The 72,089-nt window shown below is 32.8% G+C and overlaps 2 protein-coding genes and 1 long non-coding RNA gene across 3 annotated transcripts; all 3 read right to left on the bottom strand.

Annotated features, from left to right (window-relative positions):
• Window positions 1-33,649: 33,649 nt before the first annotated feature.
• Window positions 33,650-35,758, bottom strand: LOC131596852 (uncharacterized). Its single transcript, XM_058869587.1, has 2 exons — window positions 34,716-35,758; window positions 33,650-34,619 (listed from the first exon to the last, which is right to left on the bottom strand). Exons 1-2 carry the CDS (start codon window positions 35,741-35,743, stop codon window positions 33,650-33,652), a joined length of 1,998 nt encoding a protein of 665 aa, XP_058725570.1. The 5' UTR covers window positions 35,744-35,758.
• Window positions 35,759-48,653: 12,895 nt separating this feature from the next.
• On the bottom strand, window positions 48,654-51,081 carry LOC131598929 (uncharacterized). Its single transcript, XR_009282420.1, has 5 exons — window positions 50,638-51,081; window positions 50,384-50,560; window positions 50,201-50,305; window positions 48,904-49,232; window positions 48,654-48,810 (listed from the first exon to the last, which is right to left on the bottom strand). It is a non-coding gene; the product is annotated as an uncharacterized LOC131598929 (long non-coding RNA).
• Window positions 51,082-57,485: 6,404 nt separating this feature from the next.
• On the bottom strand, window positions 57,486-62,158 carry LOC131594622 (LOB domain-containing protein 4-like). The gene is made up of 2 exons (XM_058866801.1): window positions 61,881-62,158; window positions 57,486-57,987 (listed from the first exon to the last, which is right to left on the bottom strand). Exons 1-2 carry the CDS (start codon window positions 62,055-62,057, stop codon window positions 57,703-57,705), a joined length of 462 nt encoding a protein of 153 aa, XP_058722784.1. The 5' UTR covers window positions 62,058-62,158; the 3' UTR covers window positions 57,486-57,702.
• Between the last annotated feature and the right edge of the window lie 9,931 nt (window positions 62,159-72,089).

Raw genomic sequence — 72,089 nt, 5'->3', positions numbered from 1 at the left:
ATTTCAATGCAACACAAACTTATCATCAACCGAATTTCCTCTACGATCACCATGCCCAACATTTTGAGGAGTCGCAAGATTATCATAAATCTAACCTCGAAATCTTAATGGAGGATTTCATTGAAGCACAAAGTCTCTCTAGGCTAGAATCTGTGATGACGAAGCACCTTGAGGAAACACAAAACGCAACGCTAACTCCCTTTGAAGAACCTCAAGAATCCCATAATTTTAACTTCGAAACATCAATGGAGGATCCCGACGAGACGCTAACTCACTCTAGATTAGAAGCCATGATGGAGCACTTTGTAGAGACACAAACCGTCCAAAACCAAGAGTTCATCAAACAAAGTCTTCAAAACAATGAAACCCTTAGGCAACTGACCACTATGGTTGAGTCCCTCGCGACTCACAACATGGCATTAGAAACTCAAATCTCCCAACTTGAACAAAAGTCGCTAGGACACTTACTTGAGGAGTATATGGAAACAACCATTAGTGAAGAACAAATTGAAATTCCTGAGGAGAGTGATAATGAGATTGAGGAGAGTGATTATGAGATTGAAGAGAGTGATAATGTGGTTGAAGAGATTTCTAGTGAGAAAAGAGTGGAGATTGAGAAAAATCCACCAACACAAACTGAAAGGGAGGTTGTAGAAGAGGTAGAGAGGGAAGCACCTATTATTATTCCTTTTCCCTATACCCCACCGATTTCTTTCCCGCAAAGTTTTATGGAAGCTAAGGTAGACTCCAAATCCATAATGTATGTGAAGGTATCAGAAAATATCAACACTAATGCACCCTTATTTGAAGTCTTGCATAAAAAGAGAAATTTAGACGACCATGAAACTAAGGATATCATTAGTGATAAGAGGGTAAGGTTAACCTTTGAGGTGGTGGATAATATCACTAAGCCCGAACTTGAAAAGCTGATACTTAGGATCGATCCAGAACCGCCACCACGATTTCAAAAGAATGAACCACCCCACAGAAGAAAGAAAAGAAAAGGTGAGGGATATGTGAGATGGCTTGATAAGTGGCCATGGAAAATGAGGTTCCCTAAAAGTTCAACCGAGGAGTCATTCTCGAGAGAACCACCTTGAGTGCTTGCACTCTTAAGCCGTCGAGCTATCGACGTTAAACAAAGCGCTGCGTGGGAGGCAACCCACGAGCTTTCTATTTAATGTTTTCCTTTTATTGTTTGAATTTGCAGAAAATAAAAGTATGGATCGCTTGTCACGTCTCAACCATATCTAGGCGAAAAATCTATAGACGATCATCTCAAAGATGAGAGGGTCTCCACGCACATTCCTACGAGTGTTGCTGCTGGTGGTGACACAATTGATGAGCATGATAGGAGAAGGTATTTCCTCCGGACGCGGAGCGGATTTGGTCGAGATAACCCGCTAGTAGCATCCATACAGGTTTTGTCTTTTCTTCTCCACCTTGGATCGAAACATTGAGGACAATGTTTGGTTTAAGTGTGGGGGAGAAGCTTTACCGCTTTCATTTGTTGTTTTATTGTTTTCTAGTTATGTTGTCAAGTCTTTATATATGCTTTCATTTGTTGTTTTCGAATTTCCCCTAAATTTGAAAATTTTAACCTCCAAAAAAAAAAATTTGAATTTTGACGCATGGCATACACACTCTGAGAGTATAGAGGTTGTCACACTTTAGGCATTGTTAGAAAGACTTGGAGATGTTTCAACAACATCGATACCGTCCTGACACCCTAAACCCCCTCATTATGTGATATCAATTTGGATGCCCATTATGTCGAGACCTTAGGCTCAAGTTTTCAAAGTAGCTCTTAAGTAGTTTATATTAGCAGTCGGCACCATCTTAAGCACAAACTACGTAGGGAGTCGATGAATATAAGTGAATGATCCTGTTTTTAATAAATGTTTTAATTGAAAAATAACCTTCTAAGTTAGGTGACCCTCACCCGGTCATTTAGCCCAATGGTTGTTACGCCTATAAGGATTTAATAATTAGCACCCACTGTTGGTTGGCCTAGAGGTCACTGGTACTGGGCTTGGTAGGGTGGACTACGGTCTGATCCCCCGCAACCGCAGTTGGGAAATATGGGGCTTTGCCATTTAAAAAACCAGAACCCCGTGCTAAAGAAAAGAAAAGGATCATAGTCGCTAACCGATTTCCCTACTATGTGCGTGTACGGATAACGGGCTTAATGTGATTGCGCTTGAATGAAAAGAGCGAAAGGAAAAACGAGAGATATAGGTTGAGTTATAATGGCATAATTTGAATTGGTTTGTATAAGGAGGGAGTTTTTGAATATTGTGTCGTTACGGTATCCTTGGTGTTGATATCTATTTCCTATCGATGTAACATTTGCCTAACATAAATATGATTAGGAGTCGTGTCATGCCCTTTGTTTCGAATCTTGCTTAATCATTTTCTTTTACCGTGTGGTTGATTGCTTGAGGACAAGCAATGGTTTAAGTGTGGGGGTATTTGATAACACGAAAACGTATCACATATTTGGCTTGATTTACATACATTATTTCCCTATTTTATCTTAATTATGTTGCTTTATATTGGTATTATGTTGGTATTTTCATTGTTTTAGGTTTTATGTTCGTTTTGAGGACTATTTGTGAAAAGGAAAGAAATGGAGCTAAAATCACTACTATTTGTGCCTAAAAGATGAAAAATAGTGCTGAAATGAAAAGGGGGTGCAAATAAGGCTCAACCATGCTAAAGGAGACCCAAAGGCCCAAAGACACAAAGTCAGCCCACGATGTAATAAATTGTGCGTGGCCCAAATCACACAAGCAAGTGGATACGCACGTCTCCAACGATCCATGCCACGTCACCAATGAGGAGACGCACGTCTCCAAGCCCTCCTACATTTCCTCCACTTGAGACGCACGTCTCAAGTCGTGTGCTGGGTCACCCTGAAGAAGTGGAGACGCACGTCTCCAAGGAGTTCCCTATTTCCACGCATTCCAACGGCAGAAGCTCCCCTATAAATAGAAGCAGTCACATCAGTTCTGGGTGTGCAATTTCCGGCCAACGAAGTGCTGCCGGAATTGTACCGTGCTTATTATTTTCTTCCTTGTTTTAATTTCCGTCCGTTTAAATTCTGAAGAACGATCCAGCCAACTTGTGGTGGAAGTTCAGTACTCGAAGATTCAATTGCAATTTACATTATTCAGGTTTATTATTTACCGCCTTCATTTATATTTATTTGCATGATATATTATATGCCAATTAATATGCCTATCATTATGAACCAAATTTATTTATGCATGTTTAACCATATTAATATGTCTGGCTAATTTATTTAGATGTCAGTATGTAAAATAATTTAACCGTAGGGATCCGAAATAAATTGGCTTAATTATGGTTGATTAAATATCACTTGTTTTTGGTTTGTATGTCTAATTTAATTAGTAAGTCTTAAAACCAATAGAGCGAAAGTTTGAGGGGTTAAGACGGTCAAAGGTTAAAATCAATAGAGCGAAAGTTTGAGATCTTTAACTGGATAGTAGACATAGGACATTAGTTTTAAGGATGGCGAAAGCGTATTAAAACTAATTAGAACTTATTTATTTTCAAAAAGTGTTTTTACACCCGAGCGGGATGGCGAAAGCGTACGTTAGGGATATTAGCATGTTCCGAGTCAACAGAGCGAAAGTTTGAGATTAGGAGATTTAAGTAGATAACGACTTCATAAAACAAGCATTTTATTAACTATGTTGTTTTCAAAAAGCGTTTCTAAATCTGGTGGGATGGCGAAAGCGTACATTAAGAGTTAGGATCGTAGTCTAAATCAACAGAGCGACAGTTTGAGAGGAGGATTTTTAATCAATAGAGTTAGTAAAGATCTTTGATTTAATTAGAATCTGGCCAATGGAACTTCGGATCACCTAAGTTAGATGAAATACATACTGATATCCGTTTGTTATTATATTTTACCTAGATTTAAGATTTTAGTTTCCCCATTTATAAAAAACCCCAAATATCATTAGCCTTAGCTTTACATAGTAACTTTAGATAACGGTAGGTCGATTTATAGTCCCTGTGGATTCGATATCTTTTAAAACTACACGACACGACTGTGCACTTGCAGTTATCCCGACTAATAGACACGCAAAGTCGCGATCAGTTAGGCCTTTGGAGAAAATCTAAGGTGGCGGACAGCAAGGAGCTATTGAAGGTGGCTGCATCATAAATGGGCGGTTGTGTCCAACAACAAAAACACTTTAAGATGATTTTCATAGACAAAGATGTAATTTACGACACAAATTGTGATTTTGTTTATTTGGTAGCATACAGTTTGATTTTTGTATATTTTGTAATTTTATATGCATTTAGCATTAGACCATATTTACATTTTGAAAGAATTTAATTAGCTTTTGGTCTAAATAAATTTTTAGTAACTGCCTGAAATAATATTGTTGGCCGATCTTAATCAACATACTGTCAGTCACACACAGCTGTTATATGCCTTTTGGGTTTTCTGATTAAATTTTACATCATCAATATATGTGTATTCTTTCCTAATTGCAGATTAATTTTGTTTCAAATTTTGATAAAAGTTTTATGATTAAATTTGACATCAATATTATTTGTATTCTTTTTTGTTCCAAATTTTGATAAGGGTTTTCTGATTAAATTTCATTACCGTTAATTTTGTTCCAAACTTTGATAAGTCACACAAAGAGTCCTCAGTCCTATCTGTTAGTTTTGTTCCAAATTTTGATAAGTTACGCATTTAATGCGATTGAGTAGAACAAAAATAAATCAAATTGAATCCATTATATCACAAAGAGATCATTAATAAATTATATATTTAATTAATTTAACCTAAATACATTATACTAAAATGGTACTTTAATTAAATAAAATAAAAATAAAAGTTCTAAACAAAATCCAAATCAGAAAGATGAAAAATGAAAACAAGAAAATAAGAAAAATAAACAAAGGAAAAAAGATATTGCTTATGTGTTATTATTCAAGTAATTTAAATTATAAAGAAGAGAGACATAAAATTTAATTTTTTGTTTCAATTGTTAAGAATTCTATTTATAAAATTATTATAATTACTAGATTAAAGTCTAAAATTGATAAATATTTATAAAATTGATTTTTCGAAACATTTAAAATAAATAAAGTAAATATATATTACAATAACTTACCTATACGGGAAAAAAATTACAATATCTTACATATACGACAAAAACATAATAATGATCAAAATAAGAGAAAAATAGAAGGTGATGTTTATTATTAACCTAAATATGAAAAAAATGTTACTTATTGAAGTCTATGCTATTGAAATAATAATTTAATAAATATGTGCTACTGATACCAAATTATTTTAAATTGACCAACAAAAATATTCACATCCATTTAAAACATTTATGTTTATTCACATTTTTCTTATAAATGTTAAATTTTGATATTTGCTTGAAGTCTTAATAGATAATCAGTAAAAATCTATTTATTAAAATTTTTTATAAAGTTTGTTTTATCCTAATATAAAAATCATATGAAATTAAGAAATGAAACAACTGATTAAAATATTAAATAATAACGGGAATAAATTTACTATTCACCTAAATATTTTTATTAATAATGTCAAAATAAAAATAATATTTATATAGGAGAAAACTATTTTGTTTGATTTAATTATTTTTACATACTACAAAAAAATAGATACCAATTCATTATCTCTTTTAAAAATAATAAATTCTTTTGCTTAGGTAATTTTATCTTTTATTTAATTTTAATTTTATTATATTTTAAAAAATTATTCATCACCATATCAAACCGACTATTTAATTTTTTTATTGAATAAATATTTGGTAAGTCATATTCATTTACTAATTTGTCCCAAATATTTATTTATTCAAAATTCAATTCATTAATTTAAATTTAAATATATTTTTAACACTTCGATCTTAAATAAAATTTAGAAAAAAAACTTTTTAAAATGCAACCTCATTGTTTTTACTAAAGGTGAGCATAATAATAATAATATATTTAATATAAAATAAATAAAAATATTCATAACAAAATTATATTGATTATGTTTTTACATTTGAATTTGTTTATATTGTACTGTGTATTTAAAAAAATTACAAATCCAAAATCATTCATTTATATTAATTTAGTATAAACTTATTATTTATAAATATGAGCACATGTAATATGTAAATACATAATATCAAATTTACAATCACCATCAATATAAATTAATTGACTCATTAGTCAGTAACATTTTAATTTATTGTTCATTATTCTTTTTGGATAATATTACTCATCATTTAAGTAGTCTTCAATTTCTAACGACTCTAACTTATTTATTTTTGTATACGATGAATATAATTTAATTGACTCTTTCGATTTGTAACTGTTTAATTCACAATTCAATTTTGTATACGATAAATATAATTTAATTGACTCTTATTGTACAGTGTAATCTTTTACTATGTGTTTATCTAGAAAAAAATAATATTGGATCCTCATAAAACTATGACTTTTTAATTTAAGTTTTAATCTAATAGAAATTTTTAAACTTATTTAAGTTTTCGAAATTTTAAGTTTTCTAATAGAAATTTTAAAATTAATTTAAGTTTTCTATAGAAATTTTAATCTAATAGTTGGAATTTCATGTATAATGTATACATAAATTAAAATATATTTTTCTTTTAAAAATAATAAACTTTTTTGGTAAAATAATTTTTTTTCTTATTTAAATGTTTATCACATTTCAAAAACAAAATCGTGCGTACCACTCAAGAATTCGTGCGAACAAACGGGGACTGATATAGTACGCGATATAATATTGATATCAAACTATTAATTTAAATATTGAATAATAACGGAAACACATTTACTATAGATTTAAATACATTTTATAAATAATTCCAAAACAAAAATATTTATATAAATGAATAATTATATTGTTAATTCAAATAGTTTTTATATACGAAAGAAATTATAGAAACCAATTTATTATCTCTTTTAAAAATAATAAATTATTTTGGTTACACAATTTTGTCTTTTTTCATTTCTTTATTATATCTTTAAACACAAATAAGACACTAATATCCGTGTGAACGCACGGGTAACACATCAGTACCGTGTGAACGTACGGGTAATACAACAGTACCGTGTGAACGCACGAGTAACTATACCAAAATCTGTCATAACGCACAGGTTATTATATTTTTTTTACAACTAAAGAAAACCAAAGTAAAAATAATGTATTAATCCAAACACGAGAAAAATGTGTTGCTTTATACTAATTTATTTCATTTTTTATTATATCTTTGAAAACAAATGTGCATAACACAGCAATACATGTGTGAGTGCACGGGTAACACACCAGTACCGTGTGAATGCATAGGAAAATATACTAAACTATTGTTCCAATATTCCTAAGTCATTAAGTTATTGATAAAACTATTGAATATTAACGAGAACATTGTTACTAATTAAACGGTTGAATATTAACGGGAACTTGACGTTATTGATCAAACTATTGAATATTAACGAGAATATAAAACTACTAATCAAAATATTGAATATTAACTAACGGGAACATAAAATTACTCATCAAAATATTGAATATTAACAGAAATATTAAATTACTGATCAAAATATTGAATATTAACGAGAACATGAAGTTACTGGTCAAAATATTGAATATTAACGGGAGCATGAAGTTACTGATCAAAATATTTAATAATAACATATACATGAAATTACTAATCATAATATTGAATAATAACGGGAACGCGAAGTTATTGATCAAAATATTGAATAATAATAATAATACAACAACTTTACTTTAAATATTTTTGACAATAATTCTAAAACAAAAGTAATATTTATATAAAAAATATTTATATTATTGATTCAAACATTTTTATATATTGTCTATTTTAAAAAAAATTATTTTATTTTAGGAACAATTGCGCGTATCATACCGGTACCCGTGCGAACGCACGGGTATCCCACTAGTTATGAAGTCAAAATTCACTCTCGAATTGATTATGACACTTGTCTAATCGATTATAAGGAAAAAATCGTCTAATAATTGGTTAAAAAAGCTTAGTAAAAAATCATTATTCAAATACAACAAATCTTTCCTATTTTTTAATTCATAATCAATTAGAGTCGCTTCTAATTGATTATGAAGTGGATCTAGCAAAAAATTCTTTCCTTTCTTGGGCATTTTTTTATGTAAAGAAAACTTAAGCTTACTTCAAAACATACATGAAATTTGAATATTACTCTTTCTCTTCCTCTCACAATCTTAAAAATTTCATGTTCACTTAAAATTATTTTAGTTTTAAGAGAGTGAAATACTTAATAAGTCAAGAGAGAGTTGATCTCTTGTAAACTTTGATATCATTATAAAATTTTCAAGTTAAACTTGGAATAAAATCGTGGGGAGATGGTTGTGGATTGATCCTGTGATAAAACCTCAATTGTTTGTATAACTCTTATGATTTTTATTTTGCGGATTCGAGTATGCAATGTGGTTTAAGGTCAAAGTAGTAAAAATTTTAGTGTGTTATTTCTTTCTCATTGTCTCTTTATATTTTTGTTATTTATTTTTTGTGCTTAGTATTTGTTTCATCACATTTCTTAAAATTAATCAAGTTAAATAAAAAAATTTATTTAAAATTTTAAAAATGTCTTTTTTATCGTAATTCATCCCTCCTTATATTTAAAGTTACTTGATCAACAAATTCCACCAACTTAAAATCGCCCTATATTTTTTCTCACAGATATGTCAAACAAAGTAAATAGAGTGAAAAAGATACATTGAAGAACATTATTTGTTCAAGCACAAATTTTACAAGTAAGATAACACTAAACTCTCAAAATCACGAATGTGCGGGAAAAACATAAACAATCATAGAGAATGCAAAATTAAACAAGCAAAATGGTTGCAAATAAGTCGAGAAAAAAGAAAATGCGAAACTTTATAAATTTGAATTGTCCATTTAATCCAAAGGATTCCCTTGTTATACTTGAAAAATAAATAATGTAAGAATCAAATTTTATTTAATTGTTTTAAAATGGAACCTCAAAACCACATCTTATGACAAAAAAAAAAGCCTCAAACAAAGGTCTCGTACATTTGAACCTGCATCGCAACCTTGCTGTTTTTTTTTTCAATAAACAAATGATATAAGAAATCGCATTAAGGGTGCAACCCTTACAACACAAAGACTCTAATTAGAGTTGAAACATGACAACGGTAACTTGTACCAATCGTAAAGACTATTATGGGACAAAGGGTACCATAAAGCCAACCATCTCCAAGAAAATAAAATTACATTGGAAAACACCACATCGTAACTATAAGACTTATTCTAAAATATAATGACATTTCTCATGAGCCATAAACTCCAAATAGTTGCTATCCAAATAATATTTATCTTGTTCTTGTATTTAGCGTTCTTCAACTTCTCTTAGATGGAACCAAAATTCAAAACTCATCAAAAGAGAGATCTAAGTCTCCACCCAGCCAAAGGTAAATTCCATTCCAAATCGCTTTCGACACAAAACAATCGAGAAACAAATTATTCGAATTCTCTGAATGGACCAAACAAAATAAGCAATACTCATTCCTTTAATCAGTCATCTAATGAGTCATGTTTTTATTTTCTTAGACATTGTAATGTTATATTTTATTTTCAATTTTTTAGAACTAATTTTTTAATACAATTTTCAATGGCATTATTATTATTATCACATTTTAAAGGAATTTGAAAACATTTAAAGGTGAGATACACTTTCCTAAATAGGTTTTTCAAATACAAGAACTTTCATTGAAATCTAGACAACCTGTTTAAGGGGATTGAATCTATCATCACTAAAACCAATTTGATGGTTATCTAAAAGTTATATTTTAGACTAATAAAATTATTTTAAAATTTTCTATTATTATACAAAAAACAAACTGTAAGGGATATTTGTTATCTCTTTCAATAAATACGATACCCTTTTGCAGTACCAATACGTCCCCTTTTAAAAGGCACCTGAGCTAAAAATGTTCTTTTGCTATTCTTATGATTAAAGCCTTAAAGTAACCATACCTCAACATTTGCACTTGTATTTCAATTGATTCCTCTCTAGCTCCTTGAATACTACCAAAAAATCACAACTACTTTTTCAATTAAATAATAATGCATGAAGGGTTTTTGGCTTCTAATTCTTTTGTCCTTTTCTCCATCTTTATCAAATTTGAAGAGGAAAAATTGTAAACTTTTTTGTTAAATTATTATATGCTTTGCGTGCAACTCCGAGTTTTTCCATTGCCACCTATTAGAATTTGAACATGATTAAGAGAATCAATCATCAATGCATCATGAATATTATTACCCTTTCAACTTAATTCATCTTTATCAATTTTAAGTGAGATGTTTCATTTTATATAACTCTTTCAATATTTTATCTCTATTAAATATAAATAATTTTTTTTTTTTATTATTATTATTATTATTATTATTATTATTATTATTATTATTATTATTATAATAATATGGTGTTTGTATTTTGAATTGAACTATAAAAAAAATATAAAAATAAAGTTTAGTTATTTAAAAGAACTTATGAAAGTAAGTAAGTTGAAAAATCTTTTGAAGAATGTTATATATTGTTTTTATAAGTTCTCTCAAACAAATGGTGTCACAAACATATGTTAATAAATAAATGCAAATAAGCATTTAGTTTGTCAATCTATTTTAACATGGTTGAATTGCTTATTTAGAAATGTTCAAATAAAATAGATTTTTATATAGACTTAAAGACCAATTTGATTTTTACAAAGGTCTGACTCAAACGTAAAAATAAACTTTTGATAGGTCACATGTCAGACTTATATTTTAAAATATTTAGTAGGCCAAACTCAAATTTGGGAAACCCTAATTCGGTTCAACTTATTTCCACCCTAGATTTCTATGAAGTGGTCCACTTAATTAGGTGGATAATTGTAATTTGTAACGTGATTAGAGAGAAAAAAGAATTAAGGTTGTCATTTTCATGATTAGGACTGTTACAATTGCTAGGTGATCTTCTCCATATCATTTAAATGTATATACAAAATCAAAATTCATGCATGTTAATTGTGATTAGGTCGGTCACATATATATGTATCTCAAGATTTTTTTTTTCACATATTTATTGGAGACAGGCCCCTACTTTGTTCAAATGTCAAGTTCTTTACATCTCCCCTTAGATGAGGGCTCCATATTCTTTGGCAATACATTACTTTTATATGAACTATCAATTTCATATCTTTGATAGTGGTGTCATTTTCATAGTTATCTTTCCATCTTTTTGCCATCATGTTCAATAAAGACTTTTTAACACAATTTTTAGCAATTCTTTATTAGTTAAAATTTACATGATCTTATCAAATTATGCTAGTATCATTAAATTTAGTAGGATCTATATGAATTTTAATTAATTAAAAAAATATTATTAACATTTTTTTGTTTTGATGAATATAAGTAATTAGATTAAGGATTAACAATTTTTTTTTCAAATATGTCGTATTAATATTCTAAAAATTTAAATGTTTTTATATTAAATATGTATTAGGGGTAAGAAAATATTTTTAATAAAATGACAGTTAATGTATATATTAAATGAATATAAATACTTCATAGATACACACGAATACGTATCTTAAAAAAAGTGAAGAGTATAAAAAAGTTTGACAAAATTGTGAGGCTTCAAAAGATGATTCACTTTAAGATGGTGTTATTATTGTCTCTAGATAAATAATTCTTTTAGAAAAATGACAATGATAGAAAAGACTAAATTAACTAGTATTAGACAATAATTCATTATAAATAATTCAATAGTACTTGTTTTGACTTCTAATGCTTTTGTTGATATTCTAAAATCTATTATGACTTAAAAGAAAACACTACAATTTGTGTTTTGATTATAAGAATTATTTTTGGAAACTGTAATCATTATTGTTATTCTATTGTCTATTGTTATCTCCACTCCGTTTTCTTTCCTTCTATTCCACCCTCACATTTTCTTCTGTGTTGTCTTGTCTTATTCCTTTTCTTCTTTTTATCTTCTTCTGTATTTTGATTTGGCCTCTAAAAGATAAGTGGGCATATATATATATATATATATATATATATATATATATATATATATATATATATATATATATATATATATATATATATATATATATATATATATATATATATATATATATATATATATACCAAATCCAACAAATAATCGAAATATAATCTCTAGACACTATATGTTTTGTTTTTTAAAAAAATTATAATATATTTTCTCAGTTGATAGACACAATTGATGGCTAAACTAATTAAGAGAGAGACTTTGAATCCTAGCAATTGTAGTTTATGTTTTATTTCTTTAAAATGACATCATTTTTTATTTTATTTTTTATTTAAATATTAAATCATCTATTCCTTTAGTTAACCTACCTACAGACGGGAAATATTACTCTGTTTTACCTATAAAAGCATTCGCTTATTAAATTTTTTCCTTACCGTAACTTATATGTTCTCGCTCCAAACTGTTAAACATCATTTTCTGAGATGGATTGCAAGACAAAATTTTTTTTTAGGTTTTCTTAATTATTTTGAAAATCTTTCAAGATTGTGTTATTGTTGTTGTTATTGGTGGTGGTGTTGTTGTTGTTATACTCATATATTGAAGAAACTAACACTACAAGATATACTCTCTCCAGCGGCATATTTTAGCGACGTGGAAATCACGTGAGTCATTATTTCCAGTTGCGACGTGAAATACACATTGCAACGTGTTTTTAAATTTTAAATAACTTTATAGCCATAAACTAATCAGAAGTCAGACATTGGGGTATGTGAAAAAAGTTGCGACGTGGGATACACGTCGCTACATTAAGTTTATAAATTAAAATATAAAAGCTATAACATTCACATGAGGGGAAGATTCAAATTTTAAAAAATTTAGTTGTGACGTTACAAACACGTCGCAACATTTAGAAGGAAAATACAACGTTCCACTGAAGTGACATGGTGCCAGCATTGCAGGGAGGGACATTAATTAATGTTACCGTTGTCATGTTGCGACATGAGTCTCACGTGGCAAATTGCGACGTGATTCTCACGTCACTACTTCGTGTATTTATTTACACGTTTTACTTCTCTCCACTACCATTCATCCCGATTTAGGTTCGTTATTCTTCTCCCAAACCAGAAACCCTCCTCTCCTCTCCCAAAATCCTCCATTGCAAAATACCAATTCAATCTTTCATACCTTTTAATCCCAAATATTTTTCACAAATTTCACATATTCTTATATCAAAGGTAAGTTACATCTGTATTTTTTTATAATTTCGTTCTATATTCATACTATATTATGTTTTTAATGTTTGATTTTTTTTGTATAGATTTTGAAGATTGAAGAAGGTGGTGTAGATTGAAGAAGGTGGAGTAGATTGAAGAAGAGGTAAGTTTTTTTTTCTAATGTACTATAGTTTTTAATAGATTTATTAGGTTATTTTTGTATAGATTTTAAAGAGATAAGTTTTTTTTGTATAGATTTTGAAGAGAGAAGAATGTTTATTTATAATGTGATTTATTAATTAGGTTATTTTATAAATTAATTATTATAAAACGAAATTATAAATTAAATATTTAATATTTATTTATAAAAAAATAAAAAATAATACATAATATAGTAAATAAAATAAAAACCAAAATTAAATATATTTTTTATTAATATTTTTAAAACTATTAGAAAAAAACTGATATATTAAAACTGTTATTAAAATTATTATATACTAATATTATTAAAACGAATTTTTTGTTAAATATTTTCCAATATATAAAATAAATAATTATAAATATTAATATAGTTTTAAAACTAATAGTTATATATATTATAAAGTTTTCATTTTTAAGAATATAATATAGATATATATTATAAAGTTTTCACTTTAAAAAATAGATTATTATAACTTAAACAAATATAATATTTTCAAAACTAATATAATAGTTATATATATTATAAATTTTTCATTTTTAATTTTTATTATATATATTATTTATTATAATGAGTAACATTATACTATATTAAAAAAAACAGAATATATATTATATTTATATATTTTAAACTGAATTTTTATATATATATATATATATATATTGAAAAGAAAATATGTATATTTTATATTTTTCTTTTCATTTTATATATATATATATATATATATATATATATATATATATATATATATATATATATATATATATATATATATATATATATATAATGAAAACAAAACAGTTTTTATTTTTATTTCTTATTTTGTTCATATATAATAGATTTAAAACTGAGTTGTTATATATGTAATAAAAATAGAATATGTATTTGTTTGTATATTTCCAAACATAATAATTTCTTATTTCTTATTTTTATTACTATATATGTAATAAAAACATAATAGTAGTATAATATTTCCAATATGTGTAGTTTAAAATGTGTGGTTAAAAAAATAATAACTTTATGGTTAACATATGTTCAATATAACATGTGTAGTTAAAAATATTAGTAGTATTATTATTAAATAATATTTTTAAGAATAGTAAATATTAACTAGTATACGTCTAAGAATAATATTAAGTTGATTAATATTTCTAACTCAAAATGATAATGATTGTATAAATGTGTAGTATGGAATATTATCGGTATTATCGTAGTTGGATGTTGTTAGCTGGAGATTTCGATCGTTGTATATGCTTTTCGAAGACTTAAGTTTCGAAGATAAAATGGCTTTGGATGGCTATTTCTGAGAATGTTATTTGTGATGAAGATTCCTAAAATCGAAGCTGAATCGAGATAGGTGGTCTTCGGAACTTAAATGGTTTTCCGAAATACAAGGTTGCTGAAACTTAAAGTATTTTGATGCATTCTCACGAAGAATACGTTGCCACGTATCGAATAAGATTCGGGCGGGAGGTTTTGAATTTCGAAATGTTCTGTTTAAACCGACGAGGACAGATGGCGCCCCAGGGATTCGAAACACATGCATGTGGGCAACATGGCATTTCGTTAGCGTAGGACCGTTAGGGTCGAGTTAGTATAAATAAGGGTCTTAGTATCAGGATCCAGGGTGTTCATTTTGTACAAATCACTCAAGTATCAAGCGTTGAGAGAAAGATTTGTCGCTGAGAAATGTACGTGTAACACCAACACCTTACATATGTTTGTATTTCCATTATATAATCGAAGTATTTTTACAGTCCTTTACTTTTTCGTTAAGTTTTTTCATTCCTGCAATTTACATTCCCTTTTTACATTCTTGTCGAAGTTTTACTTACGTTTATTGTCTAACCAATTTACTTTTCGTCGTACATTCATTTAGTTTATTTCGCAAACTTATTTATACATTCGCAACATAACCTTATAAACCAATAAAAAAACCAAGAGAAAATGAACCAAATCATCTTGAAAGACAACTTTTCGACACATGTCCTAGGATTAATCTAGTCGATCCTGCGAGTAACCAAAGTATATTTATAATTTGGAAGACTAGTGGTTGTTTACCGGAAATCACCGTAAACAAATTGGCACGCCCAGTGGGACAGTGTCAAAAAGTTGTCATTTAAAATTCTTGTTTTAACTTATAGGTTTAGATCATATTAGAATCTTGTATGAACCTTAGGAGCGGTAAATTAACCAACAGTGCACACCCAATTCCTAAACGTAAATACAACAAGAAAATGGCCAATTCAACCAGTGAGAGGGGAAACCAAGATCCCCCACAAGGGTCAGGAACGGTAGCCGCAAGTACAACAAATGCTTCGACCTCCATGCCAGAAGCGCAAGAGATACCCACATCTACAGGCTCCGTGGCCGTAAGTAGTTCCCAGACCATGCCCGAAACTACATCGATGTCAACAGGGAAAATACCAGTACTTAGTTCAACTACGGTACCACCTTTTACAAGCACAACAGAAATACCACATTTTTCGACAAATTTTGCAAGTCAGGTACCATCATATACCCCGAGAGCAACAACATTTGAAGGATGGAGGCCTTGGAACCCACACCCTTATGGGAGGTCGTCATCTTATATGTCAGGAATGCAAGGTGCTGGACCTACATACACCCAACCTGGTGTGGCAACATTTTCCCCAAATGCAGGTTCAGTCGGTCGAAGTGTACAAAATCCAGGTCCATCAGGCCAAATGCCTACATTAACCACAAACAACCAAGCAGCATTTAGGCAAGAGCTGGATGCAAGCAATCACGATATGGTGGGTGTCCTTGCTCGAGAGATGGGTTCGATTTTTTTCTCCCTTAATAACAAAAATTACCAGGACTAACCAGGATAATGTGGAGACATATCAACGAATATCCACACAAATGAGGCATATAGCAGATTTCTTTGGAGCCCCTCAAACGTCTACCAGACGAAGGAACAACCAGGCTACCATTCAGGAAGACGAACCAATCTTGACACCTGTCCAAGATCTAGTTCGACCATCTAGGCAAAGGCCTGGCGAGAGAAATCAGGTAATAGATTTAGAAAATCATAACCGAAGGACCAATACTATTCAACAGGAAGTTCCTGAAGAACAGCCTAGGGTAGTCATGGTTAATAGGGAGCAAAATGCAGATGAAGTAAAACACAGGGTTAGAAGAGACGATATGGCGACATAAAATAACTTAACAACCCTGATCGAAAGAATTATGGCTAATAACGGCCTTAATACTGTACTTCGACGTCCAAACTACACTTCCCATGTAGCAGACTATATTTTGTAAACTGAATTACCAAGAGGTACCAAAGTACCCAAATTTACAAAATTTTTAGGGAATACTAGTGAGTCGACTGTGGAACAGATAGCCCGATATTTGACGGAGGCTGGTGATCTAGAGAATAGTGAGAACTTAAGAATTAAATATTTCCCTAGTTCATTAACAAAAAATGCTTTTACATGGTTCACCACCTTACCTCCAAATTCCATAGATACTTGAGCGCAACTTGATAGGATGTTCCATGAACAATTTTACATGGGACAAACCAAGATCAGTTTGAAAGAACTGACTAGCATCAAGAGGAAATTCACAGAGCCTATAGATAACTACTTGAATAGGTTCCGTTTATTGAAATCAAGATGTTTCACAGTTGTTCCGGAACATGAATTAGTCGAAATGGCCGCAGGCGGTTTGGACTATTCAATTAAAAAGAAGTTAGATACTCAACATTTGAGAGATATGGCCCAGTTGGCAGATAGAGTTCGACAAGTCGAACGAATGAAAGCTGAAAAGGCCAGAGCAAATAAAAATTACAAGAAAGAGAGAGTGGCCTATATTGAGGCTGAAGATGACGAAGTTGAAACCTTTGATGATTCATATAGTTTCGATGAAGTCGAAATAGACTTGGCTGAATTAAAAGAAGCACCTCCATACTCTTGTAAATTGCTCACTCCTTCTAATGGGAAAAACCCTGTCAAAAATGACAAGAATGACAAATTCCTAAAGAAAACATACACTTTTGACGTCACCAAGTGTGACGAAATTTTTGATTTATTAGAAAAAGATGGCCAGATGATAGTACCTCCCAATTCTAAAGTTCCTCCGTTAGAACAACGCAAGAAACAGGGTTTTTGTAAATATCATGGGATTTTAGGCCATAAAACCTCACAATGTTTTCTTTTCAGGGATCTAATTCAAAATGCTATCAAGGATGGTCGTTTGAAGTTCGCTGAAAAAGGAAAGAACAACATGAAGGTCGATGCCGATCCCCTCAACGTCGCTGGCACCAACTATGTTGAACCAGTCGACATCAACATGGTGGATGTGTCTGAGGCTGACATCACGGAATGGGAGATGGTTTTGGCAGGAAAGCAGGCTACTGAAAGCCTAAACAACAAATATGATCTTCAATACTAACATTGAAGAATCATTCAAATCAAAGACCACTGAGGGTCTTTGTAACACCCCAAATCTACCCCTCAAATAATAAGAGAAATCAGAGCATAAAACATCGAAACAAGCAACAAATTTGACGCATCACATATTCGACTTAAACAAAACTACAATTCATGCTCAAAGTACATGGATACATAACACTTATATCAGAGGAAACTCATAATTCATCGAACATATAAATCCAAACAGCTTCATCATATTGCAGCGGAATTCAAATAACAACATAATATCTAGATCAACATATGTCTTTGCCAACATGGCACAATGTGTCCAAAAAGTCTCCACACGACACAACATCAAAGTTCAAGAAAAGATAATCAACATAAAACAAGACACAAGCAAGTATCGCAAACATTCCCCCCGAGTGCTACGTATCAGAGCATTGACACACCGACTCGAGCTATAAGGTACACGGCTACTCCACGTCGTTACCTGCACGTTACCAACGGAGGGTAACATTCAAACATAAGGGGTGAGATATCATTCATTATAAAGAAACATATGATAATATTCTAAGCAAGAGAAAATATCATACATTTGTCACCACTTCTCATCCCCATACTCAATACAATGATTTCACAACACATAATCAACTTAAGGAACGATAACAAGGCCATCAATTCAACTAGGACACTATATACAATTCGCAAGTAAAATCCCACACAATTGCAACAAACATCTCATCATCAAGTCACCACATCATAATCAAGTAAGACTCGAATGCAATTCACATGTGACTCGACTTATGCAAATGCATGTGGTACCATTTGGAGTAAAACTCCCACGTCTCAAGATTTGCCATTGGGCACACCGTCGCTAATTGCCATTAAGGCCACCCTCACTTTTTACCATTAAGGCCACCGTCTCTTTATGCAATGGATGTGACTCACTAAATGCAACATCCAACAAACACGACATTCACCAATATATCACAAATACCGACTAAACATCATTACTTTTATAGTAATTCACCACTTCCCAATCACGTCGCTACGTTGCATCATCATACAACAACACACCACTTCACCACACAAATCATAACATCAAACAAATACATTTAAAGAAGGATTTAAAAAGGTTTATAAGCATTCCTAAATCATATGCATTAGAAAGGTCTCAATTATGGCTTCACATAGGTTCAAACGGCACTTAAAAAGGAGTTACGGTTCAAAAGTTACATCATTTCAAAGTTTAGGAAAAATTCTGCAAAACAGGGTTCGCGGCACCAACAAGGTTCGCGGCGCGAACTGAGCGAATCCAAAAATCCCCAACTTTCTGCCAGCAGTTCGCGGCGTGCACAAGGGGTCGCGGTGCGAACTGAGCAGATCCAGTTTTCCCCAAGTTCCTGCCTAGAGGTTTGCGGCGCGAACAAGGGTTCGCGGCGTGAACTGGCGATTTCAGAAACCCCCAAAACACAGAAAACAGCATACGAAACCCATCCCAAAACCCCTAAACTCAACCCAATCAAGTTGGAAAACATCAAACATCATGAACAACCACAGATTACATGGTATTAACACAAATACAACACATATTATGGGTCTTACAACATCATAACATCTTCAATCATGCTTAGATTCACAATTTCATAGAAGTTATTCATAAACTCTAACAATCTCCATTCAATTTCTACACATTCATGGATAGCAACATATAATCAAAACCCCACCCAAAACATCATCATACATCCCTTTAGCATGAAAGAATCCCACCCTTACCTTAGGTTTTGGATTGAAGCCAACTCTATCTTCAACCTTGAGATTCTCCTCTTTCTCTTCACTCTACTCTTCTTTCACCAAAAACCCCAAAATGAACTTCTAATTTCTATTTCCTCTAAAACCCTAGTTTTAGTTAAACCCTTACTATCTTAAATTACTAATGGGCTCTAACTAACACCCCTCACTTACTAATACCAACTTAGGCCCAATTATCAATCACACTTACTATCTTATTTATATACTAATAATTCCCAAATAAAACAACATAAAATCAATTAAACATATAATTAACACATAGATCACAATTAATTCACATAAATAAGGAATTAAAGAAAAACGGTCGTTACAACTCTCCCCCACTTAGAATATTTTCGTCCTCGAAAATTACCTCAATCGAATAACTCAGGATACGACTCGCGCATTTTGCTCTCCAATTCCCACGTCATACTTTCACTGGTAGTTCCCGAGCAAACCACCTTCACCAAAGCAATCTCTTTTCCTCTAAGCGCCTTCGTTTCGCGATCCTCAATTCTTATCGGCATAGTCTCCATCGTGAGATTATCCCGCACTTGTACATCATCCATATGAATTACATGCGAAGGATCAGGAACATACTTCCGAAGTTGCGACACGTGAAACACATCATGCAAATTCGAAAGATTAGGCGGTAAAGCCACCCTATACGCCACATTACCAACCTTCTCTGAAATCTGATACGGTCCAATAAAACGAGGAGTGAGCTTCTTCGACTTCAAGGCTCTCCCTACTCCGGTAACTGGCATAACTCTCAAGAATACGTGGTCACGAGCTTGGAATTCTAAATCTTTCCTCCTCTTGTCATGGTAACTCTTCTGCCTACTTTGCGAAGTCTTCATCTTCTCACGGATCAACTTAACCTTCTCGGTAGTTTCTCGAACAATCTCAGGTCCAAGTACTACACTCTCACCCGTTTCATGCCAACACAACGGAGTCCTACACCTCCGACCATACAACGCTTCAAACGGTGCCATACCGATACTCGAATGGTAACTATTGTTGTATGTGAACTCTATCAATGGAAGATAAGTATCCCATGTACCTCCCTGCTCAAGAACACAAGATCTCAACAAATCCTCCAAAGATTGAATCGTTCTCTCCGTTTGACCATCGGTCTGAGGATGATACGCCGAACTCAACCTCAACTTAGAACCCAACGCCTCTTGCAAACTCTTCCAAAAATCTGAAGTGAACCTCGGATCTCTATCCGAAACAATACACAAAGGAACACCATGCAACTTCACAATCACACGGACATAGATTTCCGCCAACTTCGAAACCGGATAAGTGATGTTAATAGGTATGAAATGAGCCGACTTCGTAAGCCTATCAACGATCACCCAAATCGAATCATGTCCTCTCATGGTATTCGGCAAACTTGTCACAAAATCCATGGAAATACTATCCCATTTCCATTCAGGGACTTCTAACGGTTGCATTAATCCAGCAGGCTTCTGATGTTCAACCTTCGACTTCTGACAAGTCAAACATGCGTACACAAATTGAGCTATGTCACGCTTCATTCCAGGCCACCAAAACAAATTCTTCAAATCTTGGTACATCTTTGTAGCTCTGGGATAAATACTCAGATTACTCCTATGACCTTCCTCAAGAATAGATCTTTTCAAATCCACATCATCAAGTATACAAATCCGATCACGGAACCTCAACACACCGTGCGCATCTAACTTGAAATCACCATTCTCAGCTTGGTCGACTCCAATCATTGAATCAACCAATTTCATATCAAACTTCTGGGCCTCTCTGACACTATCCAGAAAATCATTGTTAATCTTCAACATACCCAATCGAACACTCGTAGGAGTCACTTCACATACCAAACTCATATCCCGAAATTGCTCAATTAATTCCAACTCCTTAACCATCATTGCCGACATATGCAAAGTCTTGCGACATAAGGCATCAGCAACAACATTAGCTTTTCCTGGATGATAATTCAAACTGAAATCATAATCCTTCAACAGTTCTAACCACCTTCGTTGTCTCATATTCAATTCCTTCTGATCAAACAGATACTTCAAACTCTTATGGTCGCTAAAGACTTCAAATCTAGAACCATAGAGATAATTCCTCCAAATCTTCAACACGAACACTACAGCAGCAAGTTCTAAATCATGCGTAGGATAGTTCTTCTCATGAACTCTCAACAGTCTTGATGCATAAGCAACAACCTTACCATTTTGCATGAGCACACCTCCTAAACCCATCTTAGAAGCATCACAATAAACCACAAACGATTCTTCCGGATTAGGCAATATCAAAATTGGTGCCGACGTCAACCTTTTCTTCAACTCGGTAAAACTATCTTCACAAGAAACATTCCACACGAAAGCCTTACCCTTACAAGTCAACTTAGTCAACGGAAGGGCTAACTTAGAGAAACCTTCAATGAACCTTCTATAATAGCCAGCTAGTCCCAAAAAGCTTCGAATCTTGGTAGCCGACTTAGGAGTATCCCATCTCAACACGGCATCAACTTTAGACGGATCCACGGCAATGCCATCACCAGAAATGACATGCCCCAGAAAACTAACTTCCTTCAGCCAGAACTCACACTTGGATAACTTAGCATACAACTTCTTCTCTTTCAAGACTTGCAATGTCAACTTCAAATGCTCAGCATGATCTGATTCTGATTTAGAGTAAATCAAAATGTCATCAATGAACGCCACCACAAAACGATCCAGATATTCATGAAAAATACGATTCATGTACTCCATAAATACTCCAGGTGCATTCGTAACGCCGAAGGGCATCACGGAATACTCATAATGTCCATAACGTGTTCTGAAAGCCGTCTTCTGCATGTCCTCATCTTTCACTTTAATCTGATGGTAACCCGACCTCAGATCGATCTTGCTAAACACACGAGCACCAACCAATTGATCCATCAAGTCATCAATTCTTGGAAGTGGATACTTGTTCTTGATTGTCACTTTATTCAACTGACGATAATCAATACAAAGTCTCATACTTCCATCTTTCTTCTTAACCAACAATACTGGAGCTCCCCACGGCGACACACTAGGTCTCACAAACCTCTTCTCAAGCAATTCTTCCAACTGCTTCTTCAATTCAGACAATTCAGATGCAGACATCCTATACGGTGCCATAGACACAGGTCTAGTACCAGGTACAAGATCAATAGAGAACTCAACTTCTCTCTCAGGCGGTACATCAGGAATTTCATCAGGGAAAACTTCAGGAAATTCACATACTACCTTCAACCTTTCTATTACAGCGTGATTCTCAACAGACATCGAAGCAACAAAGGCAAACACTTGAACATCCTCTTTTACTAACAAACAAAATTGTCTAGCGGACAATAACTCAACACCTTCCTCTTCAGGAGAAGAAAACCTCACAGACTTATCATAGCAGTTGATGTGAACCCGGTTATGCTCTAACCAGTTCATTCCTAAGATCACATCCAAACCTCTCAACGGCAAGCACACAAAATCAACAAGGAAGTCTCTGTCAAAAATCGACACTGGACACTTCAAACACACAAGAGAAGTGGTCACCGAACCCTTAGCCGGAGTATCGACAACCATCTCCCCGTTCATAGCAGACAACACAAGACCCAATCGATTAACACAATCAGCAGATATAAAGCAATGAGAAGCACCGATATCAATAATAGTAATTAAAGGAATGCTATTAATGAAACAAGTACCTCTGATGAGTGAATCCTCACTAGTGGTCTGAGTTCCCGACAAGGCAAACACCTTTCCACTAGATTGCTCCTTCTTTGGCTTCTGACACTTGCTTCCAATATGTCCTTCTTCACCACAGTTGAAACACACCATCTGCTTATGCTTGCAAGCAGGTGACGTATGTCCAATCTCTCCACAACGGTAACACCTCATGGCACCATCAGTACACACAGTGCTCTTATGGCCAACCTTGCCACACTTGAAGCACGTAACACTAGCAGGTGCATCTCCCCCACTAGTTCTCTTGCCATCAGTAGCTTTCTGATTACCCTTTCCACTCGAAGCTTCATAAGGCTTACCACGACCTTGATAACCCTTTCCCCTCTTCTCACTTATCACACGATAATGAGCATTGTTGTCCTCTTCATAGATCCGACAACAATCAACCAAATCAGCAAAGATGCGAATCTTCTGGTAACTAATCGCCTTTTTAATCTCTGGACGCAACCCATTCTCAAACTTAATGCACTTGGAAAACTCACCATTCGGCCCATCATAGTATTGGTAAAACTTAGCCAATTCACCAAACTTAGCAGCATACTCCACAACAGATTTGTTCCCTTGACTTAGCTCAAGGAATTCAATTTCCTTCTTGCCACGGACATCTTCAGGAAAGTACTTCCTTAAGAACTCCATGCGAAACACAATCCAAGAGATCTCTTCACCACTCGCTTCCAATCTCCTACGGGTCTCTAGCCACCAATCATCCGCCTCAACTGCTAGCATATGAGTTCCATACCGAACCTTCTGTTCAGGAGTGCAATCCATGACACGAAAATCCTCTCAATCTCCTTAAGCCATGTCAAAGCGCCATCAGGATCATAAGTTCCCTTAAACACAGGAGGGTTCTCTCTTTGGAAGGTAGCCAAACTCCGAGAAGCATCACTCTCCCCACCATTCGGTTGGTTCTCCAAAGCTTGAGCCATTGCTTCCAAAGCAGCAGCTATTGCAGCATCATTCCTTCCCGCCATCTCAACTCTTCACTACAACACAAAAGCAATCAGCACAAAACAACAATACAACGTTGTTAGACCACACTACGACACGACACATGGCCGGACAAGACCGACCTGCTCTGATACCACTATTGTAACACCCCAAATCTACCCCTCAAATAATAAGAGAAATCAGAGTATAAAACATCGAAACAAGCAACAAATTTGAGGCATCACATATTCGACTCAAACAAAACTACAATTCATGCTCAAAGTACATGGATACATAACACTTATATCAGAGGAAACTCATAATTCATCGAACATATAAATCCAAACAGCTTCATCATATTGCAGCGGAATTCAAATAACAACATAATATCTAGATCAACATATGTCTTTGCCAACATGGCACAATGTGTCCAAAAAGTCTCCACACGACACAACATCAAAGTTCAAGAAAAGATAATCAACATAAAACAAGACACAAGCAAGTATCTCAAACATTCCCCCAGAGTGCTACGTATCAGAGCATTGACACACCGACTCGAGCTATAAGGTACACGGCTAATCCACGTCGTTACCTGCACGTTACCAACGGAGGGTAACATTCAAACATAAGGGGTGAGATATCATTCATTATAAAGAAACGTATGATAATATTCTAAGCAAGAGAAAAGATCATACATTTGTCACCACTTCTCATCCCCATACTCAATACAGTGATTTCACAACACATAATCAACTTAAGGAACGATAACAAGGCCATCAATTCAACTATGACACTATATACAATTCGCAAGTAAAATCCCACACAATTGCAACAAACATCTCATCATCAAGTCACCACATCATAATCAAGTAAGACTCGAATGCAATTCACATGTGACTCGACTTATGCAAATGCATGTGGTACCATTTGGAGTAAAACTCCCACGTCTCAAGATTTGCCATTGGGCACACCGTCGCTAATTGCCATTAAGGCCACCGTCACTTTTTACCATTAAGGCCACCGTCTCTTTATGCAATGGATGTGACTCACTAAATGCAACATCCATACAAACACGACATTCACCAATACATCACAAATCCCGACTAAACATCATTACTTTTATAGTAATTCACCACTTCCCAATCACGTCGCTACGTTGCATCATCATACAACAACACACCACTTCACCACACAAATCATAACATCAAACAAATACATTTAAAGAAGGATTTAAAAAGGTTTATAAGCATTCCTAAATCATATGCATTAGAAAGGTCTCAATTATGGCTTCACATAGGTTCAAACGGCACTTAAAAAGGAGTTACGGTTCAAAAGTTACATCATTTCAAAGTTTAGGAAAAATTCTGCAAAACAGGGTTCGCGGCGCGAACTGAGCGAATCCAAAAATCCCCAACTTTCTGCCAAGCAGTTCGCGGCGCGCACAAGGGGTAGCGGCGCGAACTGAGCAGATCCAGTTTTCCCCAAGTTCCTGCCAAGAGGTTTGCGGCGCGTGTAACATCCCGATTTTTATTAGCTATTTATTTAATTAATTTTATTTGGTGTTTTACTAATTATTCATGTTATTCCATTATTTAGTATGATATTATTTAATTGAGATTTGTGCTAATTGGATTAATTGAACTATTAGTAATATTATGAGATATTAGTTGATGGGCCTAATTTAGTTAGAAAGAATAGATTGTGGGTTAAGCCCATTTATGTGAGAAAGATAGTAAGAAGAGAAAAACTAGGGTTTTAGAGATAACACAATTTGGGGGAAAGGAAGAGAAAGAAGAGAATAGAGGAGAAAGAACATAGAAGAGAAGAAGAAGGAAAATTGTAGATTTCTTGAAGAGGGTGGATTTAAGAGTTAGAGGTAAGGGTTTGAATACAAGTTCTTATAGACTATATGATTGGGTAATGTGTTTTGTTGTGATTATCTCTTCATCTTTGCAATTTCATGGAAACATAGAAAAGTTAGGGTTTATGAACAAATGTATGAATTGATGATTTGGAATGTGTTTTAATTGATGTTTGATGATGTTATGATGTTAGAAGACCCACAATAGGTGTTATAATTGAGTCTATAACATGTATTCTACTGATATTTGTGATGCTTGGTGTTTTCCAACTTGATTGGGTTGAGTTTAGGGGTTTTGGGATGAGTTTCGTATGCTGTTTTCTGTGTTTTGGGGGTTTCTGAAATCGCCAGTTCGCGCCGCGAACCTCTGTTGGCGCCGCGAACTGCTTGGCAGAAAGTTTGGAATTTTTGAATTCGCTCAGTTCGCGCCGCGAACCCTGTTGGCGCCGCGAACCCTGTTTTACATAACTTTTTCCAAACTTTGAAAGGCCATAACTTTTGATCTGTAACTCCGTTTTATGCGCCGTTCGAAGCGTTGGGAAGCTAATGAGATTGTCTATATGATAGGATAGAATGGATTGACACTTGTTTTATAAATTATGATGATAATTGAGAATAACATTTACCTATATGTGTATGTTATGGATGAATTGTGCATGATCAATGTTCATGGATGTATTATGTGATATGATAACCGCGAATTATGTGATTGAATTCTAAATGCTAGTTGATGTGGAATAGTTTAAATTGGATGTTAATATATGGATAACATGTGATTACTTATGTGTGTATTATGAATTAAGACTTGTGGTTAATATTCATATATGTCTTAAGTGATGTGATATCCATGATATGTTGGAATGAATATAAATATACATTTATATGTACTATTTGAATGTGTCTTGTTGATAATGAGCATTTAAAGGTGTATGTATTGAGATGTGGATTGTATACTTGTAAATGCTTTTATGTGTGTTACGTTTTGGTATGTAGTGAATAACAACTATTGGTAAGATGTGAGGTAATATATGCATGATGATTGTGATTGGATATATGATGGTTGTTATGCCTTGTTGTAATGGTTAATTGTGTTGTGAATGTTGTGTACAATTGGCGGATAATTCATAGAGTTGGATTATTGTGGTATGCGGTAAGTTAAGATTGATGAGATAATCTTAATTGCATAAATTGTTGGTAATTGTACATACATTCATAGCATGGTCGGCTTTATGGTGGAAGCGGTGAAATTTGGGTTCACATGGTAAGAGACGTTGATCCTTGAATGGAAACAGGCGTAGCAGACGTGATCCTTAATTGGAAATAGGCGTGTTGGCTTTGATCTTGTCCGGATCGGGAGCGTGGCTTGGATTCTAAACATTGAATCGGAAAGCGGTGAAACATTGGATTCATATTGGGTACCACATGCATAGAGTCACATGTCTTGCATTGAGTCACATTGGTGTTATGTGATGTTTGAATGTATGCAGTTATGTGATTGTTATGTGTGTATGAGATGTGATAAGTGAATTTGGTGATTCATTTGATATGAATGATTGTTGTGTTATAATTGTGATATATGTGATTGAAACATATGTGATGTAGATGTGAAATTATATGTACTTAGAATCTAGATGTTGGTGAAATATGATTATGTACATTGTTTAGTAATCATGTATGATTATGTGGAATTGAATGAACTAGGTTGTATGGCAAGAACATGTGAATATTGATTAATGGCATATGATGCATGTTTATATGAAGAGTGATGAATTCTTGGAATGTATTCTTGTTATGTTCATATGGTGCACAAGGGTTCGCGGCGCGAACTGGCGATTTCAGAAACCCCCAAAACACAGAAAACAACATACGAAACCCATCCCAAAACCCCTAAACTCAACCCAATCAAGTTGGAAAACATCAAACATCATGAAGAACCACAGATTACATGGTATAAACACAAATACAACACATATTATGGGTCTTACAACATCATAACATCTTCAATCATGGTTAGATTCACAATTTCATAGAAGTTATTCATAAACTCTAACAATCTCCATTCAATTTCTACACATTCATGGATAACAACATATAATCAAAACCCCACCCAAAACATCATCATACATCCCTTTAGCATGAAAGAATCCCACCCTTACCTTAGGTTTTGGATTGAAGCCAACTCTATCTTCAACCTTGAGATTCTCCTCTTTCTCTTCACTCTACTCTTCTTTCACCAAAAACCCCAAAATGAACTTCTAATTTCTATTTCCTCTAAAACCCTAGTTTTAGTTAAACCCTTACTATCTTAAATTACTATTGGGCTCTAACTAACACCCCTCACTTACTAATACCAACTTAGGCCCAATTATCAATCACACTTACTATCTTATTTATATACCAATAATTCCCAAATAAAACAACATAAAATCAATTAAACATATAATTAACACATAGATCACAATTAATTCACATAAATAAGGAATTAAAGAAAAACGGTCGTTACAGTCTTAAGGAGAAAACTAGTGAGGCCACTAAAGACCTCGGGATGAAGCTCTGACAAATAAGTATTTCTGAAGTTCCCCCAGCAGGAGTCAATATGGTGAATATTAGGCAACCTTTATCTGAAATTGAGGAATTGGAAAAATGTTTGGTGAAAGAAAAGGAAAAGGAAACTATGGAAATCCAAGGGCAAATGAAAGCTTGAAGGATTATCTCTGGAGGTGCCATGAGAAGAATGTTGGACGAATGCTGATGTGTCCAAGATGCTCAATCATGCTGGATGTATATATATATATATATATATATATATATATATATATATATATATATATATATATATATATATATATATAATTTTTTACCAAATCCAACAAATAATCGAAGTATAATCTCTAGACGCTATATGTTTTGTTTAAAAAAAATTATAATATATTTCCTCGGTTGATAGACACAATCAATGGCTAAACTAATTAAGAGACAGATTTTGAATCCTAGCAATTGTAGTTTATGTTTTATTTCTTCAAAATGAAGTCATTATTTTATTTGATTTTTTATTTTAAAAAATAACCTATTACCTCAGTGTTCACATATAATCGAGAGAAAAAATTTCATAGTTTTGAATATAAATTAATCTTTATCATCCATATATTGATTATCAATGCTCGAGACATTACCAGCCCATCGATCCAACATAAACGTTAGTGATGCGCGTGAAACTCTCACGCTAACGTTAGTGATGCACGTGAAACTCTCACGCTAGCCAATCAAAACGCATATGCCATAAATATATATCTTGGATGCGATGATGTGAATAACAAACACTTAAAATGAAAATATTAAGATTGAAAAAAGTGAAACTTAAAAAAGTGGAAAAAAAATCTCTAGGATAGATTGCTAAGGTTGTTATCTTGATATAATCTTTTATAACATGATAAATTATTTTCCTTACCAAATGTTTGAAATTTTTTTTTCCATAAACAAATAAATGCGAAGCCATTAAAAATATATTACCTATATATGGGTATACAATAAAATCTAGCATTTAAGATTCACCAAGATTAAAAAGGTTAATGATGCAAAAACTGCCAATTTTTTTAAGAAGAAGAAGATGATGATGATGATGATGATGATGAAGGTTGAGAAGGCAGATGATTTCTTCGACTCTGATGATGAGGATGAGGCAGACTATGGTTGGTCAAACTTCCTCTTAGCCAGAGGATTTAGATTTGATTATTAAGGCCTTTTGTAATGAAAGTTTATGTAATAAAATTTTAATCTTTCTTCTTAATTTTAGGGTTTCATCACTCTCTTAAGCTATCAACTTAAACTATTTACTTAGACTATAAGCTTAAACTATAAACTAATATACTAACAAACATCTTGAGCGATAATTATAATTGAAAATTCAACAGTTTGCAATTCAAACCTGAAATCTTAAACATAACAAAGTAAATACTAAACATAAAGGAGATAACAAAACATAACATCTTCAAATTTCCAAAAAAATTCTCTGATTTCAGTTTGTTCTTCAAATTCTTGTTCTTCTTTTTTGAATTTTCATACATAACCTTCAAATAGCCCAAAGCTTCCAACTCTGACTTCATAAGACTCTCATATTCATTTCGCCATTTTTCTACCATATCGTCATCCCATATGAACAAATTACATGTTTCATCAGTCCTCCAAAACGGACATCTCCAAAATAGCCTTTCTTTATTTTGTTCGTTCTTGCATTGGTACGAAACAATATGACCATCACAAACACATAAATTTTCAGATCGAGATTTTACAACTGAAGAAGACATAGAAACACCTTTGGATGAGTTTGTCTTCAAATCCGACATTGAAATAAAATTGAACAACAACAATGTCGAAAATATTTGACGTACCTTAAAGTAGAACACTGTGTAGATGTTGTTGTCTTCTTCCCGACGATGACTACGTCGTTGGTGTTAAGGTTGTTACTTTTATCAATGGAAAAATGGATACTTAGTGTTTAATATATATAAAGAAACCCCAGTGTGTAACAACGGTTTTACAACAGAACTGTAGAGATATCCGTATTATTTTTTATTGAGATATAAATAAAAATGAAAAGACGCACATTAACGTAAAAAGAATAAACTATTTAAGGGAGCTGAGGTTCGAACCCAGAAAAGCTTGATTGTATCACCACGGTTATGGAAGTAACCGAAATTATACTCTTAAAATTTTTAATTAAAAAATAAAAAAATATTAGCGCATGAATTTAGAAGTGTCACCACGGTTTTGGGAAGAACCGTGGTGACTTTGGCGTTGTTGTATGCGCGTTTTGTAGTAGTGGTAGTTTTAGAATTATGTGTTATGAGTTGTTATATTTTTTAATTTTAAAATTATTTATTGTGTTGTTGTTGTATTTTATAATTTTGAAATTATGTTTTGTCGTTGTTTTTACGATGTAGAGATTGACATCGATGAGTTTAATCTCCCAACAAGACTGTTCCGAAAAAATTGTTATGGATACAAGTATTAAAGGTATTTGTTTTACCATATATCTAAAACAATAATGAGAAGTCTCCTCCACTAATTATAATAAAAATAATTAACATACTTGATCAAGAATTTTAAAAATCCCGTCAAAATACAATTAGAGCAAAAGAAATAACAGATCACAATTTTCAATTTTGAAACTCTTAATACCATATTGAACAAATGAATTAATTGAATATTCTTTATATAATTAAAACTTGACTGAATTAGTTTACTATACTGCAAATATATAGAGCGGCTCAAGGTCGTCTCAATTTTTTGAAGCCTCTGTGTAGGTTAGTCATGGTTCCACCATGATAAAATAGTTAGAGGTCCTATTTAACTTTATTTAATAGTGATAAATATTGAAGCCCTGTGCGGTAGCCTTCCTTGTACGCCCTCAAAGACGGCCCTATAAAACGCTAAACAAAATAAAAGGATAAGGTCAGGGTATAACATTTATATTTGTCATACAAAGTAACTAGTTGTAACAGTTAAAACTGTCACAACAATATTTTTTTTGGATCAATTGTGGGATCAAATGGTTTAAGCTTTTTTTCGATCGCAATTGTGAGAGATCGAATCATGATTCTCCCTATCAAGTTAAGCGTCAATCATCACTGAACCAACTAGCGATTGATTTGTCCTTAACAAATTTAATTACTTCAAATTCTGTTTTCATCATTTACTTCTATTAAAATGTATCATAAAATTTCCTTGTTTTGATGTTTATGATAAATCATAGAATATTTTCTTTAACTTCTCTAATTTTGATAACTTAATTTTGTAGTATGAAAAATCTTGGTAGTCAAAATATATTGATTACTAATCTATAGGGAGGGACCCACTTTATGTGATTGAAAGTGATATTGTACTAAGTCTTTGTAACATTCTACCTACAAGTATCCTTGTTCTTTCTAGATCTTGTGATCCAGTGTTCATCTTCTAGTGGGATTTGCTTTAAGGACCATAATCTGACCCACTATATATGTAATTTAAATTGTCTTAAAATTGTTTTACACAGGTTTAGTCATTCAATACGAATCATGACTAAAAATATAAAAGAAGTAAATGGGGGTTCACAAGCAAGCAGTCTTTCTATCGTAAGAAAGCATAAATATGTTGTAGTGAGTGATCAAAACTCTCATTCCTCTCTCTAAGTTGACTCCTGGCCATTATAATGGATTTTCCATCAAAGTGGTACATAAAAGATTTTGGTTTATGTGTGTATTCATTTTGTGATTGTGTGTCATTATAATCTTCCCAAAATTTATGAGAATAAAGTTAGAAAACATTTATCAACAAGTCACTTGCAAACGATTGATGTATCATTAGCTACTTCCAACAATTTTGTAATAATTAGTCTAATTGTGATATGATCAACTTATTGCTCATGGTTGCATTGAAATTAAGTAGCATCTTGAAATTGTATGCTTGGGCTTTCTTCTTCTATAAGTTTTATCCAATAGTTTAAAAATCGTATCCATTCACTACAGGAAAACATTAAATGCGGGGTGATTTTGTCAGGTGACAACCACCTTACAAATAAATATACCCGCAGAGTAATTAACACCTCGCAACATAAATGATTTTGAAAATTAATTTGTGAAGTGATAAACACCCCGCAACGTCTTTTAAAAAATTTGGTGGAACTTTAAATTATGTAATTACTGATGGTGAACGTTTTGAAATTCAAATTTTTTGAAAATTGAGTTACGAAGTAGGAAACACCACACAACGCTTTTTTAAATAAATGTTGGGAATTTAAATGGTTTAGTTATTTAGGCATCAGTGTTGCATGTTAATGTTCTGAATTTTGCTTATGTTGCGGGGTGCAAATCCCTTCGCAAAGCACACGTCAGATTCGGGAGTTACGGGGTGGAATTAATTTCACAAAGCCCAACGGCTCTAAGAGTTGCGGGATGCAACACACATCGCAATCCTATTATATATTCCCAACACTTCAACTGCTTCATTCACAACCTATAAAACAAAAAATCACTTTCCCAAATTTCTCCAAACCGCATCAAGCTCTCTTTCTCTTCAGCTTCAGCAAATCAAAACTCTCTCAAATCTCTCATCTTCAAGAAAATACTTACTGATAGGAAGCAATTCCTACCAAGGTTCTAAACTAGGCTTTAAACTAGGAAAGGGGAAGAACAATAAAAGGGACTTAAAATAAAAGATAAAATTAAACTTGATTTCATTGATTGATTCTAAATGTCTCCATGAGACTACATTATATAACATTCTTAATGGATAATAATAATAACATAAAAGCCCAAACACTACTAAAAGCCCAATAACCATACTCATAATATAAGTCCTATTGTTACCCTTCTATCATTGCCGTGGGGTTCACATGAACCTTGTCCTCAAGGTTCTAAAAATCAATATGAGAATAGAGATATTGTTCCTGGATCCCATTGCTTGAATGAAAAATTGTCACTGATTATTTGCAACACGAAATTCAGAACTTGAAAAATCAATTTTATCATGCAAGGTACTTTTGATTTCCGGAACATGGTAAAGAATTGCACCGCTTTACCATAACTTTTCTCAAATTCCTTCTTTCCATCTTCAGATAAAGCATTGTATACAGCCAACAGGTTTGCTACGGTAAGAATAGTTAACTGAGGGAAATAGTTCTTCTCTGAAACTGGAATGGTGTTGGTAATTATCACCTCTTGAAATAAGCCACTGGATAGCCTCTCGATTGCAGGAGGGCTGAAAACACCGTGAGTGAAACAAGCATAAACTTCCCTAGCTCCCTCTTCATGTAATAGTGTTGCACCCTTGGCAATGGTTCCAGCCGTGTCAATCATATCATCCACCATTACAGCAACCTTTCCTTTTACATCACCAATCAGATTCATCACCTCAGCAACATTGTGTCCGTGGCGCCTTTTGTCTACAATAGCCAAAGGTGCATTAGACAACTTCTTCGCAAAAGTACGTGCTCTTGCAACACCGCCAACATCAGGGGGAACAACCACCAAGTCATTAGAACTTATCGTCTTACTAGCAAGATAATCAAGAATCACAGGCTGACAATGCACATGATCCAATGGAATATCAAAGTAACCCATAGACTGCCCTGAATGAAGATCACAAGCAAGAACACGATCAGCTCTTGCAACCCTTCCAACTAGATGAATAAATATTTTAGGCTTGTGCCAGAAATTCCAATTGATAACAGTATCATGCAATGGAATATCAATGCCTCGAACAACAATATCAGTGACAATCAACAACAATATATTCCATGACTTAAACCTTGACACATGCATTTTGCGAGCATCTTGATTCATGTCTCCATAACATTCAGAAGGCTCAATATCCTCTTGTTGAAACAACGAGCTGAGAAACTCAATATGATGTTTAGTGGATAAAAAAATTAAATTCTGCTCATTGGAACCAATAAGTTTCCAGATTAAATAGAGCAAGGCAACATACTTCTCTTCTTGCCTCAAAGTGAAAAAGACAAGCTTTAAGTCAGGACTAATTTTAGTTTCCAGATCAGGGCGGACAAGGAGAGGCTCTCGTAGACCAGCCTTAGCAAATTCTGCAAGAGCACTGTGTAATGTCGCACTGAAAAGCAAGGTCTGATGGTGATCACCAAGCTGAGCAAGAATCTGATGTAGCTGCTCAGCAAAACCCATGCCAAATAAACAATCAGCCTCATCAACAACACGACTTAAATTTGCAGTACTCGAAGGTCTAGATGCATTTCGAACAACATTTCTTAAATATGCAGGTATAAACACCGGATGATCTAAAACTGAATTTGAGAAATGGTTGTTAGTTGAGCTAGAACCACCATCCCACTTGTCTTGCTGCCAGTACTCCAAAATTTTGTTAAAATCAACAGGTCCAATTATCTCAGCAAGCCCAACTGACTTCCCACTTGTATTAACAAAGAACAAAAGGAAAATAGGGCAGCCACCATGTTTCTGCTGAGCCTTTTGGTAGGCGCCATCAAGCTTCTTGTTGTCATTTTGTGTGCTGGCCCATACATCATACTTGATGCTTTTTTGAATGTCATCCTTACTATAACACTTGATGACAAAAAATTTAGCATCCGTGTATTCTTCTGGAAAATCAGACTTGTATTGCTCACAGTCTGGAATATTAGAAGTCTTCTCTTCATCAGCACTAACTGGCAAATTCCACCCTTTCATAGCAAGAACAAGTAGTGCAATAACCTTTTGGTTCTTACCACCCTTGGCCCAAGGTGTACCAGCATTGAAAAGAGTTGGAGAAGCATGAGTAAACCATCTCTCGTTGTCCAATCGAGTCGCATTCTCAATGATTATTTCATAGACATCATTAGCAATCAACGGAGCTTTCTTCCCAGATCTATGATTAAAATGATTGTACATAATCTTCACAGTTTCCGAAAACGAATCCTTAGTGTGCTTATGCAGATTCGAAACAGCAGTCTTAGCAGCCAAAGAAGCATAATCGGGATGGTTAGCCGTCATGCCTACGGCAGTTTCTGCGGCCAATTCATCGAGTTGACTAGTAGTCACACCTCTATAAACACCAGCACAAACCTTCCGAAAGGCCAAAACAGGGTCGCAATGCTCGGTGCTTAAGCCGTAACTGAGTTTCTTCAAGTGCGCCGTAATCTTATCAAAATGAACAGTCTCTTGACGTCGGTGTCTCTTAACGACGTACATCTTGTATTGATTTGAGAAATTTTGGTTGGGGAATTTGGTCGAACAATGTTGGTGCAAGAGTGAAGAGATAAGTGTGAGAGAAATGGAAGCAAGGGTTGTTGTGTAGTTATGACTAATTGATGAAGGTAAATTGATAGGGGAAGAGGAAGGTAGAGGGTTTTCAGAAACCCTAGATGCCTGTTTCAAATCTGTCAGTTTTCGTTCCATGATGGGAGAAGGAGGCGATGGTTCGAAAACGTAAGTTGAAGAATCGTTAACACCCACTTCGAATTTCTTGTTCTTCACTGGCTTAATAATCGGTTGTTCTAGTGGCTGTTCATCTTCGTCCATAACTAGGGTTTCAACGTCCTCGCTATAAACTTCTTCAACGGTTGGGTAGTACTTTTTTCCCTCGGCTAAGACTACTTGATTTTTGACCATGTCTGCATCGACGGAGGCGCCGGTTGTCAGCCATCCGTTTGAGGGACCTTCACCGTCGGATTCGGCGGCTCTGTTAGACTCTTCGGGTTTGTCACGGTCGGATTCTTCTTCCCAGCCGGAGTCTTGGTCGGACTCGATTTCGGGGCCGATGTAGTTACCGAACTCGTCGTATAAGCTGTCATCCATGGTGAAAAGTGGGCATGGATTGAGAGGGATGGAGTGTGAGTAGCACCGGAGAAGAGGTTTCGAGCGGAGAAGGGTGTTTTTGAGAGGTTTTGTTTTTTTTAATCTTTTCTTAAAACAAAGCTGAGAAACTTGCAATTGCTTTTGATATTTATGATTAAGTGAGGAAGAGGTTTTTGTTGGTTGGGTTTGTTGATGATGAATATAGTAGTAGTATGGATAATGAAAGCACCAATTGATAGGAAGCAATTCCTACCAAGGTTCTAAACTAGGCTTTAAACTAGGAAAGGGGAAGAACAATAAAAGGGACTTAAAATAAAAGATAAAATTAAACTTGATTTCATTGATTGATTCTAAATGTCTCCATGAGACTACATTATATAACATTCTTAATGGATAATAATAATAATAACATAAAAGCCCAAACACTACTAAAAGCCCAATAACCATACTCATAATATAAGTCCTATTGTTACCCTTCTATCACTTACATTCTCTTTAACAAAATGTCTCGAGTTTTATTTTCAAATCAATTGCTAGAATTGTTAAGGTACACATTAAAATTATTATTTTTTTTAATTATTTTATACGAGGTTACATGAGTTGATGTAGATTTATGCATTTTTATTGTAGTTTGTATGATAAAATTGGTAATTGATGAACCGTTAGAAATATGTGTTTAAGGGTAAGATAAATGTTTTTTCATGTGTAAGATAAACTGTTAGAATATATTTGTTAGAGAAATTGTTATTTTTTTTAAATAGAGTAAATTGAATAGATGTAGTTTTTTTTTTTTAAATAGAAAAATATAATATATGTTATTTTGTTTTTTTAAAATAGAAATGAATAATGTGAAATATTTTATTTTATTATTTATTTTTAAAAACAGATATATATATATATATATATATATATATATATATATATATATATATATATATATATATATATATATATATAATTATTATTATTATTTTAAATAATTTTAAAAAACAGAATAAAAATATATAGCAAAAAACAAAATAATTTATTTTAAAGACTGAATATTATATTTTTAAAAACAGAATATTATTATTTTTAAGACATAATTATCATATATTGTTATTATTTTTTAAGACATAATTATAATATATTGTTAAAACTGAAAAATAATATATATATATATATATATATATATATATATATATATATATATATATATATATATATATATATATATTCGTTTGATTTAATCACAATATTGATTGTTGATGAGGTTGGAAACACTAGGGATTAACAAGCGTTAATTATTGAATGAGAACACAGGATTGCAAATGCAAAACTTGTAAGATAAACTATAGAATCTACTACCAGAAAAAAGAAAATAATGAATATTATTATATCAAAAGAGAATCCAGACAACCACACCCAAGAGTGTTTAAATACAGAGGAAAAAACCCTAATGTGAAAATTATCAAAATAATAATAATTAAATAGAAATTGCAGAAATTGTGGAAAAATAAAACAGAAATTGTTGAAATCGTGGAAAATAGTAAAATGTTATTTTTGAGCCTGAAACGAACTCAAATGACTTAAAAAGCCCATAGATCATTGCATTCCAGTGTTGGACAAGTGGACTGATTCTCTTTCTGAAATGCTTAATACGAGTCATTCTAACACAGGATGCTAAACTTGCACAAATCTTGTTGAACCATTCTGAAGCATGACTTCATATTCGAAAGCGCATCCGGCCTTCCTACATCAGTCTCCTTCACTTCTGAAGAACTCAACCCCGAATTCTCGTCTTTGAAAATAGCTTCATATGACTGCAACTTGTTGTAACTACCAACTGGAAACCTCTCCTTAAACAGAAACATCATCACATTTTTTCTCATATTGAAAATTTTAACTTCCCCGTGTTTATCTTGCACATGAGGAAAATTGTTTGCTAGCTCATCTGTGGTCAACTCCTTTATATCTTTTAGGACCCCTAGCACTTATTCTAGAATTGTTGTTTTCTCCTTTACAACACTCATCACCCCTTTAGTCAGTATTGAACATAAAAATCTAGTTTCTTTAACAACCTTATCAAGCTCCTTTTTACTTAGTGTCATCACCAAGAATCTAGATGTCTTTGCCTCTTCCTTTGAACAACAAGTTTATCCCAAGAGAAAGTATTAGTACTCTTCAGTCTGATCATCACAATCTTAACGTGCTTGTTATCAAGGACACCCATAACATCGAAGAACTTGTCGATGTAAATCTGCCAATTCATAATCTCCTCAGCTCTCATGTTTCCATAGAATAACGAAATATTAATTACCTTCACTCAATAACCATGGTTATGTCAATTCCCATGATCAACACATTTTTTCTCGTAGGATTCTTCTTCTTTAGAACTCAATTTTTCAGCAATAACATCATGATGATTGTTGACACCTCGCATAACCTTAACTCGTTCTCCACTATCTCTTTGTTGATTCTCGTTGTTGTTGGCATTGTTCACCTGATTTGCTAAATTCGTTATATGTTCAGTCAAAGCAGTTAAAGTCGTAGTAATTCCCTTAAGATCTGATCTAGTCATCGATTAGTCTCCCATGGATGATCAAGTTACGAAAAAGAAATCGGAGAAACCTACTCTAATGCCACCTGACATAGTCGAAAATACTAGGGGATTATAAATTGCTAAACCTATAATGAGAACACATGATTGCAAACGTAAAACCTGTCAAATAAACTTTGGAATCCACTAGAAAAAAGAAAATAATGAATTTTATTATATCAAAAGATAATCCCAACAATCACTCTCAAGAGTGTGTTTAAATATAGAAAAACCATGATACGAAAGTTATAAAATAAAAAACAAATAAAACAGAAATTATTGAAATTGTGAAAAAATAAAACTGAAATTGTGGAAATAATAAAATATTGTTTTTGAGTCTGAAACAAACTCGAAAGACTTAATAATTCAATAAATCATTGCAATGTAGTAACTTGTATTGGTGGGCCGGTTCCCTTTCCAAAAAAGTATAATATGAGTCATTCTGACCCCACACATTAAATTTACACAAATTTTGTCAAAATATTTCAACATGAGATTTCTTCTTCGATACGCACCGTCAATCTTCGTGCATCATTCTACTTAATATTAATTGCAATTGTTCAACTATAACTCGTTCGTGGTTGTTCAATTCACATTCGCTCTCCATAATTTCAAAAGAACGGATTATCTGCTGCCTATTCCATAAACAACAATGTGAAAGCTATGAAGAGATACAAGTAGGGACCTCATATAAGGATACACTCATTACAACAATGTGAAAGCTATGAAGAGATACAAGTAGGGACCTCATGTAAGGATACACTCATTACATGTTCATTGACATTGTCCCTTCAAACCAAGGGAGGGGTATTATTAACATTATAGTGAAGTCAAATCAAATGTAGAACTGTTAATGAATTTGAAAACATTTTCCAATTGTCGTCCGTATTGTATATACAAGTTGAGACTAGACTAGACCCAAACACATTCAAATCAAAATTATCAATAAGGATTATAGTTGATGACAGGTAGGAACATGTCTTATCATGCTTAGGAGTTAGGATTGTGACCCACAAAAAAATACAAAGATAAAACACTGCCACAAATACAAAGAAAAACACACCATGTATTTATAATTGGTTGAATAGATGATCTTATTATATTCTCAAATTTACTCAAACATAAAATGTGGACAACATTCTTCACGTAATTTAGAAGGTATAATATTGCAATCATTGTTTTCAGGCACACAATGTTGCAATCATGATTTATCACGTGAATTGTAGTATTTTTCTATATGATCGATTAGTGCTTATCAATAGGGGTTTTTGCTATTTAGTCAATTGACAAAGAAATTTTGTTTCCCAACTTGTAAAATTAAAATAAGCGTGTGTGATGTGAACATAGTTGACTAAATTAAAAGGGAGATCGTTAAGGGGGTGGTCTAGTGATTGAGACTTAGGTTTTGAAAGTGTTTTTTTTTTTTAAGGTCTAAAGTTTAAATTTTATTAGGTGTTAATAATTTTTGTGTTTGGCCAGTTGCAATGTTGGATAATGACATTTCAAAAAAAAAATTATAAGGGAGTTTTTTTTCCTATTAGCATGTTTAATTTAATTTTTGAAAGAGATAAAATTAAAGTGTCGAATTAATTCGAAAGTGATTTTGAAATATTTGATTCTTCTAAAATAGAATTGATTTTGTCTTCATAATTGATTCTACTCAAAGTTCATTAACAAGACTCTCTTTCTGCTGGCTGTGGTGGGATCTTTCGTGACAATTATGGTCATTTTGTTTTGGCTTTTGCAAATAAGGTGACCTTCTCGTCTTCTTAGCTTGCTGAATTTCTGCAATCTTTGAGGCCTTGAGAACAATTGTGGATAAAGGTTGGTCGAAACTTTGGTTAGAAACATATTCAATAAATGTTTTGCAAACTTTTAGCAAGCCTTCTCTTTTGTCGTGGCAATTCAAAAACCAATGGTTTAGTTAATTTGCTTACTTTGCACATAAATATTTTCTCACATTTATAAATAGGAAAACTTTTGCGCCAACTTCATTGGTAATACAGGGCTCTCATGTTCTTCCCTCAACATATTTTATCCCATTCCTAGTGGCATTATAGAATTTTGTACAAAATAGCCTAGAAATATTTTTTTAAAAGATTTTCTTCCTTTTGACGGGCTTTAATTTCCCCCTTTTATAATGCTTCTTTTTGTTCAATATATGATTGTCGCACGCTCGCGAAAAATGAACAGAGTCGCCACCAATATATTTATCCCATAAGGGAAAGGAATATCAGAAAACCTAACAAAAGAAGGAACAGGGTCTTGCGACCAGAGAATCAAGGTACGGGAGTCGGTTACGCGAGGGGAAGGTATTAGCACCCCTCGCGCCCATCGTAATCGATGGTATCCACCTATGTTTGTTTCTATCTAAAGGGTGTGTACTATGTCTATGTCTAAATGCGAATGAATGCAAAAGAAATACGGGGAAAAGAATGAATTATTTACAATTGTGCTCATTCAAGCCCCGCGACTTGATGCCTACGTATCCTTTTCAGGAATCAGAGCGCCATAGTTCGGCTCGCATGTTTCGGTTTGTTTTTGTGTTTTTTAGTTGGGCGGAGTTAACGCTCGCGCTCTTGCATAAGGGGACAGCCTAGGATGCAATAGAGCGGAGATAACAATGCCCTTAAGAAAGGAGGGGAAGAGAGAGAGAGTTTGAGTGTTTTGAGGAAATCCCTAAGGCAAGGGAAACTCGAGTTACTCTTTGGTTTGTGTCTTTTAGAATTTGGGAACTTACGCCCGAATGGTTCCCTAAAGCAAGGGAGATCCAAGCACTCGAATGATTCTCTAAAGCAAGGGAGATTCAAGCTTCCATTCCCTTTTTAATGATTTTCACTTTTTTATTAATGTTTTTTTAGTGTTTTCTTTGTATGTTTTAAAGGGGATTTTATTTTAAATATTTATTAGATGTTTTGATGTTGAAAAAGAAAAAGAATGAAAAAGTGGGGGACTAGCCTAATTTCTAAGCCTAATTGTTATTCTAATCTAATAGGGATGAGGAAGAAGTTATTTTGGTATTTCACAATATATGAAAATATTCACAAAAAGAAAAGAATTAAAATCCAAACTATTCATGGAGATATATTCACAAACAATTGCATTTTATTTATGTTAGAAACTATTTTTGAATTAAAAAACTAAGAACTAAGTATTTATGGTTTATCAACCAATCAAAAGTTCAAAGAAATCAACAATTAAAATTCAATTAAAAGAAAATAATGTTTCAAAAAGTTCTCTTTAGTTAGAAAAACTATTTTTATCAATTTTTACTTGAGGAGAAAAACTATTAACATGCAAAAAGAATAAAAGAAAATCAAATTTTTATTATGTTTTTTATTAACAGCAGGGGGGAATTAGCAATTGGAAAATGAACTAAAACTAGGTTATGAAGCATCTGGGCCTAACATCAGGGGGTGGGAAGAATAAAAGCGCTTGGCCCAAATACAATTGGCTGCGTTAGCGTTAGTGATTCAGGGGTGTGATCCAGAAAAAACCAAGCCCAGACGCGCCAAGGCCCAATGCCTTTTGTTCTTCATTTCAGTTTTTATTCTATTTCCATTTATTCTGTTTATTCATTTATACTATGATTTTTTAATAATGCTGGAACGTACCACATGCAACATGATATATCAATTGGTCATGGGGGAGTTTAAGTCACTAAAGACAAAATTACTGCACAAGCCAATCAAAACGTGACAAATCGATTGCTAATGATTGAGAAACGGACAAAACAATAATCAGAAAAGAAAACCAGCGCCAATCACTTGAAGACACGTACGCAGGCCTGAGGAAAACGTGAAAAAACACATGCGCCGGAGATCCCTTGCTCAGTCATCTTCTCCGGCCACTCCGGCGGCGGAGACACCTTGAAATTTCCAGAAATCAACCGGACCACCACCGTTCCACTCGGATTCTCACGTAGATCACGGATCTACCATTAGTTTTCTCTAACTCTTCCTCAAACTTCAAAACCGAGCATGAATCTAAAACCCTAACATTCAAGATCTACGCTAAAACTCAAAAGCAAGCACATCAATGGAGTTCTTATGGATTCTAGAGTACATATTCATGAAACAATCATTCAAAAAGCTACATTATCATCTTAACAGAATTCAAAGGAGAGAGAGCTTCATACGATAGACATCATGCATTCTTATCAAGCACAGTCACAGTAAGCACGTTAGCAACATCATACAGCATGCATATGAATGCAGAAGAAAGATCAAGAAGCTAACCTGAGAAAGCCTTGGATCCAGGTATATGCGTCGCAACTCACGAGCTCCAATTAGCTATCCGAGCTCTTAGAGCGAATCTTCAAGTCTTCAACCTCAACTTTGAGAAATAAACTCAAAGTGTGGTGTTCGTATTGCAGAAGAACGCAGCTTCAAGATAGCACCATGATTGCAGAGCAGGGATTGAAACGGAGATGAGGAAGTAGGGATGATATGTGGTGGCCGGAGTTGGTTAAAAGAATCGGTTACAGTGGCGCGAAGTTTGTTGCGGTGGTGAGAGGTGGTGGAGAGATGAGAGAGCACGAAGGGGAGAGGAGAATGATGAATGGGAAAAGAGCTCTTTAGAGAGAAAGGAAGAGCAATGAGAGTGTGTGAGTTTGTGAAAACGAGAGTGTGAAGTGGGTGAGGGAGCTTGGTTCTTTATATAGGCCAAGGTGTTTATGATTAAGAGTGGAATCTTTGGAGTGGGGCTTTGAATCCTTAGCGAGTAAGGTTGGTACATTTGTGGCAAAATCCTTATTCTCTTTCACGTGCCCAGCAAATTGCATGGCCTTTTATGGAAGCATGTTGGTAAATGCTATGTGTTTGATTGTAAATCTCCATTGCCATGAAGCTCACTTTAGGTTCATGTATCTCTAACTGTGGCTCAAGGTTTGACATAATTTTGGGATCATTGCAAAGAGGGCATGTAATGGTGCAAGAAGGGTGTTGGAGGTGTCTTGAGATGATGCTTGGAACCCCCACAAAATGGCCTGGGACTTGAAGGAAATCACTGCATGGAACCTGCGAGTGTGACATGGATTCTGACCTGGCGAGTTGCTGCGTCGTGTCTTGGCCAGGGCACGACTTCATGTGCTTCTATCTTGGTCCATACGCATCCAAAACTAGTGATCTTGGACTCAATAGATAGAGGGCATGGCAAAGAACGTTTTAAGATCAAACTTGTTCAAAATAGATACTTGTGGAGGGAGAAAATTGGATCCCAAGACAGCCTACCACGTGTTTGTGGAAATGTCACGCGCGTGACCTGAAATTCTGCCCAGCCGGACGCTTGACTTAGTCAGTGTGGGGGCATGACTTTGAGGGCTTGCAATAGGCTCAATATTTGTTCAATTGCCATGATTCTTGTTTTGTTGGATAGAGGGCATGGAGAGGAACATAAACATACCAAGATTTCACTCATAGCACATTTGTACACCTCTGGAATCAGCTTGCAGTTTGGCATGCCACATGCTTGATGAAATGTCTGGTCATTGCCTGGCTTGTGACTTGGATTGTGACTTAGATTGAATGGATTTTCAGTAACTTCAAACCATTTTATCTCTTCGTACAAGCTTCAAATGAAAAAGTGTCCAACTACAAAGTTGTTCTACTCCATGAGAGGAACAACTTTGTTGTTGGAAATTTCTCCAAAAAATGCCATTTGCCACGTGTAAATCAGGGCTGAAGTGGACTGCTCATCAAGATTTAAAACCTTCAAAAAAATATCTAAGTGTTGAAACTTTCCATTTTTGTCATTTTTCTATTTTTGGCAACTTTTTGTCAAACTCCTGATTTTATCCATTCTTTGACATTTCTTGATTGAATTTCCACCAAAAGTCAATATTTGAATAATTCTTCTGATTTTGACCCAAAAGTCAACTGTACTGATTTTTTTTTATTATTGATGAAACTCTTGATTAAATCTTCTCCAGTCAAATCCAGTCAAATAAACACATCCACATAGTCAACATGAAAGCTTCTCCCTCATAAAATCCCTTTCTGATTATATGTTGACCAGAAGGTCAATTGGTCGACTTTGGTCAAGGAAACCCTGATTAAGAATAACCAGATGAATTACAAGCTTATACACTCCCCCAATGCCTTGAGTTGAGAAGAACCCTAATCCAGGAAGACTTCAATGAAAACAAAGCCACATAATCACACCTCAGATCCTCACATTTGGTAGGAAATTCCTTGCCATAAAAGTTCTTTCTTGCTAGTCTTTGATTGATACCAATGATATGCATGCATGAGTATGGATTATGACCTAAGTGATGTATGTACATGAATGCAAAGCCTAAGCCAGTTAGAAGTAAGGGGTAGGACAAATTTGGGGTATGACAATGATGCTTTATGAAAAAAAAAATTTAAGCAAAAATTTGTAGTTTTTGACTTTAAATGTGATTTTCACACTGAATTCGTTGTTCAACTCACTTTTACATAAATGTATTCGAACATAAATCAATTATGTCAATCTCAATTCTGGTAAAATTTACTATACTAAACTCAATTATGTTAAAATTAATTCTGTCAAAATCAATTATTCCTTTTATAATATATTTTTTATTTTAAAATCTGTTAACGATTGAGATTTAATATAAGCTTTAGACTTACACCTGGCGTCAACAGATCTTAACTATATATAGGTTTCAACAAATCCCGACTATATACATGGAATTTCCAAAACCAATTGGTGGAGAAACTCGCCTGAAGAGTTGAAGTGGTTAGAGATGTTGCTAGAACTGGACAACCTCCCCCGACAGGAGAAGGAAGAACTTTATGAGTGGATGTGAGCACTGGAATGACGACTTTGGTCAAAAAAATCGGTGTTGCAATGAACGAACATTCTACTTGATTTAGAAGATATCATTATTGATTGAGAAAATTCACAATGATATAATTGATCGATAAGAGTAGTTGTGGCGACGCTACATAAAGGATCTAAAGAATTCGATGTGCAATTCCATGAAAAAAAATGATTCTCACATAAACTCCATTATTGTGGTATGAATATAAGATCAATGAAAGACATTATATAAGCTCACTAGTATGGTGGTGCAAGTCTGCAGTAGGTGGAACGAATGTGAAATTGCAAGGTTAGCACTCATACACTCGGGTGATTGAGGTAATAGAGGTATAACTTGCAAGAGTGATGAAATCATACCCATTTTGACGCATAGCTAAATTTATATATGGTCGATAGTTGAAACTGCTCTTGGAAGACATGGTATGGGCAATGGAAGACTGATGGATTGGATTTGAGGGCTTGAGATAAACTCGCAGCTTGACTCTAATGTGTCGCCTCATAGTTAGATCCACTTGTTTATCATTCTTAAATTAGAATATTCTGACATCTTGGATATGTAATTAAAGTAATTAAAGTAAGAATAATCTATACATAGACAACCAAAAAAAAAAAATATAATAACGTATATAAGATGATTAAAAAATATATCATTAATTTTGGTATAATGGTTTTTTCAATAAATTTTCTATACATAATAATTTTATTTTCCATTAATTTTAAAATTATATTGAACAAATATTTAAATTCAGTTATATTTAAATAAGATAAATATAATTAAACAAAATTATAAATTATATATAATGACAAACATAATAAAAACATTTATAAAACAAGTACAATAGTGTACATTCTTTTTACTAGTTTATATTACTGTGGTATTTTTCAGCTATTCTGATTTTTTAATTTAAGTATATATAAAATTTAAGTTAATTGTTTTAAGACAAATAAATAATCATTTAAAAAATCTTATAAAATATATATTTTAATTTAGTTTTATAAAATTTTATTTTTCTATCCTAAAGAGCTTCTTTCTAACAATAGTTTTAGGCAAAACAATGTATTAGGCTGGCCTTCCTGCACGAAAGAAAAGTTGCATTAAGTTAATATGTTCATCTTAACTGCTTTCTTAGAAAGCTAAGTTGCTGGAAAACTTGACTCCAATAATCTTTAATAATAAATTTTCTTCGTTTGGAACTTCAAAACTTAATCGCTCTATGACACTGCTAGTTCATTTCTCAACACCTAAATTTAGTATGGGTGTAAGTATTAACAAAAGGTGACACTTAGCCACCAAAAGGGTCATTTGATAAATGTTAAAATGGAAAATTAAATGGGCCTATAAGTAATAGAGATGGACTGAGAAATTTTGTGAATTAATTTGCCATACTTTTATTAGGCCCACTCTTGTGCAATCTTTACCTCTTAGTGAAATTCTTACTCCCACTCTTGCTATACTTTTAATAGACCTACTTTATGTATTATCGTACTCACATGAATTTGATATTAACTTCAATTGTATAGTATTTTATAATTTTTAAAGTAAAGATTAAAAAATGGTTTTGTTTGTAAATTTTAGAAAACATAAAAATAAAATAAAGCGCGATCAAAGTTAAAAGTGTGTCCGAGATTAAATTTTATTAATCAATCCTTCCAGGCAAGCTCTTAATCGGTTATATGATTTCAAGTCTTTTAAGTATGTTTTCACCCATTGTTTGAAATACATTTTTAGTTTCCGATAAATGACACGAGAATTGTAACACCCTAAAAATCCTGCGCTTATTATTATGAAATAAAACATATAGAAAATACATATTTGTATTTAGGATGTTACTCGACATCAAACACATGGTTTGTAACACATAATTAAAATAAAACATTCAACACATGTTATCAAATGCTCACCTTCACTTAGGATATCATTGCAATGGAATTATAAAAATAAACGTGTTTCACAAATCAAATAAGTCTCATGAAAATACTTTATTAAAACTCAAGCAAATACGATAAAAATCTCCTTAAAACCACATAGTCATCACAATGACAAGAGGGCAACATCCAACTCTCTAAATAACATAAACGAAATTAAAAACATCGTTCGCTCCGCCCAGTGTTACAGATCAGAGCAACGTAATTCTAAGAAACGCAAAAAAAAAGGAAAGAGAACAGCCTCGCGCTATCCTCCCACTCTAACACTACTACAAATAACGCTTGTAACATTGGTCGTGAAATGCGTTTAACCTCGGCTACCCAGGCGAGGTAACGAAGGAGGTAATGAAAAGCTAGCACTTAACACCTCGGTGTTTTATACACCGAGGTTAAAGTGTTAAAAGGTCACGGGTTCGATCCCAAGGAACTACATGTTTTTATTTTCTAAATTTTGTTGCGCGCATCATAAACCTTTCGTTTTTATTTAAAATATGAGGTAATAAGTTATTCTTTTACCTCGGTTTTATGTTATGACCGAGGGGTTTAGTCTCATTTTCTTTTGCTGTATTTGTACCAATTTCACTAACATGTATTTTTTTTGCATGAATCATTTTCACTAGCATGTATCATATCATTATAAATCTATTAATCTGCATGTATCATCTTTTACAAAGAAACTACAAAATATGTAAGAGAATTGAAATATATCATATCATTTTAAACAAAATGTACAAATTTACATGTTATCATCATCAAGACAGAATACACACATTTGACATTTAAATGTTTGCCATCAAAATGGAAAAATCTCTGTTCATATACAAATTCAGATTACAGGAACCAAGAAAAACTATTGTTGTCGTAGAGATTCATGACAAGATAAGATTAAATCGACCCAATGTGATCGAATGTCATCAATTTGTTCTTTCAAGTATGGTGTTTGGCTGCTAAGCTCCTATAGCCAGAATAAAATTAAAAGTATGATAAGTTAAAAACAACATTGATTTATAAGTATACATATGTGTGTATATATGAATTAAGCTAATACCTTATTCTTCATCCATCCGTTTGTAATGCATCCGGAGAGAATATGAAGCATATATCTCATAGCATAGTATCCACAAGAATAGTTGTCCGGTTGTTTTTGCCATTACAAATAATTTTGATTTATTTATGACTCACTAATACACGCAATAATATAATGTCAAAAACCACAAGTAATATACTTACTTTTGGTTTAACATAGCGTGACTTTTGACCAATAAGATTGTTTTTGCGTGCATTAAATTCTTCCAACGCTCTACACTGTAGCAACCTGCTTTAAAATTCATGTTTAAACGAGTCGCCACCCACTAAGGACATGGTAAGTGGGAAACCCTTAAAATATAAAAAGATTGGGATAAGTAGGTAAATTAGACAAACATCGACAATCTTGGGGTATTAATTTAAAAAACAAAAATATATTTAAAATTATACCATCAAATTTATCATCATATAGTTTTAAAAAGAAATGAAATTCAATAGGAGGAGGCCTCATTCCGAAGGTTTAATCATTGGCCAAAAGGAAAGGTAAAACCAAAAGATGTTGAAAATAAGGTTTTGATAAATAAAAAGGGGGGGGGGGGGAGGCTCATATGAAATCATCGGCCCCAAAAAGTTTGAGAGTAACACTAATAAAAAATAAAAAGGTTAAAAAAAAGGTTTTGAAAATTAGTGTGAAAAAAGTTTGAGAACCGTAATGTGTGAATTCGTAGCAAATTGTTGATGAGAAAAATAGGGTTAAGAGAACCCTATTTATAGGTGAAGAATTTAGGTTAAAAAAACACCAAAAAGGAAATTACCCAATAGAAAAAGCTCAAAGTTTGATATTTTGAAAATGGAAAGAAAATTAGTAAAAAATAAGAGGAAAATTGCAAAAAAAAAGTGAGATAGTGGGATTCAAACCGGTGATATTATGCTTACAAGCTCTGCTCCCTTAACAATTGTGCTATGTTTATTTATTCGAAATAGAAAGTCAGTTGAAAGTATATAAGGGCGAGCAAGCATTTTCTAATTTAAAAATATAAATAATTTTTAAATAAACTATCATATTTTTAAATAGACTTGAAAATGAATATTTATAAAATCCAAGATGTCAGTGTAAATAAACCAAAGAAATTTAAAAACCCAAAATGTTAGAGTAAATAAACCAAAGAAATTTGAAACTCAATTTTAAGATTATTTGACTTTTGAAACGGGGTGGGCAAATTTGAGGTAAGACATACACATGTCGGTTAAAATTAAACATGAATAAAAACTATTCAATTCCAAATTTAAATATGATTATTGAAAATAATATCACTTACTCATTCAAAGCATTAATCACAACATCGGGCAATCCATAATGCAGCGAGCATAACATAACTATAGTATATTTCTTCGGACCTATGACTAGTAGTTGTCAATGTCGCCTGCATAAACATTCAAAATAATTAATAATATGGATAAAATTGATTTATTAATGAAATCACAAATTAATATATACTTACTCGCGATAAAATGGGGCCAAATAATAATCTTTGGTGTTCCCTTTCTCCATCAACTTGTCTTGTAAGTAGTTTTTTATTTCGTGTCCTAGCGAATCACGAGTAAGAACAATCTTCGCAGCATCCAAGATACAATACTTCTTTAAAAGCTTCCTTTTAGCACATAACTCATAAATGCGTCTGCAAGGGCAAATCTTTATGTTAAAGTACAAGAAAGTATAAATATAAATAAAAATCAACGTAAAAATTATACTTACGAGCACCACAATTGTAATACGAAATTGTCTAGCCACTCATTCCCCTCCAAAAATTCATGTATAGAGAGCTTTAAAAATATGAATAACTGCTTTGGATCATGTCTTAATGGAATACCGAAGATTGGATCTTCATTAATACTCTCAATCATCATCTCTAGTCTCTGAAGACTATTTTGATTTGGTGGTGAGGGTTCGACACTGCTCTGGTTGGCAGAAAAACTATGTGTCGCGCTTGTACCACCTGTAACTTTCTCAACTACATTTTGTCGAATTTCCAACTGATTTGAATTTGTGTGGTTGCATATACCCAACAAACTCAATTTTTGCATCATAAAACAACATAAATACAATCCAAAATTGAAATACACAAACAATAATAAAAACAACATACAACTTATACCTCAAGAACATCGTAGATACACCTCTCAGACATATTCTCCTCATTCTCCCCTCTTGCTCCTCTTGCTCCTTCTAGACACTCTCCTGCACAATTTTCAACAACTTCTCTCTCTCCTTCTCCAAGAACTTCTCGTGCACCGTTTGCATTACTTTCTACCTCTCCTCCTCCAAGAACTTCTCATGCACCACCTGCAACAACCTTCCCCTCTCCTCCTCCAAGTACCTATCTTACTCATTCTTCCACTTCTCCCTTTCTTTCCCCAACTCAATAGAAACAATCTCTTCAACCTCTCTGTTAATAATTTTCTCTCTAGATGATTGAGAGTTTCCAAAATGTACCTAAAAGCCAACGCATATACCAAGACCACAGACACGTCCAAGATACTCCACTGTTCCAATCGCTTCTACCAAGATGTCATGACAACCTTGTGAAGTGAAGAGGTCGGCCTTAATTTGTTCAACAAGGTCATCCTACAACACATGAAATTTTATCTTTACCAAATTGATTTTACTAAAATAAATATTTTCCAAAAAAGTATCTACTTACAATCTTTTAAGCCACTTCGTGCGTAGTATCTGATGTGTACTCACCGTCTTTTCTTTGGCGTGCCCCTTCCATTTACCGGGTCGTGGTGGTGGAGATGGAGTGCGATCAAGACTTATAAAAATTCCCAGCTCTTCCTCCATTTGGTTTCTTTTTTATTCAATCAAATTTTTTTCATGTCTTTGATATCCTCAAAGAGACAACCTATGTGGATAGATAATTCTAGCTCGATTTTCCTTTCCTTTTTTGCTCTTTTCCATTCCTCCCAAGTAGCGTTATCAATAAATGAATATACCTCGTATAGAGGTTTTTCTTTATTTGCTCCATTTGTAATATAATCATGGATGAGTTGTGTCTTAAACCCATGATCAAGAGACAAACCAACAAAAAAAGCCTAAACAACATGATCAAGAGACTATTTCGGTGAAAAATTAACATTGATAAATATACAAAATAACGCTTTAGTGAAGAACAAACCTACTTGCGAAAATGACGTTTGATGAATATCTTTCGGAAGAGTTTTGATGAATACCAGCTTGAAAATTTCCTAGGGTTTTTTGCGAAATAACGAACTGATGTTTGAGTGTTGATAGTTAAATGAAAAGTTAGAAACTAGATAGTACTCTAAAGTACTTCATGCAAAATAAATGTCACGTCGATTTTACACAAAAACTGATTATTAAAAATATGAAATATAAAAAACTACATAGCTCCATATTCTAGGAATTCATTTAAAATATATACCCCGTCGATTATTTCGTAAAACCGAGGGGTTAAAGTATATAAAATAAAGTATTAAAATAAGATTTTGAAATTATTATTATGAAATTGTTAATGCAAAATATTTTACCTCTCAGTTGGAACAAATAAAAAATTCATTGGAAAGACGTCAAGTGAGAAATACCTATTAAACAATTGAAAAAAAAACATAAAATGCAGCAACTGGGTGTCGAAGTGAGACCCCTTATTGCTAACTTACCTTGGTTTTATTAAATATCCAAGGGCTAAAGTTTTTTATTGAATAAATAATAAAACATGACGCTCCCAGGAACTTTACTCTTGTTTTTTCATTGTTCGAGGTGTAAGTTTCATCATAAAAAGCATTATTTGTTGTAGTGTAAACAACTACTCACTTACCTACTTATTTGTACTCCAAAGAGAAGCACATACTACAACAACAACGAAGGGGTGAGAAATAACATTAATAAAGTATGAGGTACATACTGCAAGATAGAGTATAAAACACATACATATTCTACAAATAATTACATGCAGCATTGCACAACACATCCTCACTCCCAATTCAACAATCACACACAAATAGCCATTATGCATATAACACGTTTGTATAATGCAACACGTTTGTATAATGCAACACGTTTGTATAATGTACATAATATCATTGCAATTCAGGGTTAAGTAGTTCCTCTCGATTGAACTATTAACTCATACATACAACAACATAAAAATCACAATTCACACTATCAAAAATCACGACATTGTCATAACTTATAACTCATGCTCAACACAACATCAAAACGCGCATCAATAAATATTTACTCGATTAAATATTTTTAATTCAATTAAGTTCCCTCATCCAAACCTCAACAGTAGTCCAACTATCAATTAGAAGTCAAATAAATAAATTCTGCACTTTTATACTCTCAAACACACTCACTGCTCAAACTACAGAACCATGACCCCCTGGGCGTCACAGGCATGACGCTCGTCATCGGAATCCAAACCAGCCCGTCACCATTGTGATGTTCTGCTTCAACCCACGCGACTAGGTGCCATGACGGCCTACCCGTTAGCACATCAAAGGACATGACGCCCGTCAGCGGTCTGCAAACTGCACAATTTGTGATTTTGGTTTAGAGATCTTTGGAATCTCCCAAAATCACTTCCAGCCACAAATTTTTGATCCAAAATCTATCATACTCATTATAACATATTCATAACACATGGCTTCATCAATTTTAACACATTAAAATCTCTTTTTTCCCCTAAAATCATATTCATTCCAAAACCTTCCAGAGACCATCAATGGATGATATAGCACCACAACATCTACAAGAATTTACACCCACTAAGGTACACATATTTCATCATAAAAAATAAATCATAACATCAAAGGATCCCCAATTTTTCAGATTCATATAATAATACAACAAAACATATACATTCATACCAAACCTATTGGAGGTTAAGGACTCCTCTACCCTACGCCTTATGAATATACCATTTATTAAGGTTATTCTCCCCTTTACCTTAATTTCGAGCAAGAAATCTGAATTCAATGGAATAGTCTCCTATCACCCAAAGCTCCAAGTCTCTCTTTTGCCTCTAGCCTCTCGCTTACAATTCTTTCTACGTACTGTCAAAATTTCCCTAAACCTAGATTATCCTTTAACTTATATAGTTAAAGTAATCTAATTCAATTTATAATTTCACCCCTCACTTACCAATATTATTATTCCTTTCTCTCCTATATTTCTCTTAGTTTACACTATTGGGCCAAATTCTTTATTTTCTATTTAAGTTAAATAATCAAATAAAATACTATTATTTTAAATTTTAAAATAAATTCTAATATTTTAATCAACCTCTCTCCCCGCTAATTACTCCCCACACTCCCACCATAGGGTCACACGCTCCTAACACCCATATTTATTTAATTAATATTACCCAGTAATTAAATAAATACATAAAGTTCTTTAAAAAATCAAATAATTTTAATAAATCCAAAAACTAAGGTGTTACAACTCTCTTTCACTTCAAGAATTTGTTAGCTCCTTGATTTTGGGGTTGAGAGAATTTTGCAAAAATAAGATGCTTGAAAGATGCTAAGCAAGATGTCATGACATCTTGATCTGTTGTTAAAACTGAGTATAAGAATACAGGAAAAAACCAGATGTCGTGAATGATGTCGTGACATTCTTTATCAAAAGATTAACAAAAGCTATTTGGAATCTTGAAAGATTTGATTTGTTTTAAATTTATTCTACGATATTTCCTTTGGATATATTTCAGTGATTTATGCAAGTCAAGAACATTTAATCTAGAAAAAAAGAATCAAATCTCCACCAGAATTAAAGTTTCTAAATTTTGAAGATTGAAACAATATTTGTTTTCAATATTCAAAAAGATTTCTCTACAAATTTGTTGCAACTCTCATCTTGTGGATCAAGTAAAATGTTTCGAAGCCCATGGATTGTTGAAGACTATTTAAAGCCATCCATATACCTAATATAATTAAGCTTTTCACAATTGTAAAATTAAGGGAATGTTAGAAAGCTTTGGTTTTGAGAGTCTCTTGTGTTTCAAGTCTCCCACGTATCTTTTGATACTGTGTGATAAACTGTATGTTGTTTGACTGTTTGTCAAGCTGTTTGTTCTCACTCAGAAGCCTTTAGGTAATGAGTTGAGTTATTTTGTTCTCACTCTTAAAGCTTTTAAGCAAAATAGTTGAGTTCTTGTATTGGAAGTGTGATCTTTTAAGTTGGGTTTTTTATACAATCACTGGGAATGGGGCTGTTATTTATCACTGCGGTGATTGGAAGTGGGATGTCGACTTCCAAAGTCTAGATGTCGACTTCTAGGCATAGGTAGCGCTAGGTAGTGATTAGGTGAGAAGTTGTGAACTGAGACTGTTTAGATTTTAACTAATATTGTTGATAATGGACTTCCTTTCTGGTTTGGTAGCCCCTATATTAGGTGTTATTGCACTGATTTGGGTTAACAACTTTAAATATTATTTATCATTCTACAATTATAATGAAGTATGAAATTCAGTCTGATGAATCTGGTCTATTTCCAGATGTCGTAGCATCCATCGTGTCATCATGTAAGACAACTGCATTAGCATGTGTTATGCCTATACTAGAAAATTTTAGAATTTTTCGCCCTCGAAAATTACCTTAAGTTAACAGATTCAGATACGACTCCCTCATCTGGCTCTCAAGCTCCCAAGTCATATTTCCACCAGCTGGTCCTCCCCAAGCTACCTTCACAAAGTTTATCTCTTTATCACACAACTCATTCACTTCCCGATCCTCTATCCACATGGGTGATTCCTTAAACATCATGTTATCACTCACCTGCACATCATTCACTTGGATCACATGAGACGAATTTGGAATGTATCTCCTCGAGTGAGACACATGAAAAACATCATGAAGAGTAGAAAGTGACGGTGGCAAAGGGATTTGAAAGGCCACTTCTCATATCCTCTATAAAATCTGGTACGACACGATGAAACGCTGAGTGATCTTTCAAGACTTCAAAGCTCTACCAACACCAGTTACCGAAGTAACTCTTAGAAACACATGATCTCCCTCTTGGAACTCAAGTGCTTTCCTTCGCTTATCATGGTACCTCTTCTAGCGACTCTACGAATCTCTCATCTTATTTGGATCACTTTGATCTTCTCTATGATCTGTTGGACGATCTCGGGTCCAATCCCAACACCCTCTCCCGACTCATACCGACATAAAGGCATCCTATGTTGCCAAATTGGGTTTCTCTCACAACATTTCTAACTACTCTTTATTTATTTATAGTCACGACACTGTTATTTCTTATATTCTTCTATATGTCAATGACATAATTCTTACTGCTTCCTCAGATGCTCTTCATAAATCCATTATGTTTGAACTTAGCTCTGAATTTTCCATGAAGGATTTAGGTCATCTGAATTGGTTTTTAGGAATATCTGTCACTAAACATGCAGTTGGTCTTTTTCTTCCTCAAAATAAATATATTGTAGAAATTATAAAATGAGCAAGTATGCCCTCTTGCAAGTCATCACTTAGGCCAGTAGACCCCAAGGAAATACTCAGTGGCTCTTCTGGATATCATGAATCAACAAAATATTGAATTCTTGCTGGTGCATTTTAATATTTAACTCTCACAAAACCCGATATCTCTTATGCACTTCAAGAAGTATGCCTATTTATGCAATATGACCCTTAAACACAACATATGTCAACTTTGAAGTGTATCGTTCGTTAATATTCATGATACTCTTGATTTTGGCCTTCACTTATATCCCTCCTCCGTCACCAAACTAGTATCTTACACTGATGCAGACTGGACTAGTTATCTAGACACAAGACGATCCACCTTTAGTTACTGCATATATTTTGGTGACAATTTGATCTCGTGGTCTGCTAAAAGACAACACGCTTTATCTCGTTTTAGTGCAGAAGCCGAGTACCAAAAATAACTAATGTAGTATCAGAATCTTATTGGATCAGAAACTTACTCTTACAACTACGTTGCCGAGTTTCAATAACTACTCTAGTTTATTGTGATAACATGATTCCAGTTTATTTGTCGATTAATCCAGTTCAACATCAACATACCAAACACATCGAGATGGATATACATTTGTGCGTGAAAAAGTTTTTCGCGACCAAATACACGCTTTACATGTTCTCTCACGTGATCAAATTGCTGACATATTCACCGAAGTACTTCTAGTTTAACTCTTGAATGATTTTCGTGATAGTCTCAATACTCATCAACCTCCAATTCCGACTTCGGGAGTGTATTAGACCATTTTGTCCATATCTCTATATTTAAAATAGAAATGATTGTAAATTGATTAGTAATAATTATAATTGATTATATGCATAATATTTAGAATAGTATAAGAAATTATTCTGAAAATTATTATAGAAACTTTTATTGTACATAACAAAGCACAATGAAAAAAATTCAAGGCATATTATTCTCAGTGTATTTAGTGAACCACAAACTTATTTATCAACTATAAAGTTACTACTTTTACATTAACATCTATTTAGGGTACATAGCAAACTAACCATCATCACCTCTTTGTAATATAGAGATATATTGATGTCATTTAAGTATAATAAGAAGGGTGATACAAAACAGAAAATGAAGTTACTAATTGGACAGGTAATATATTAAACCCTAATTGTACATAAGAAAATTAGTAAATGTCTAACAACATATTCACTAATGCCTATTAATATTGCAGAAGTGTATCATATGGTTTTCATTAGTCCCATACTTAAAAATCATTCAAAACTATAACAACAATCCATTTCACTCCTTATAAGTAAAAATATATATATGAAAATTTTGCTAGCTAGCTAGTATGACCACAAGGTTTGTGAAGAAAAAGGCCTGCTTGATTGGTACACATTTTCTGATGATGGTGATGCTTGGTGTTGATTTGATGATGATGATGATGATTGGTGCATTTTCATATGAACAACTTCTGCTTGTGCTTGTGCTAATTGGGTTTGAAGCACATCAACTTGTTGCTGAAGAGAGGATATGGCTCCAACACATCCATACACAGGGTCCCTTACTCTTGCATTTGCTTCATATACCATTGAACTAACTGCATCACTTCTTTGATGTTCTGGTAATTCCTACCAATATTAACAAAAAAAAATAATAATTGAAGGTAAATTACAATGTGGTTTCTTATATAAAAAATGTTATCTTAATTGAAGGTGATTCATTTGGAGAAAAAGAAGAAATTTGGCTTTAGTACTCTTTACTAATATTAATATGTCTATTTTATTGGTATTTAAATGTTGCTTCTACATTTAAAAATGTGTAGCTTATACATGCATGTTTTTTTTTTCTTTCAAAATGGAAATGTATGAGACTTCCCATAAATAGAAAACTGTTTAAGATTTTTTAAGATGCAATTATAGATTAGTTAGGTAAAAAAAAATTCTAGCTTTAGGAATTTGTAAGTGGTTGTTGGGGATATAGTCAAAAGTAGATAATAAGGTGGGTGTTGAAGTTGGTTACTTTGGAAAAAAGGGGAGGGATTTATTTTTATATAGTTGACTAGAGACTATTTATTATTGTAATCATAAAATAATACTTGAATTAAATATTCATTATACAAAAATAAAAAAACATGTCTTAACTATACATTTCTATTAAAATATTATAACTATTTTATCATATTTTTATTTTATATTAATTTAGGTTTCTTAAATGATCTCCTAGTATCAAATTAAATATTAATTATTATTATCATTATTTGTTCTTGATTAAGGATTCAATCCATATCTTTACAAATAGGTTTACAAATAGGGATTATATTGAATATTTTATATTAAAAATAAGATCTATTATTAATAATACTTTTCATTTATTTTTTACACATACTTACGAATTCAACCAGGTATTCGGAGTTTCTTTCGACCCTACTTGAACTATTAATCGTTTTATCGACTGCTTTTACTATTGAGTTTTCAAATATATAGGAATGTGTGTTGTACTGTCTTTTTAATGATAGGTTCTATTGAAAAAAATCTTAATGTTCGATTGATAAATTGTTATTGACATGTCGTCGATCACTTTATATGTTTGAAGATCAAAATCGAATTATTTATGAATTCCATTGATTCTCCCTCTATTGATTTTGATATTGATCATATATATACAATTTGTTGTTCTTCAGTCTATTGGTTTAGTCCTCCCTGTGTAGATGTTCTTTTTAATTTCTCACTTCAACTTTACTTCCAACATCATATCAAGTGTCAATTTTAACGTCACCTTCGACATCACTTCGTCTTCTGACATGATTTTCTATTTTATCTCCATGTTCATCAATGATTGATACACCTCTCTAAGATAATTCATTTTAGTGATTTCTCTATTATGATGTTATTTTGTTTGGTTTGTTCTCGTAATTTTGAATACTAGTATTTTTTAACAAACTGAAAACATAGTAAACTTCAACTTAAAGGAGAGTGTTAAAATATTATGAATATTTTTTAATATTATTTATATTAATTTAGAAATGATTAGAATATATTTTAATATTAGGTTGAATATTAATTATTATTATTATATTATTATTGAGTCTATGTAATTATTTATATAGGAATTATTATTGAGTTTTCTTTTATCTAATCAAGAGCTATTATCATTAATACTTTTCTCTCATGTTTTACATATACTTACCAATTCAACAATTTCTATATTAAAATATCACTATTTTTACACATCCCTTATTACTATTTCTACGCACATAACTCGTGTATTTTTATTAATCACGATAGCTAAAAAATAAAAAAGAAAGTAATATATACATCATCAATGTATCATGCTTACAAGATAATTATTTATATTTACTACTTTATTTAGAAGATGAAATATCGTTATCTAGGAATTAACATCACTTTTTGTCATATTACTAAGGTGTCTCTATCAATGTAACCCTGATTTTAAAGATAAAAGGAAAAGGTGAAACAAATAATTATTATTAAAACAAAAGGTGACATAAAATAAACTATAAAACTTTATTTTATTCCTAGTTTATCATTGCGCAAGCAGTCCAAGATGAAAAGCCATGCATGCTGTGGTCATAAAGAGCGATATTGTTGAACAAATTGATTACATATAACCCAACCAGTAATCATGCAGCTTACAATATCTTTTAATTTTTACTTTATCCTCTTCACACTTAATATTGGTTTTTTTTTGCACAATACAGTCATCTATTTTTTTTTTAATAAGCATATCGTAATTTATTTGATTTAGTATTTTTTTTTAGTTTGTTTTATTGAGAGTTGGTTTTACCTAGTAGTAGTATATGATCAATCTTAGAAATTTTGAGATTTTTTTATTTTTCGTTTAGGGTTAAATATAATTTATTTTTGATATGACCTTTACAATTGTGTGGATCATTGAAAAAATTCTTAAATGAATATATATTTTTAAGATTAACATATATTAAAGAAGATTGATTTGTGTTTGGATACAAGTATGAGTGATTAAAGTTTCAAATTATTTATAAATGACTGAAATGTTGAATTTATAAGAGAGATAATCTATTTACCTAACACATTACCAAATTTAAACACATGATAAAATTCTAAAATCAATTGAGGAAGAAGACAGAGTTCAAATAAAATTTGTTATGATAAAGTAAAATGTTTTTTTATAAACTTTAATATGGGATATTTAAACTTTTTTTAATATTATTTTTGCATTAAATACTATAAAATTTAGTCCATAGCTATAGTTGGTGTTCGAGAATTTGGAGAGGAAGGGAGGAAAAGTCCTTGAAAAAAAAATTAAGTGAAAAGAATAGAAGATGAGTGACTTATTTTTATTCACAAACAAAAATTCTTCGAATTTTGGGAAATTAAAAAATTGTATTAAATGATGGATTTGAAGAATTTTAAAAGAGTTAGACACAATTTTTAAATATAATTTATATTGTTATAATATTTTAAAAATTAAAAATATTATAATGACATATACTCTTTAATCATTATATAAAAAAACATTTCAAAAAATATAATTATATATATATATATATATATATATATATATATATATATATATATATATATATATATATATATATATTTCGAATCCTTTTAATTCTCCTCCTCTTCAAACTCTCAATCTATATTAAAATTTTATATTAAATCGAATTCATCATAAAAAAAATCAATTTATAAAACAAAGTGAAAAGTGACTATAAATATCAAATCATGTCTTATCTTTATTATTTGTTTAGTATGGTTTCAGGATTTAAAGGTAATTTATGTGCATCCTTTAGCTTTTTTGTGCTAAGGTATCATTTAGATTACTAGTTATTATCTTTCTTTAACATGAAGAATGAGAATTATAGAGAATTCATTAAAAGTGAGAACTGTAGGGCCAACCATCAACTAACTAACCACTATAACAGAAAATGATATGGGATATCACAGCACCTTCTAATTTATTTTTTAAATAACAAATCACATATGTAATATATAGGAAAAAAAAAAACACAATAAATTTTCTAATCTATTACAAGATCATAAAATATTTGGTATATATAAAATGTTCTTATCTTTCGAAAATTTCAACTTAACCGATTTTATCGGTTCAAACCGTAATAACCATTGTTATGTATGTAAATTTTTTATAGTTATTACCATTTCGCATAATGACATCTCAAATTATAGAATTCTTACGAATAATTGTATTGTTTCTATTTGTATATTTTCTTTGCTGTCTTTGTTTTTCTTAATGGCGAGTTATTAACTTTTCAAACTTATTTTGAATAGTTTATAAATTAATCAAGTAAATTTTTTGATTAATTCACTCTAACTTTTTCCATGATAGTGATCAAATATAATGGTTTTATATTTAAGTGCACGCATAAAATTCAATTTGACTTGGTCATAAAAAAAAAATTCACCACAAAATTCTCATGAAAACGATTGGAATTATTATCATGTAATGATGACATGATAATTATTAAAATAAAATAAAGTGCATAAATTAAATTATGAACCTGTAACATTTTGTTCACATTGCTTGCTCCAAAAACCTTATGAACACTTCCAAACTTATGAGGTTCATCAGCTGGAAAATATGGAGCAAACACACAATCATGGGCACATCTTCTTCTTAGAAGCTTGCATGCAGCACATGGTGTCATTACACCATGCTTTCTACCACCATCCTTCATCTTCCTCTAATCACTACAATAATATATAGCTCAATATTTTGAATTGTGAGAATTTCCTTAAATTAAATTTGGAAAAAAAATGAAGAAAAATAGCAAATGATTTTTTTTTTTCAATGTGAAATATGAATTAGAAGTTGATAGGAGATGATGTTATATAGAGAAGTTATGTGACACAAAATCTTTTTTGGGTCCCACAAAAGAAGAGTTTGAGATATTGTTGGACAAAAACATCCATGTTGATAAGATCTTTTACCCCACCTTACATATTATCTTTTGTCTCCAAGTTTATTTTGCTTTATATTTCAACATTATCCTAGTTATATTTTGATTTGTGCATAAGGTCTCAATTAATTATAGTAACATTTAATCTACTTGAAAACGATTGTAAAATACTAACCATTATCACTTTAATTAACAGTAATTTAATATTTGAATATATTATTTTTGTTCTCTTAAAATTTAGTTTTGATGGCTTCATTGTTTGAAATTTCAACAAACCATCAATTTTGTGATGTTTTCAAATAATAATTGATACAGCTTGAGATTGTTGTGTTGATATTGTAGTGTTGCTCTCTTCAACATCAAGTGTTGGTCCACTAGTGTTTCTCAATGACCTTCTGATGTTCTTTTTCTTTAGATTTAAAAGTGGCACATGAATTTTCCCTTTGTTTAGTTTGTTAAGGATAGAATAGAAATTGTGTCAATTTGTACGGATTGTAAACAAACTCATAGCAAGAAAAGTAGTACGAAGGCTTCCTAAAATATATTAGAATTACTCTTTAAATAATGCTATTTCGACCCAAATTATTATATTTATTTCAATAGAGAATCTGAAGTGTGTAGTGAAATAATGAAATGAGATCTTCGATTGGTAAAATAAGTTTTTTGTGCGGAAGAGAGAGAATTGATATGTAAAGTTATCACTTTAACGTCTAAGTCACTGAAGGAATGAAAAGTAATGTAAAAGTGAGAATGAATTTGAATATATAAAATGATGTGCTTTACACTTATATACTAAGAATGGTTGGAACCGTTTGTGAGTGGTGCAGTGTGTCACGCAGACAACCGTCTGATTGAATCGGGCGATGGTTTTTGCGTTGGAGGACAAAATGCTCTACTTATGGGTAGGAAGAAGGTCCACTTGTTCCATGTATTTATTTTCTTGGATTTTGCTTTTGGACTTTTTGAAGTAGTCCTTGCGGACAACGTAGAATAGTTATCCCTCAAGCCATTATTCTAACTTTGTAGAATGAGGGATTTGCCAAATAAATATTTATGCCGACTATTAATAGGGTAGGTGGAGAGACTTGATTGGGCCTTACTAGCTTTTGGAACAAATACATTAAATGTCTTTTTTCTTGATCAGGCAGTGTTTCTCAAGGAAACTCTAACGTGCATCGCTATGTGTGATGGTAATGATATCATCTCTTTTTTAGGGTACTTAAATACTCTGAATTGTTTACGATGAGATTTTAATTGTTGGTGGGGTGTTTATGCACTTCCTAGTGTAATGGATTGCACTGTTCACTTTTATTGAGGTATATGTAAGGAGTTTTGGAACTACTAGTTTCTCTTTCTTCGATTATTTGTCGAATTTTGAACAAGTCCCTTCTCACGCCTTCTCACGCCTGTAACTTCTTCTCTGGCGCTCATTCTTTTTACACTAATCTTCATATTTGACATGTTTGTGCCACTCTTTTTGGCATGATCTGCAACATGTGGGTCACCAACTTCGTTCTTTAGAGGTAACATTCAAGTCTCCTTATTTCTATTCTTGCTTTCTTTATCAGGGTTTTTAAAGAAAAGGGTTTACTAAATTCTTAGTCTTTCTGATTCAGTTTTTAATTAACTTCCTTGTCGTAGGTTTGCTTTGAAAAAATGTGAAATTTATCTTTAAATATGCGTTAGGATTCTATTCGCATTCATTTCTCAATATGTTTCTAAAATCTTATAATCCCTTGCAATGAGGGATGTTCAACCTAATGTTTGAAAGGAGGCATGATACAATTCTTCGGTGTGGACCAGAAGATGTTGGATATCGCCTTTTCTTCACTTGTGAGAGCAGTTTAGACCATGACTTCACAACTGCGGGACCTTCTAAGGATTGAGCTATGATAAAAAGAAAAGAGGATGTGTAATAAATACAATGAGTGTTTCATTCTCCTTCACGAATGCTTATTCTTCTAGAAAGTTTTTTTCCTCCCCTTCAATGATTTTGAGCTCGGTGTGTTTAATCATTTATTAATCGTCTCTTCACAATTCTATTTGGTGAGTTGGGTCTGCATCCAAGTCTTTCAAAATTGGTGTGCGATGGGATCTTTATATGTGCAAGTTTACATAGTTAAAGTGGTAGCAAGTGATAAATGTAAGAGTATTATTCCCACGGATATTGTATTAACTTAAATTGATTTTAAATTCAATTATTTGTGAATATTCATGAGCAGAGAATAATAATGGACGTAGTTGTCATAAGTTCAGAATGAATATTAATAGATAAAAGGTAAGGAATCTTATTAGAGATGAAAACATGTTAAGCTAAGATCCATTTAATGAGTTTAAACTATAGTGTTAGTGTGACGAGATCTATCGCAACAGATGAGGCCATAACGTGACATAGTGGTGTATCCCATGGTGGGGACATTGTCTCAACATTTCTATAGATCTCTCCCTAGCATTAAATAGGAATTCATCTTCCCCTAGCTTAAATGATGTAATCTCATAACTCATTAGCATTCTTAACATTAGAAAAATATTTGGGTAAGAATTTATCAACTAAATCATTCCATGTGGCTATGTAATTTGGTTCCAAGAAATTTAACTACTTCAATCTAAAAGGATCATTTGCAACTCTAAAGATCTTGAAATTGCTAACAACTTTTAAAAATTGCCTCAAATGGAGACGGGGATCATTAGTAGCGGCACATGAGTATTGTCTAATAAATTGCAGCATTTGGAACTATAAAATAAAAATAAATTTGATTTTACAGAATTGTGCGATCAAGATCCAACAGCTAATAACCTCGTGATTACGTAAATACTCTTTGTATTGATTGCATGAGATTCAATTTCATTGTTTAGCCAGAGTTGTAATTGTAATGAATAAACAAAATAGTTAAATAAGTTTTTGGTCCATATAAATATTACAGCTTTTATTTTTAAATAACATATTGATTGCATGAGAGAAGGCTAAGTACTTGCCATGCTTACCTGATCACTATATACCATCATAGATGTTACTTGCACATTCCATTAACATTGTCCAGTAGGGTCCACGTAATATATAATTTACCCATATGATATGACCATGATTGGCCAGTATTATATACTTTGTAGAAGAAAACAAACATTGATGACCATTTCATAATCTTTATGCTTACGTTGGTATATGCTGTGGATTATAATGCATGTCTACCATTTTTATGAATTATTCGCATATTTTATGCATTTCATTTACCTCTCCTAACAAGGGATTAAGATGGGTGAATAATGTGTACAAACTGTAAATGTCCATTTTGTTTTTTTTTAATGATATCCATGTCTTACCTTTTTGTTGCTTAACTTGATCTTCAAGCGACATTGTTGGAACTAAATCTACAGTATTGAATTTTATCTACTTTAGATTTTTCTAATGATAATCAGTATCTTCACATAAATAAAATAACTAGGTTCGTGTATTTATTTATTCTCAAGAGTATAATATATATAGTTTATAAATCACGTGTTTATGTGTTTATAAATGAGGGAAGTTTGATCCTACAAGTTAATTTTATAGGATTGAGTTGGATTTTATTATATTTTTTAATATAATATTTTAATTTTATTTTATTTTTTCGCTCCATATATATGCCCAATTTTTGACGAGAAAAAATATTTTAAAAGTCTTACATCAAATAATATTAATATGTGCTAAACAATTCTTTTTCTACATAATCATGTTAAATTAGACGCAATCATATTTCTTAACAAAATATTACAAAAACATATTCTTCAATGGAAGGCAGAATTGAAGCAAAATTGCTAAGCAAACCATAAATTGTAAATATATATATCATTTAAATCTCAAATTTATGAAATATCTAATTTATTTCTTAAATTGTTTGATGTTATTGAAAATATTCTCTTTAAACCACCCATACCACTTCTAATAAATCTTCAATTTTCATATATAAATTATAGATGGTTGTCGTTCAACAAGGAATCATTTATTTCATTTTAGCTCTTATTGTAGATGGTGCGGATCCTCTAAAAATAAGATTGTTGACTATAGTTAGACAATTTAATAGGACAACTTAATGTTTGTAAATTTGGGATTTTAATTTGTTAGACGCTTACAATTTGATAACCTAAAATAGAGGTTTTTACAAAATTGCTTGCATTATTTAATTTAATTAGTGTATTAGAAATAGAGTTCACCTAATTCAGTAGTACAAACTAATTTGTATAGTAAGACAAGGGTGCAATACCATTGGGTGTGGTGGAGTTTTATACTTAATGCATTTTTATAAAATCGATTTTTAAGATGGAATGGCACTCTATATAAATATTTTATTAGTTCAGTCTGTAATTAATGTGAGTTGTTTTTTTTTTTTATAAATATTTTTTCAATATATCCCCTCACGTCTAATATTTTTAATTTTGGACATGACATACATATATAATTGGTGAATTACAATAATTAATAGGACCTTGGTACTAAGATAAAATTAAAGTTTGATATAACTTATTCCTACAATATCATATTATAAGGTAAAGGTTGTCAATCTATATAAATTATTTTTATGATTTATATTTAACCAATGGAAAATTTGAGTTTTTCCCTATACATCTCTCGCGTTTTGTATCGCAGGATTTAATGTGTTAATATATACAATGAATACTGTGAATATCAATATGTGACACTTTCTTTTAATACGCCCCTTATGGTCAAATTAATTGGAATTTGTGTGCATATATAAATTAAAATCTAAAGGATGTAGAGATTATTATAGAGATTTTTTTTATTGACCCCATATGGGATGATCCCCAGCGAAAATTCCAACTTGCCCCTGCTTCAGAGATGTATCTCCGAAATATTTTTTTTATAAATTTTTTCAGACTTCGGAAATGCATCTCCGAAATCTCCAAAAAATTGATGTTTTCGGAGATGCATTTCCGAAATGTATGAAATTTAAAAAAATACGTTGTTTTTAACAGTCAGCTATTATTTCGGAAGTTCATTTTCGAAATAATGTGTTCATATACCATTTTCCCTCCTTCACTATTTCATCATTTTTCTCCAAAACAAACTCAAACCCTCTCCAAAACTTCCATCAATATCAATCAATTTACAAATGATCGGAGCTTCGCTTGTCGTGAACAATTGCTTGATTGGGTTCGTAGTGAAGCTAGTAAACTTGGATTTGGCATTAATATTTTATGGCCCGACAATGGAAATAGTAGACGGAAAGCTTTTGTCGTTTTGAGTTGCGAGAGGGGTGGGAGGTATGTACCAACAAATCGGATATTAAAACACGAAGACACGGGATCGAGAAAGTGTGGGTGTCCGTTTAAGTTGCGCGTGACTCGGAGGGTTGATGATTTGTGGCGTTTAAGTGTCATTTGTGGAATTCATAATCATGCCTTGGATGCCAAGTTACACGGGAATTCAACGGCGTGTCGGTTGTCCCGCGAAGAGAAGAATGTTATTTCGGATTTATCGATTATCAAAGTGGCGCCGAGAAACATACTTACCGATTTGAAGCGAAAAAAACCGGATAGTGTTTCAAATGTCAAGAAAGTATACAATGAACAAAACAATTTTAAAGTCTTGAAAATGAGCCCTCGGTCGGAAATGCAACAACTTTTGAAACCATTAGTCGATAACCTATACGTGTCAAGCTTCCGAACGTGCGAGGACAAAGTTACGGTGCGTGACATTTTTTGGACACATCAACTAAACGATCTCCTTCCTACTTTGAACATGTTGATGCATTGATGCTGGATTCACCGACACCAAAGTCCAAGTGTAGTGGTAACAAAGGAGCGCGTATTTTGAAGCCGCCTCGCACACCTCCGATCAAAATATATCCCATGATCTACATTGATGAGATGCCTCTCTTTATGCACAAATATATTGATAACATAGTTGATGTTGGAGGCGACGACAATTTTGGATATCGGGACGTTGCGGGTTTGCTCGGAAAAGGAAAAGAAAATCACACTCTTATTCGACGGGAACTTATTTCGAAGTTGACTTCACAAAGGGACATCAACGCCCGACTCTTTGAAAATTAAGAAATCTTTGAGAAACTTCATGATTCACTTGTTCCATCACTAAGCGGTATCTCCCCGGTTTCGAAGTAGATGGCATTCCCCGATATGGGCCATCTCATAGCAAGTGAGTACGATTGAGTGTGTGTCGATTTGACGAGATTTGGATTATGTGAGACATTCTTTCCACTTCATAGACGACCGCCTTTGGACGCGTCGAGCCGCATCATATGTATCGGGTATCTAAGATCGCGCCACTTTGTTCAAGTTTTTTTGAAACCGGGGTGTCCTATACCGGCTACTTCTTATCAGTGGATGACACATCATACAAATGAGGCGGAGACTTAGCCAGATCCTTTCTTTGAAAGAATGGCGGAGTTTGAAGAAATGATGAAGCAAGAGCGTGAGGAAAATAGAGGGCGGTCGAAGAACATAACGATTTTAGATCTAAGCGTGTCATACCCTAATTTTGACCCCCCCTGAGATGTTATACTTTCAGGTTTTTCATCAGAATCAAAGCAGTTGCTTAGAACAGTCACTTGTTCATTTGATGCTTAATCGAGGGAGTTCAAGAATAAAGAGCTCAGGCAAAGGATCGGTCAATAAAAGGGATGGTATCCAACACAAACATTAGGATTCAAAAACTTAATTCTATTAACCTATGATTGGTTAAGAGACCCATCACCTGAACCCAAGCTTGCTTACCTCACCAGTCTAGGGTTTTGAGCCCCATCAAGGACTAAAATACAGAATCACATATGGGAAACCCTAGAAAGCTCCAGGGCATCACTCAAAGGCATCAATCATCTTCAAATATCTCATATGACAATATCCAAAAGGGATTACACCTCAATTCAAGGTCTACAGTCACCAATTTCACTTGGTCAACAATTAGGGTTTTTTACCCTAATTCACCTGGACAGTTGACTTTTAATCAGGGAACGGATCTAAAACTCAAAGCATAGGTCAATATCCTACAACAACTCAATAGGATCCATTCATATAATTCATTTGATGAGGATAGCTTAATTCACTTAAAATCTCCTGAAACGCGATTCATTTGAAAAAGTCAACTATACAAGATCACCTTTGACTTTTTGGAAATTTTGGTCAACCATGACTTTTGAAGATTCAAATCATCAATATATGATATTTGAAGTCATTTGATCAATAAAAATCAAGAAAATCAATCAAGAATCAAAAAGTCAAAGTTTGACTTTTCATACTTAGAAAATTTTCTAAGTGTTTTCAAGTGGTTTTTACCAAACTTTGGAAGGGAATATCTCAAAATTTCACCTTCAAACTGAAAATAACTTCCAACATGAAAGTTGTAGATTTTGATCCAATGAACAACTTTGTCACATATGATTTTTTGGCTAAAAATTAACCATTAAAGAGATATGGAGCTTCAAAGTGACTGCCTTCACAAAACTTGCAAGAAAACCCTAGTTTTCTTTAAACTTTATGGGACATTTTCACTAATTTCCCTAAAGATTTTGGGCAAACACCAAACTAATGAATTGAAAAGTACATGTTAAGGGCTTTCCAAATTGTGCTCAATCTTCTCCAAATTCATTTTGTGCTAAGAGATATGATTGATCAAAGTTAGGCATTTGAAGTGAAATTATAGGTCATGCCTAAGTGTGAAATTTGCAATTTTATGCAAGTGCTTACACTAAATGATGCCTCTAAACTTCAGAGACATTGCAAGTATAGGAGAGAATCATTTGCATCATTACACAAATTTTTGAAAGGAATATTCCAAAACCAAAACATGTGATTATGTAATGATTGCATTTTGAGAACTTATGGCCAAGTGGTGATTCATTAAAGGAATCTTCTCCCAACCAATTGGAGCTCATTTCTGCAGCAAATTTGTCCCCTAAGATCAAGCAAAACCTATGGCTAGGGAGTGGTATCAAAGAACTCATCATTACATATGGATCTTACTCACATTTCTTCATAGCCAAGGAAACCAAACTCACTTCACTAAGGAAGCTTACTATCTCCAATTTCTCTGCATCATTTGCCTATAAATACAAGTGCATTTCCTTAGAATTAAACACACCAAAGCAATAGAATTCTTGCTTTCTCTCTTCTTTCTTCATACTTATGTTTTTCAAAGGTTCTTTGGCAAAAAAAGACTCGGATTCTTCAAACCAAAGCTCTTCCTTTGGAATTAAGTATTCAAACACATCAGGGGAGGCATTTAGAGGTGATCCAAACCTCTGAAACACTTCTGTACGTGGAGAATCATCATCTTCACCTCTCATTTGGAGTTGTTGCAGTTGGGGTTGAGCAAGAGGTTCTGGGCAGTTTCAATCCAAGTTAAGCATCTAAACACCTTCCAGGAGGATCACTGAAGCTATCTGGATCATTGCAACAACTCTGCAACACACTTTGATCAGAGCGAGATCTCCATTTTTGAGGTAAGTTTCCAAATCTTCAAACTCTATAATTCACGCATGATAAATTAAAAATGAGGTTACCAGTTGGTTTCTGCACCTTTAAGGATCATTAGCCCTCAATCAATTGCATCAAATCATGCATATAGAGTATTTCATGTTTAATTTCAGTTTTAGGGTTCTTAGTGTTCATGCTTGCGAATTTTAAGTTACACTCAGAATAAATGAAATTAAAGGATACTATCATGATCCTCGTCCAAAATCGAGCAAAATCCGTCTTTACATCTTTGGATTTGGTTGAGAATTGAGAGAGATACGATTTCCAGAAATTCAAAAGCTTGAGGTTGAAGATGAAGATGGTGGCGCCATTTTTCAAATTTCCTAGGTTTTAGTTTATTATATTTTGAACGGTTTGTGTTTAACCTACGAATTCATCGTAGTGTCCCAATGGTTACAGCACGCGTCCAAACTCTTGCCATGCCTTAGGTCTGGGGTTCAATCCCCCCCTCAGACCTTTTGTCCATTTTATTTTCCAAATCATTTTTATGCCTTGATTTCAAATATAATCACATGGGCACCTCTGATAATCAGTCCACGCGCGTGGCTCAGTTGGTAATTGTTTTGTTGGATAACCAAGAGGGCGTGAGTTCAACCCTTGGTGAGGCCAAACCATATTTTTTACCACTATTTTTCTTCCCTTTTATTTACAACTTCACATAATTATTTCACCTATCAAATTAAATCATTTTTGCTTCATTTTTCACACACTTCTCATTTAATATATCTATTTTGAGGATATACCAAAAAATCATAAAAAATATATTATTTTATTATATTTAAATTAGGTTAAAAATCATATATTTTAAGTAGGTTTTAATACTTCAAAAAATATAATTTTCATTTGATTTTCAAAACCTAATCTCTTGTAAATATTTATGAGTTGAAACCCTATTCATTTAGGTCTTAGTAGGGTATGAACTTTGTCATTACCCTAATTAAGTTAAACTGTTTTCACACCAGTAATCATTTCAATTGCAAATCATTTTCAACTGTTTCTCATAAACAGTAAATAAATTCTTGGGCCTCTAATAGAGTGTAAGTCCCATCCCTTTCTCCTTTTTATATTCAATTAATTCTTTTCAAATAACTGTTTCTATAACTGTCAACCAGTACTATAAAGTACTGGGCCTCTATTAGAGTGTAAGACCCAACACCTTTTCTTTTCTTAGTTTGTTTTCAAAAACTATATTTACAAAATCTTCTTTCTATTTTCAAAACATTCTTCTGGTATTTGAAGGGAATTATTCTCGGTGAAACTCTTCAGATACCTATGTGACCTTTGTCCATCTTCACTTCTTCTATTTTCAAAAACCCTTAA

Source organism: Vicia villosa, linkage group LG4, assembly GCF_029867415.1.
Source record: "Vicia villosa cultivar HV-30 ecotype Madison, WI linkage group LG4, Vvil1.0, whole genome shotgun sequence".
Taxonomy (NCBI): domain Eukaryota; kingdom Viridiplantae; phylum Streptophyta; class Magnoliopsida; order Fabales; family Fabaceae; genus Vicia; species Vicia villosa.
Note: the sequence above shows the minus strand (reverse complement) of the source record. Positions and strands in the feature narration are given on the sequence as shown.

Bases quoted from the DNA above. Each gene is read 5' to 3' on its own strand.
- LOC131594622 (XM_058866801.1), bottom strand. From the start codon at position 62,057: ATGAAGGATGGTGGTAGAAAGCATGGTGTAATGACACCATGTGCTGCA. The intron at 57,988-61,880 runs GTTCATAATTTA...TAATATTGGTAG, and splicing joins ATGTGAACAAAATGTTACAG to GAATTACCAGAACATCAAAG.
- LOC131596852 (XM_058869587.1), bottom strand. From the start codon at position 35,743: ATGACGGCTAACCATCCCGATTATGCTTCTTTGGCTGCTAAGACTGCT. The intron at 34,620-34,715 runs GTATGTTGCCTT...TGAGTTTCTCAG, and splicing joins ACTTTGAGGCAAGAAGAGAA to CTCGTTGTTTCAACAAGAGG.